Source organism: Bubalus kerabau, chromosome 12, assembly GCF_029407905.1.
Source record: "Bubalus kerabau isolate K-KA32 ecotype Philippines breed swamp buffalo chromosome 12, PCC_UOA_SB_1v2, whole genome shotgun sequence".
In the NCBI taxonomy this organism is placed as follows: domain Eukaryota; kingdom Metazoa; phylum Chordata; class Mammalia; order Artiodactyla; family Bovidae; genus Bubalus; species Bubalus kerabau.
Window position 1 is genome coordinate 35893117 of NC_073635.1, and position 72089 is coordinate 35965205.

At 47.5% G+C, this 72089-nt stretch overlaps 1 protein-coding gene across 2 annotated transcripts; it reads right to left on the reverse strand.

Annotated features, from left to right (window-relative positions):
- Positions 1-1200: 1200 nt before the first annotated feature.
- FGF9 (fibroblast growth factor 9) lies at positions 1201-30699 on the reverse strand. Of its 2 annotated transcripts, none has more exons than XM_055542550.1 (3): positions 29613-30699; positions 20813-20916; positions 1201-4462 (listed from the first exon to the last, which is right to left on the reverse strand). In XM_055542550.1, the coding sequence occupies exons 1-3, from the start codon at positions 29887-29889 to the stop codon at positions 4217-4219; spliced, it is 627 nt and encodes a 208-aa protein (XP_055398525.1). In that variant the 5' UTR covers positions 29890-30699; the 3' UTR covers positions 1201-4216. The 2 variants fall into 2 exon arrangements, with proteins under 2 accessions (XP_055398525.1, XP_055398526.1); XM_055542551.1 differs by lacking the exon at positions 1201-4462 and adding an exon at positions 17831-19708.
- Positions 30700-72089: the final 41390 nt, after the last annotated feature.

Genomic DNA, 72089 nt, shown 5'->3' on the forward strand with positions numbered 1-72089 from the left:
TGGGTTGCCGTGCCCTTCTCCAGGGGATCTTCCCAACCCAGGAGTTGAACCTTGGTCGCTTATGTCTGCTGCATTGGCAGGTGGGTTCTTTACCACTAGCACCACCTGGGAATTCTGAGATACCTGGGGATGCCTACAACTTTTTAAATTCAAGTTGTTTTAAAAATGTTTTCCAAGACATAAGCTGGAATACATTCAGAGAATAATGAGAAACCTAAAGATGGATTTTCTTTTTGACTATCAAGCAAACAGCAAAAAGGCCTCTCTTTGGTGTCTTCTCGGCCTCCCTGGTCGCAGTCAAAACACCGTCCAACCTTAGAGCCAGACCCACCGCCCTACTGAGTGTGAGCTGGTGCAGTGCCAAGGGGTAGGTAGGGCCCACGTGGGCAACACTTATTGCCACTTTCTTCCCAAAGATGATAGAAAAGGCCGTGTCTCATTTCTGCCTGCTCCCCCTACCAACCCAGTGAAGAAAACGTCAAACAAAAATTCTTATAAAGACCTAAGGGAACCGTCCGCCCAGGCACAAGGCAGGGAAGAAGCCACACGGAGCTCTGCTCCCACCTGGCCAGCCCTACACACTCCCCAGGATGCGGTACTCTTAATGATGGAGGCAGGCACCTTGTAGTCTCATAATTCCTCCCTGTCCCACTGGCAACAATAAAATATCAGTTTTAAAACATGAAATGCCTGTGGACACAGTATGACACTGCCTGTATCACAGATGCATGCACACAGACACACAGGCTTGGTGGCTCACGCATGTTTTGAGTCCATCTGGTGCATTCCCCAACCCCCACCATTTCATTGCGCTTTCGCACAAGTGGCCACAAACAGTGGATCTAAATCTGGCACGTTTCGAGGTCAAATGACACAGCACACACAGAATGCGACCTCAGACAGAGCCTTTGTCCCCTCACCGTCCATGGAGGCCTGCACACAGCTCCAAGTGCTGCCCGAGGCATGCCCACGCCTCTCTAACCCTGGCACCCCCCACTCCTTCATCTCAGGCTCACAGAAAAGACAGACACCTGGGTGGGTCTGCTTCCCCCTCCCAGCACCCCACCCCCTCGTCCCCTCAACACACACGCAACAGCTGTAAGAGCAAGGAGATCGTGTTTTTAAAATTCCATCAGTTGGTGTAGGCACAAAGTCGGAAGCAGCTCCAACATGGACATCGAGTAAAAAATACCAGTTTTCCAAAGTCTGTAATTATGTATTTACACAAATTACATAATCCTGTATGTATTTACATACAATTACAGATTATCAAGTAAATAACACAGCATAGTGTCAATGAGATGAAATCGCATGAAAACCATAAACTGAAGCTGTTCACTGACCCACAGAGCAGGACATGGCGGGGACAGGTGCCCCGGGGTGACCTGGCATGTCCTGTGGCACAGCCTGGGGACAGGTGCCCCAAGGTGACCTGGCATGTCTGTTGGCATGGCCTGGGGACATATGCATGACAGATGGGGGGGTGATCAATCCATGCCCATTAAGTCTGTGACTGAGGTGCAGCGTTGGCACCAGTTAAGACAGTGGTTTGGCTGGCCAGGCTCATGTTTGTGAAAACTGGACCCACCACTCCAGAAGTGGAGGGGCAGCTGTCCACGGCCTTGGGTGCCTTACGACAAGAACCGGGTGCAAAGCCAGGAGCTGGGGGGCTCACTCCACGGCCCCACAGGACAGTGCCGGCCCCAGACCTGAGCCATCCACTCCCCTGGCACACTTATGTACAGAAATTGCATAAGTCAGTATTTATTTATTTACACACCATTACAGTTTATTATATCAGTTGCCAAAGCATATAACATTTTTTCTTTAAAAAAAAAAAAAATCACTGAAAAAAAAAAAAAACCCTCCAAAAGTCAACATTAAAGTAGCACTTTCTAGGAACCCACGGAGAGCTTTGTCTTTTTCGCAGATGGTTTTCTTTCTCTCCGACGGGTCAATCCAGCATCCAGTGCTACCTTAAGATCACTTTTGGCTGTCTCCTAAAATCAGTTTCTTCAGTGCTAAACATTGTACCCACAACGTCCTAGAAACGTGATCCTTCCCTGTGGTCAGAGGCTTGGTGTTTCTCAGCCAAAAATATTAAATGCCTTTTGGAAAATCTACAGCCTGAATATGTGCACATATTAGCAGCAGCAAAGGGTTAAATAATAAATAAGAATACTACATCTTGGGATTAAATGCAGCTTCTGTTTAGAGGAAAAAAAAGAAAATAAATGAAGAGGACATTCTGACCTTTATCATCAATCAGATATTTTACATTGCTTCTGCCCCCTCCCCCACATCATTTCTTAGTTCCAAACCCTGGACTTGGTTCTTCCTTAATGCACATCAGTGAACCTGCCCATTCTCCACTTTGGGCCAGGGAAGGGCCCCTGTGCTCATGACAAGAAGCCATGAGCTTCTACCTTAAAACAGCTTTGACTCACCAGTGACATAGTTTTATTTTTCATACAGAATGTGCATCAGAGCAAAACAAAGCTGGAATATTAAACTTTAAAATTAGTTACATAAATCCCAACACATTTTTTAACTGCCACTTTCAATTTCCCATGTAACTGGCTAGAAAGTGTTATATGTGGTATTTGAATTTGTTATAAATTTCTTCTTCTTAAATATTGCTTTAAGAATTTGGCTCTCTTCTCCTTAGTATAGAGTAAGAAATAGTCTCCCTTGCCCAAGGGAAGGTTTCAAAATTATTGCTACTAAAGAAATACGTATTCTTATGCTTTTCACCATAAAATGTTATAAAAGGCTAGTAAAAGAGATATTATAAAGTAACTTCCCCTCTAAAAAAATCAAGTGCTTGTGAAGACCTTTTTAAAAAACAAAACACAGTCAACAAGTATTTATTTTCCCTCTCATTGTCATGATTGATGGAGATTTATTAGTTTCATTTTGCAAGTCTTATTTGAAGGGTGTTTTTACCAGGTATTATGACAGGTCACACAGAAAGCAATTTTCTATAAAAGATGTTACAATGACCCCTATGGTGCTTGTGTAATTTAATATCTGAGAGCCAAGTTTATAAGAATTATCCTGCTGTTTTGATTCAGTGTTGTCCCCTAAAAAAAAAAAAAAAAAAATCTGTACCAAGTAAGCTTTTTTTTCCTTTTTGAGAATTCTAAACCAGTACATGTTTGAAATGACTCCTGTTGTTCTGGAGCTCGACTAAAACAAAAACACAGTCATTGTTTAGCTTTGGTATATTCTGCGATAGATTTAGACAAGTAGGATATATACCAACCATTATGTTCTCCAACCGTGATGGAGGAAGCCACTTAGGAGAGAGGAAATAGTACAGACACAGAATAAACGTTTGAGACCCAGTTAATCTTTAATCCTCTGGGGTAAGCTATGGGACAAGCAGTCTGAAGAGTGGATACTCGGTGTCATGAGCGGTACGCGTCAGTTTACAGTAACATGGGCACGACAGCGGCTGTCGCCTTCGGGACACAGGGCCATTCGAGTGTCTGAAATCCATGCACGCCACGTTCGCACGTGGACTCACCACAGGTTCTAGCGGACTTGCCATTTAATGCTTACAGAGCCTAAAGCTTCCAAATGCCTATCTGGCCTGTACATATTTCATTAAAAATAAACTCTATATAATAAATAAATATATAAAATAAATAAAATGTCGCCTTTGGAATCTCTATAAATAAATTTAACTTTTTTTCTTTTTCTTTTTTTTTTTTTTTTACTAAGAGGTCTTTGCTTTAAATTCACTGGGATGACACCCGTGACAAGGAACCGAGAAAGTCTTGTCGGTAAGACCGCGCCCGCTGCACCTGCGGAGACGCAGCGGGCCCGTGGCCGCCAGCCAGTCCCGACGCGTCCAGGTGGAGCGGCTGTGCTGACCAGGATGAGAAAGGACAGACCGGGCAGGAACATGCATGGCCTGTCCTCTCTGCTCCCCCCTCTCTGCAGGCCCTGCCCCCACGTGCCCCCCACCCCGCATCCCCGGCCGCCCTCTGCCCCAAGACCCACCCAGCAGCACAGCGGGCAGGGGTCCCGTGGGAGGACGAGCCAGGGGCACAGCACAGTCACACGTCCCCTCCACGCCTCCGTCAGGCTATGCATGCGACAGAGTTTGGCAACAATGGATGTGATGACACAGCAAATCAATAGGGACCCACCGCGTGAAACCTTTATAGTGGTTACTTTTTTAAGGGCTCAAGTGAAGAAACGGTCTTTGTCAACTTTGGCTTAGGATATCCTTATAGAGTTCGGGTACTTTGTCGGGGTCAACGGGTCTGGGTAAAAAATGGGTGAATTTCTGGTGCCGCTTAGTCCTGGTTCCTTCCCGGGGGGTCCCATCCTTATTTAACGCGACGTAGAACCTCCGTCCAGTGTCCACATGTTTATACAGGTTGGAGGAGTACGTGTTGTACCAGTTCTCTTCAAACTGTTCTCTGAAGACACACTCTTGCGTGAGTTTTTCCTGTTAAAAAACAAAAGCAAATATTTTGCAAAATTAGCTCCTTTCTGTATTTAAAAGTTGTTACATAACTGGTGAGAAAATACTGATTTTAACCCACTTTAAAGGCACTCTGCAAAAGCTACTTACCTCTATAAATTCAACTATGTTCTAATTTTTTTTGTAACGATTAAAACACAAAAAGAATCTAAATTTTTTCTAGTTAAACTTTTCCGAGTGCCAATTATCTGAATGAGTCAGCAGGCAAAGGCAACTAACACCATGAGCTGTTCCTGTTTTCACCACAACAGTTAGGATGGAGACCATCCTGGGGGCGGGGAACCTTCTCGTGGACAGAGCTTCAGAGAGCCGCTTCATCGTCAGCATCCTTTCAGAGTCCTTGCCGTGTGGACCAACATCACCCATGAGGTTACAAGTTTTCTGCCCTTTGAAGCAGTGGAAGTTATTTATTACTCTACAAGAGTGGTTTTCAAACTTCAGCGTGCAGAAGAATCACTTTGGGATGCTTTTTTTCTTTCGATGTAGAGTTCCAATCCCCAGCCCTTTACAATTCTGAGCCAGAAAGTCTGGAAATACGCATTTTGAACAGGCCCTTGGGGACTTTGGAGGCAGCCACCGCTGGGTCCACAAGTTGAGATACAAAGCTTTCTATCAGGACTGGGTCTTCCTTAGTACAAAGAAGTGAAGACAAAAATCCCAGCTCTTGGGCTTCCTTCAACTTAGACAGAAGAACCAGTCCCCTCCCGGTTTAAAAGCAGAAAGACTCCACATTTTCATAAATGTATTGCACTTTGCCCTTCACTGGAGCTTTATTTAACCCTGGATTCCCAGGAACCACACAACCAGGGCCCCTGCAGTCATGTATCCTGAGCGCCAAAAAGAGTAAGGACTGGAGGCCCTGCTCACATCTCACCCCGACCGTGAGCTCACTCCAGGCACAGACACAAATGAGGCAGTGCGGGGCGGGTTGGGGGGCTGCTAAAACTTCAAGGTCCACACCTTCCCAGGTGGTAATGTAAAAAATAAACACTAAAATGACTTTTGAAAATATTCCCCTTGCTCTTGCACACCTGGCCCCTTATGTAAGTAAGAAAACCTACAAATATATGTTCACGCAGTTACACACTTGAGGACACAACTCAGCGCACTGATTCACAGCCAGCCTGATGGACAGTGAGGGTGAGGACAAGGGGGGGCGAGTCCTGCTGAGGATGCTGAAAACCAGAAGCCTCGTGAGCCAGCTTCCTGACACCGTTCACCAAACGCTTAAACCACCCAAGGCACACAGGACCCACACCTCCTAGGAAGGGTACTTCTGGATAATCAAAATGCACTGAGTGGGTTGGTAGCAAAATATGTCCTTGGACAAGTCTCTGTTAAGTGAGTTGAACCAGGGGAAAGGATCGAGCAAGAAAGACCAATGGGGAAACACTGGACCACTGACGCCAGGTCTACAGGGACAAGGGGGTTGCAGGGGGAGCGGTAGCCCCTCCCCTGGGAACTAACAGAAAGGCCCCCACCTCCCTCCATGAGCAAACCCAAAGGAAACCCCCACACTGGGGAGACCAGGCTGAATGTGATTTCTCTTCCATCTCCATTAAAGCGGACAAAATAAAACTAGTGTTAAAGACATTAACAGCTACTTCAGACTTTACTTCCATCTGTATAATAAATATTCTCCCAACAGACAAGATTACTCTTGGCTTAAAAGGTCTGGTTTGAGTTTGCAGTGATTAAGTAAGTTTTCTAAGCAGGCGATGTTCATTTATTTTCTGCTTAATAAAGTGGACCAAAGAATGGAATTGTAGAGCCTTCAGTTCTACCAAGGAAATCAAAAAAGGAATTCAAATCCAGCTTTCTTTTTCTTAGCAGGAAACCACATTACCTGACAGATGCATGTGTGTGCTAAGTCACTTCAGTCGTGTCAGACTTTGTGTGGCCCCCTGTACTGCAGGCTGCCAGCCTCCTCTGTCCATGAGATTCTCCAGGCCAGAACACTGGAGCGGGTTGCCATGCCCCCTTCAGGGGATCTTCCCAACCCAGGGATGGAACCCATGTCTCTGATGACTCCTGCATCGGCAGGTGGGTTCTTTACCACTGCACCGCCTGGGAAGCCCTGGAAGATACTTTGTTTATGAAACAGGGTTCCCCTCCTCCTGGACCCTGAGCTGTGCCCCGGCCTCTGTCTGCTCTGAATACGGGTCACACCTTCTGGGCACTGTCCCTCCATGGATCAGGACAAGACATGCCACCTCAGGGTCTGCACCCATGAGGGGCCTGCCTTTGGAGCCACAGGCATGCCCCCAGCTTCGGCCTCCACAGACCCTCCTGGAGCAGGTCGGCACCACACCTGGGGCGGGACCAGGTCAGGCGCACAGCTGGGGACCGGCGCCCAGAGCTCAGGACACCTACTGGTCACCAAGGTGGCTGTGGTCACATCAGAACCTCTCAGAACTGGAGCAAACCTCAGCCAACAGCAAGTGTGTCTTTCCCCCAAAAATGCCCTCGACAGGGGTCCCTGCTCAGGATCCTGTTGTCATGGTGAAGGGGCATCTCCAGGAGCCCTGCCCAGACTCCCCACCTCCCACTTATCACTAACAGAGGTTCCCTCCAGATACTCTATCTGTCCAGGGACTTCCAAGGCCCCTCCAAAGGGGCTTTACATGTTTGGGGGGTATTGTCAGTTTACAAAAAAACCTTTTTAAAAAAGTTGAATGTGGTTAAGAAACTGAACTAACCTTTTCACTGCTCCACAAACATGGCTCTGTTTCCCTTATGAGGCTGTTGTAACATCGTTACACATACAATATAGCTTTTTAGACAACTCAGAAAATGAAGTAAACTGTTCCACTATGATCTCCAGACAGCAGTTTTTGTGATGGCTGAAAGGTCAATCATCTCATTCTTGGGAGGGTTGGATAACTTCAGTTAACTAGTTAAATGAGGCATGCAGACAATACATTGCCAAACGCCTGGTCCAGTTGAGCTCCTCTAATTATTATGCAAGGATTACAATGCCGCTCAGATAAACCTGCAGACCTTAAAAACTTTTTCTAATTTAAAGGATCATAAAAATTGAAGACCCTGATACCTTTCTATACCATGTATATGCTTTCAAATAATTTTTTCTTACTATTTGGGTTTATGTTAATTAGTGATTTTTGTTTTAGACAAACACAAAGTAGCAAGATTTACAGAATTAATCTTTTCATGACCAGACTTCAGTACTTAGCGATAAAATATTTAGTTGAGGTGAATATATTTATGTTAGGAAGGTGTAGTCCAAAGTTATTTATCTAAATTAAAAATAAATAAATAGATGCAAATCAGGACAGCAAAAAAATATATATATTAACCTGTATTTTTATATATATATGCAGAGGAGAAGAAACAGTTTCTGCCTTCAAATAAACTATACACTTTAGAATTATAGAACTCAGATGTTTTAAAACTCACCAGATGTTTCCAATGCAGACGGTTTATAGAGTATTCCACTATAAAGTGATCAATTCTTGTTTTATTGTATTTCCATGTTTTAATTTTTTTTTTTTTTAGATTATTTAACTGTAGCTGTTTATGGCATACCTATCTTTGAACTGCTGGATTATGTCACTAGGCTTGGGTGGAGAATGTGGCTTTAATTCAAAAGCCTTCTAAAGCCCATGCTTTGGAACAAAATCTGGTGAATGTTAGCAACTATGGAAACCTCTTTTCATTTTATATCATCAAATTCTAAGCAGTGGGAAAAACTGAAATTAAAACTTCAAAACTTTTACCAATCCTATTAAAACCAAAGTATGAGATAATAATGTGAAAATTATAGTATGCCCCAGAGAATACTTAGGAATGTTATACGACATAAACTCATATGGACACTAATTTCAACTATTTGACAATTGGAAAATGTGTAATTCACATGGGCGTTACCATGCCCAAGTCCCCATTTAAAAACTGAAATCAGAAGTTTTCAAACTTTGAGAGTCAAGAGTTCTCATTGAAAATACATAGACTTATGCTGCTATTTTAAAACATGGTTCCATTTTTATACATATAAACATATGGTGTAGTTCTAACCACACCATCCAAATGGTTGCTTGTGTTCAACTCAAAGAGTTGTTTAAACCCCCAGCATAAACTCACAATATGTAAATCCCAAGGTGAGAAGTCACACTGATAGGAGAGTTTCCGACCTTTTATAAGTTAATGATTTGATGTGATCACTCATTCTCTGTTGTTGTTGTCCAGTTGCTAAGACCTTTCTCATCCATCACCGAGGTTTCCACGTGCAGGCTTATAGATTCAGCAACCCCGCTCTCCTTACCTCCTTGTTGTTCAATCACCAAGTTGTGTCTGACTCTTTGCGACCCCACTGACTGCAGCACACCAGGCTTCCCTGTACTTCACTGTCTCCTAAAGTTTGTTCAAACTCATGTTCATTGAGTCGGTGATGCCATCCAACCATCTCATCCTCTGTCATCCCCTTCTCCTCCTGCTTTCAGTCTTTCCCAGCATCAGGGTCTTTTCCAATGAGTCAGCCCTTCGCATCAGGTGGCCAAAGCATTGGAGCTTCAGCTTCAGTCCTTCCAATGAATACTCAGGGTTCATTTCCTTTAGGATTGACTGGTTTGATCTCCTTGAAGTCCAAGGGACTCTCAAGAGTCTTCTCCAACACCACAGTTCAAAAGCATCAACTCTTCAGCACTCAGCCTTCTGCCTATTGTTTATCCCAGTCATGGTATTTAGACTTCCCTTAACTACAATTACTTGTATAGATGCACGTTCCTCATTAATAATCTAGCTGTAAAGTCTTAGTGGGAACTGTTGCAAGGGGTGATTAAATATAATGATGAAAGGACCACTATTAAGAAGCCAGGTCTTTTAGTGCTTCTCTCCTGGGAGAAGTCCCCAAACAGAAAGCAACAAACACAGAGAACAGGTGGGAAGACACTGTGTCTTATTTGATTAGAAGCTCCATTTAGGTCCAGTCCCTTAACATGTCTCACCTCCAGACTCATGTTTCAAAACCTCTTTAAAATCCCCACCATCCCCCATGGGCCTGCTTTTACACCTGCAATCCTGGCCATCAAATGTGCCACTGGAATTGGGGGAACATGTGAAGAAGCAGATGTGTCTGGTGAATGCACATAGAACAAGGTGGACAGGCAATACTGTGTCATCAAATATACAGAAAATTAAGAATTCCTACATTCTCTCCACTCCTCCCACCAAACCAAACCAAACCCTCCAGAAGTGGCCTAAGCATCTGTGGACTCGAAGGCAGGGCCCAGTCTGAATCTGGAGGAACACACCGACATCTCCTCGGCTGTATGCTCACCAGCCACGTGGTACCCACAGTTCAGCCAAGGACAGGACCTGCCAAGAGTACTGCAGGGCAGACAAGGCTACTTAGAGGTAATCTTCACAGCTACCCCCAGAGACAGACATTTGTTTTGTACATCATGTTAGTTCACATACTTGCAATATATTTTCAGAGATGGAGACCCACAGGGGAAAGAAAGTCCAGCCCAAGGTTGAAGAGAATTCCAGTTTGAGAAGTTTAATATTCACTGTAGGCAATATTCTTACTTCTGTCTCAGTGTCTAGACAATGCACATTTGATTCATCTGCCAAGAACTCTACAGGAAAAGTTCATGAAATTTCTTTCAGGATCTTAGAACACCTAGTTAAAAAGAAAGCTTATGTAACATTTCTTACCATAATAACTATCTTGATGAGAGAAGTCATTCAATGACCACTTAAAATGCACATCACAGACTTGCAAAAGCTGAAAAAACTTCAAGCTAAATATTACTCTCTCTAAAAACTGAAAGTAGAAGCACAGACAATGGAGGAGAAGTGGAGAGCTTCAAGGCAGGGAGGTGGAATGAAGGAAACAATTCCTGTTGTTAAGGACACGCCTAGAAACAATGGGACCCAGGCACCTAGTCTGCAGGACAATCAACACACATTGCAGGGAGTGGAGTCAAAACAGAAAAATGTACCAAAGATTTTCTGTCGTAGACGAAACAGGCAAAATTCAGGCCTTGGGTTGCGGAGATGAAATTAGAGAAACTGAAAGATTAACAAAGACAATGGCTGTATAAGCCCAAAGGCAATTTCTGAAGAACTACAAGATTCACAGAATCTCTGCAGTGAAGTGATGGTGACCTCACACACACACACACACCCCAAATGGGGTTGATCAGCCATCCTGGGCCTCAAGTTCCTTCTCTGTGAAGAGAGGGTACAGAACCCAGAGACATCTAGGGTCTCTCTCAGCCTAAGATCAAATGGGCCAGCCTTGGGGCATCCAGTGTGGAAGCCGAGATGCTCACAATGACTGGAGAAGGACACGCTGAACGGGAAATGGAAAAGGAGCTGCAGTGTCACTGGAAAGTAGGGAAGAAATCAACTAAAATGTGCAGCATCCGTTGCCAATGCAGAGACGCGGCCAAGTGATGCTTCTGGCAGCGGCCAAGCAGGGAAGCTGCTGTTTCAGCGAAGAAAGGACGGGGACGAAGACAGGGCTGTGGCACCAGGGGCCCCTCCTTCCCTCCCTGGGAGACTCACACGACACCCCCCTCAGAGGGTGTCTTATGTTGGGGGACCACCGCTGACCTCTTCCCTATGTTGACCTCAATAATCAAAGCTCGTGAATGAACGTCTGCCTGACCAACAAAACCTGTGTCATGAGCTGCCCCAAGAGAACTGACTGGGAAGAAAAACCAAAACCTGTAGCAAAACAGTTCTCAAAGTCACAGAGTATCCAGAGCACATGCGTGCTTAGTCAGTTAGTTGTGTCCAACTCTTTACGACCCCATGGACTGTAGCCCACCAGGTGCCTCTGTCGATGGGATTTCCCAGGAGAGGTTTACCATTTCCTTCTCTAGGGGATCTTCCTGACCCAGAGATTGAACCCATATCTCGTGTGTATCCTGCATTGCCAGGGGGATTCTTTACCCACTGAGCACCTGGGAAGCCTGGGGAGGGCCTAGAGCTGGGGGCAAAGCTGGACGTGTCACATAAGGCAGAGGAAAGGCGGCCCCAAAGAGAAGTGACCGAGGACTGGGAACTTCTCAGACACACACAGTCATCCCCCCAAGATGCACAGAGAAACCCCTCATGGGGTCACACACACACACGTGTCTCTGCTACCTCCTGACTCCCCGGGTGCCCCCACCACTCAGCTCCAACTGGATTCACATCAACCCAGACTCCTCTAGAACCAAACTCATCCTCCCAGCCCCCACCTGGTGGTAGAGAAATGGCCCCATGCTCGTGGAAAGTTACCGGTGCCATTGTCCCTTCCTCTGGGCAACATGTGGGTCACTCTCTCAGGGCCCCTCTGCTAACAGCCCACTTCCAGGACAAATTCGAGCTGACACTGTCAGTCACCCTGCTCCCCCCGGGCACCAAGTCCACAGGCCATCAGGGCCATTTTCAAAACTGCTATCACCTTAAGACCCCAACTCTGGGGGTGGACACTCTGGTACTGCCATGGCTGGTAGACTTCGCCAGCATGTGGACAGGAGAAACCATCCTCGCCACCATCAGTGATGGAAACTCTGTCCTTAAAAGAAATCCAACTATTTAATTCAACTAAGAACATAACATACTAACGTGCTGCACTTAAGAAGAAGGTATACAAAATTAACCTCGGCAAACACAGCTTTATGGTTTACAGTCTGAAGGATAAAGCAAGGGATGTCATAGTTTGATCTGAAGGAAAATGCTTATTTCCTTTCAAACATGATGTCCTAACTCTTAACTTCTGAATTCAAACGTGCAAGAAACACGACTTCCATGGGTCTTGCACAGGGAACTCTGAGGTCGGACGGGACAGCACATCCATCATGGCCGCACTCAGTCCTGAAGGAGGTTGAGGAGCCGCTGCTTAGCCCCCCGGGAGCCCAGATGGCGCCCACGCCAGCCATCCTCACAATGGGCTGTCGTCAACCCTGGTTCCTACTCCAGCCCGCAACCCTGAGGCCTGGAGCTGGGGTCCCAGCCCTGTGCTTCCCCCACTCCATGCTTCATCTCCAAGTTCAAAGTCTTCAGGATGCAAGAACAGGCAGGAACCTTCCATAGAGACACAGCAAGCTGAAAACCAACTTCAAAAGACAGGGAGGGAAGGAAAAGGGATGCAAGCCGCTCCAGAGGACCCGGAGACAAGGCCCTGCAGACAGCGAGGCCGAAGGAAAACAGGGTTGGTGGGGTGCAGGAAGGAGGGGGCACAGAGATCAACCCTGGGTGGGGAGCAGACAGCAAGCCCATGTCCACGTCCAGGGCAAGGCCCCTGCAGGCCACGCAGAGCTGCCCAGTGGCGGCTTTGGCATTACCCTGGCGGGTCCAAGCTCACACCACACAGGCACCTGCCACAAAGGAGAAGCAAACTGCGGCGGTGATGTCAGGACAGGGACAAGGATGACAAAGGGCTGAGGGAGGAGGAGACGAGCTTGGTCAGGATCCTAAGTGCTCACAAGCCCTTCTTGGGCTCCACTTGACACCACGGCCTCCCCATCCTTGGGGGGCCCTCAGCGGGGGTGCTGGGAAAGCAGACACATCTTTCAGCTGCCTGTGAAATCACCGACGGACACCCAGGTCAACGGACAAACCCTCCTGACCGGGGCGGGGTGGTGGCGGGGGTAGCCCCAGAATGGGGGGCTTTCTCAGAGAGGCTCCAGAGCGCCAGCCAGGACACAGAGCAGCATGGCAGCAGTGTCCCCTGAGCAGCTAAGGACAGTGGCAGTGGAGGACCCCTCAAATGTCAACATCGTGGCCTCTGGCAGCTGCCAGGAAAACCAGAAGAAGAGACAGAACTGCTGTGTGCGTGGGGATGGGGGGGGGGGGCAGAATAGGGACCCGTGAGCAGCCACGTCTCCAGACCCTGCAGCCCCAAGGTTGCCTTTACACCGGCCCCTCACAAACTGTCTTCTCTGTGAACCATCCAGACCTCCCTCCCAGCCCAAGATGAAGCCCCACCCCCAGCCCTCTCTGGACGCAATTCCGTTACCTCAACCACATTTGCACATCCAACTCCCCCCAGAGTGGCAAGTTCCCCTTGAACCAGCGCCAAGGTCACCCAAGGAGGAAGCAGCCTTACGCACGAGGCCGCTCCATGTGGATCAGGCCCTGAACTGCAGCTCCTGGGGAAACGTGGGTTCAGAGCCTGTTTCTCTGCTCATCACATGCTTGTCAAACAACCAATACACAGCCCTGCTTTGTTCTGTCTCCATTTAAGTTAATATCGTGGATTTTTCAGCTGTGGACGCAGGGCAGTGACTCAGGCCGGCTGAGACTCCTGTGAGGCCCGTGTTTCCTCCGTGACACACGCCCAGACTCCTGCACTTGGGACACGCACAGCATCTCAGCACTAGGCCCCAGGGGCATTCTGATCAGAGAAACCACCCTGGAAAAGCACAAAAACATGAGACCCCAGGCACTAAACAGATGCAGGAGAGGATGCTCACTCAGCAGGAGTTGAAGGCACAAGGCTGCATGGCCTCATGGGGCCCTGGCCAGCAGTAGCTTCTGCTGCTGCTCTTGGCAGGTGTGTGAGTCACACCATTCCAGGGTCATACAATTGGGTACACAAACCCCAGCTGGTGGACAAACGTGCAAGCACATGGCCTGCAGTCACGAGGGTCAACTGTTCTCCAGCACCTACAGAAGTGCTGGCCTGTGTGCACAATGACACCGCCAAACCCTGCAGGGTTATGAAAACAAGTGAGTGTGCACTTGTGTGTGGGTGCGTGTGGCAGGGAGTGTGCACAGCTGCCCCACAGCATCATTGCAAGGAACGCGGGGATGCAGAGACTGAAGAGAATCCGAAGGTCATGTCCCGAGCATCTAAGCCCCAGGCCAGGCCCCACCTGTTCTACAAAGAGATGCGATGTGTGGGGCAGGGGGTGGGGGGGAATCGGAGCACCAACTCAGGAAGCTTCTGTACCGAGATCCCGGAGCCTAAAGGAAGCCCGCCCCTGAGCACGAACCCCAGTCCTGGGCCATCCTTCTCTTCCCCTCTGTGCACATGGGTGCACTGAGCCCAGCCCGTGGGCCTGACGATGAAAACCAGGTCCCTGGTGGCTCCGACAATAGATCGTCTGCCTGCAATGCAGGAGACCTGGGTTTGATCCCTGGGTCAGGAAGATCCCCTGGAGGAGAAAATGGCAACCCACTCCAGTATTCTTGCCTGGAGAATCTCGTGGACAGAGGAGCCTGGCGGGCCACAGTCCATGGGGTCACAAAGAGTCGGACACGACTTAGTGACTTCACTTTTCATAGCCTGTGACGCCTCCCCACATGTGAGCCCTGCCACCGCTTACCTGCCAGGTTAGCCACACAGGCCTCAGACCATCAGGGGAGTCAGCTTGCTGCTTAACAACAGAAACTTGACTACAGTTACATAAAGAAGAAGATAAATTTTTTTATAAAAGATGATTTTCCACTAATTAACAGCCCAGAGTATAGATGCTAAGGAAACAAATGAACCACTAAGTAAAAACTAGGCTGCTAGAAGGAAACAATTGTTTCAAAATCATGTCTGTGAAGGGCATATATTTTTTAATTCACAAAAACAGATGGCCACTCTTGTGTGTATTGGACAAGATTAATTCACCTGCATTCAAACCAAACTCCTTTCTTACCCTCTGTGTGACCTTCACTAAGGTCACTAAGCCACCAACCCCCATCTCCTCACCTCCAGCACAAAGATGCTCTACTAGCTAAACTGGCTAATACAGTAGAACAGTCTCCCGAGGCGCTGCCCTCCTTCACAAAGAACTGCCACGCAGTCCTCTGACAGCCAGCAACCCGCGCATAGGATGGGAGGCCGGGCTCCATCACTCAGTGTCTGCTTAAAGCCACCCACTTGCAGAGCGCGCCCGCCCCAGGGAGGCCACCACACAGAAGACTCTTGCCATTTCCCCTGCAGGAATGACCCCCTCAGACTCAGCATCCAGGACCCACTGGCATGGCCGCTGCCGGAGTTGTCTCAACTGACACAGCACATAGACAAACCGCTGAGTCCAGCGGGGACTGGCCACCAGGCACGGTGTCCTGTTCCACAAGCACACGCGCATTCTGCATGTGCCCACGCTGCTCACACAGGCACTGCAGACGCCTCACAGAGACCACAGGGACCGCCCCCATCCCGGCACGTTTCCACAGCTGCACGTCCTGGGAAGATAAAGGCTAATCCAGGGGCAACAAGCTTCCTGCAGGAGCATCATCTCGGACTTTTCATCTCCCAAAAAGGAATCCTTTTAAAGCCACTCAAGACCCTCCTGAGGGCTGCCTATAACCACACATGGTTGCCCAAGGATGTGTCTGTATCTGACGTCACCTTCAGCACTAAGCAGCAAAACCCTCACCACTGGGACTCACAGGAAGAGAAACGACATCCTTGGACCGTCCGTGAGGGCCAGGTGACACCTGGCTTCCCAGCAATTCACCCAGGAGGCCATGGGAGGAGGCTGCCCCCCCGCAACCCCAGGAGCCCTGGGGATAGGTGTGCTGCCCCCGAAGCTGTATCTCAGCCCCACTCAGGTAGCTTCACCCATCACATCAGACCCCGCCTGCCGCTGCAGAGTCCAGCCATTCCACGGTCCAGGGTGAATTTTAATATACGTATGGTTTGCGTTGCAGTCACCAAAGGAGCACAAAGTGTCTATGTTTGTACATATTCACTTAAAACAAAAATAATTTAAGGCAAATGGGGTTTGGGGATCTGATATATTTCACTGTTTCCTCTTACAGGGGTGGACATACACCTTCATCCTGGGATGGGTGGTCCTTGAAGCCCCCCAACCACTGCCCCCCTCCGTGGAAACACTGCACGAGGGACAGCTCCGGTTCACACAGGCCCAGCCAGTGTGGACAGGCACCCCACGTGACGTCTTGGGCTTTAAAGTTTCTACGCAGTGGAAACACAGTTTAAATCCAGCACACCCTGGTTACTGATTACACGGACTCACATGGACCCAGCCAGGCGCACCTGTGTCTCTGGAAACGTAACAACTAACCGATGGTCTGCAAGTGCCTGTGTGACCAGCGTCTCTGGTAGGTGGTGGCCAGGCTCCCGTGCTCCAGCGCTGGTCTAAGTCCTCGCTCTGCCCCACAAGCTCTGGCCCAGGAGCAATTTACCCCACCCCTTCTCTTTCAGCCTTAACATCTAAGCAAGGTCCCAACAGCAGAAAACCAGGGTGGCCCAGGTGGAAACCCAGGACAGTGGAGGTGGACAGTGACAGCTCGGGTCACGCTATCTACGTGTGACGTACTACACGGATGCAGGCGTGACCGGCCAAATGGCTGGGGTGATGACCCTACATGCCAACAGCATGCGACATACACAGCACGGCCTTCAGGAGACAGAGACCAGCTCCTAAGGGCCAAATTCAGTGGGAAAGACCAACAGGAATGAAAACTCCAGACAGAAAACAGCGGGTGCTGAAAGGGATACAAACAGGGGTCTGTCATCGTCCTCACCACGTTTTCAGGTCCCATGTTCCCCCTTCCTGCACCGTTACAGTTTTAGAGACTGCGCTGCCTCTTTTTAATGAAAATGTCAACAACTCTCATTAAACACAGGCTTCTTGAAACAGATTAATTGTTTTCAAGGCATTCTTTTTTAAAGCGGTATTTATTACAGTGAATTATTCTTGACACTGTGAAGTAACCTGATGATGCTCAGATGATTGAGATTAAGACTCTAGAGGTAATGAAGCCTTACGTCTACTCTTTTTCTGTCATGAGAACAAAAGTGAAAAATGTAAACTAGTACTCTAACATTTTAATTCTCTGCCCAAGTACACACTCATATATGTGTGTGTGTGAGAGAGAGAGAGAGATCTAATACCCTTCCTAAATCTCACCCAGGCGGGGTATTCTAATCTTTACATTTGAAAAATTACATACCTTTCCTTTTATGCCTCCCTTTTTTGAGACTCCTATACATCCCTCAAAACCCGGTGAAGTGCTGCCACCCAATTTCCCCAGGCAATTATTTAGACACTCTTCTGGATTCCCAGGATATCTGTGATTCCTCTAACATGGTACAGTTCATACTGCACTGAATTATTTATAGGTATATTTCTCCCACCAGAGTCTGAGATACTTGCTGTGTTATCTGGGCACATATTAAGTACAAATGTTTGTGAAGAAATGAGCAGATGAATGGACGTAGGGATGAACTCAAAACAGGATTACAATAATCAGACTCCATCCCAGAAATAGAATGGCTCAGATTTTCCTTAAATCACATCATAGTATACATCAGCAATAGAGTTTTTTCTATTTCCACAGTATGACAGGGTGTGTACATGCTAAGTCACTTCAGTTGTGTTTGACTCTTTGCAACCCTATGGACCATAGCCCCCCAGGCTCCTCTGTCCATGGGGATTCTCCAGGCAAGAATATTGGAGTGGGTAGCCATTCCCTTCTCCAGGGGATCTTCCCAACCCAGGGATAGAACCCACATCTCTTATGTCTCCTGCACTGGCAGTTGGGTTCTTTACCGACTGCCATCTGGGAAGCCCTCTAACAGGGTTCAGAATTCTATATATTTTTCTGAATAAGTATTACCCCATTCACCTCTGACCTTTTAGATCTAATACTAATATAGTCTTGGAAGCAAAAGAACCACACAAATGAAAATAGAAAAAACAATCCTAAATACATTTACATTAACTTTTGCTGCACTTACACATGCATAGACTTTATAAAAGTGATGGCTAATTCCCCAAATCTCCTATTCACCTTCTTTCCCAATGAGATCAGTCTTTCCAAGGTTTCCTCAATGTTTAGAAACACATCTTCTCCACTCCGCTGAGCTTCACACAACTTCACATAGGTAAACTTCTCAGCTACCGTTTCTGGCATGCTAATAACAGAATCGCTGCCTGCATCTCTTTCCTTCTCTTGGTCTCTCTGGGATGGAGAGGAGATGTGTGGGTCACCCCGTTCTCACTGCCACACAAGGGTGATGACAACCACAGTGCAGTGTGGCTCTGGCCACCGAGGAGATGGACTCCCTCACACCTGTGTGAGATGTGCACACAGGTAAACCAGGCAGGCAGCTTGGAAGAGGCAATCCTGCTGTGTAACATCATGGGCACACAGAGAACATCAAAGGACAGGCAGGGAAGACGGGAGTGAAGCCCGGGGCGCCCAAGGCATGAAAGGCCGAGACCCAGAGCAGAGGAGCCATGAGGCCACCCGAGTCCAGCCCCTATCTGGACAGGAAGAGCAGGTGGGGGAGCCTGGCGTCCCAATGGCCACCACCCTCCTCGGACACCATCCTCTCCAGCCTCTGCCCCTCCCCCAGGGATGGACAACACGTCACAGCGCGGCTCAGCAGGGGGACAGCAGAGAGGGACATTCCCTCCAGCAGGGCCCAAGGGGCACACTGACCACACAGGCAGAGACAGCCAGGGCCACGCATTGAGGGTCGGGAAGCCATGAAGAAACCACAAGGTTCAACCCAACTAGGACCCTCGCCGCTGCAGGCCCAGGCTGTGTGCAGAGCAACACTGAAAGGAAACCTGCAGCCCCCACCTCAACACCTAGGGAACACAGACCCACAACCAACACAGAGACACAACCACATCGGAAGTCTACATTCCTGGAGTGGACACATAACAAACATGGATATAACCAACATGGACACAACCAACCTGGACACGCAACCAACACAGACAAACAACCACACCAGAAGTCTATGTTCCTCCAGTGGACACATAACCAACATGAACACACAACCAACACAGACACATAATCACACCAGAAGTCGATATTCCTCAGGCGAGGATGGAAATATAAAGAAGGCACCGCCAGAGCCCAGAGGACACACACACATACAAGATGCTGACCCGGAACTCGGGCTCCAGTGGGTAGGGAAGGTTTTGCAGAAGAGGCAGTATTGTCACCGAATCCTAAAGAAAAAAAGCTGTCTCCTGAGGCACAGGGAGGAGGGGACGGCAGGGCAGGGTGGGGGACCCGACTCCACAGCCCATCAGATGACAAGTGACCAGAGAAGAGCAGGGAGGCAGACTCGAGGCACATGGGACAGGGACAGGAGACGGCCTAGCAGAGCAGACCCGGGCAGCAAGGTCCAGCGAGGCGAGTGGATGGAAGCAGGTGGCCAGCGCCTTCAGGGCAGGAGCTCAAGCGGTCTGAGCGGGAAGCAGCGGTGTCGGGGACTGAGGGACCCTCTGTCGGCGGGACCAGGGTGGGCACGGGGGAGGCTGGAGGCTGAGGAAGGAAATGAGGGGGTGGGAAAATGCAGGCCTGGTCACCCGTCCACCGAGCAGGGCCCCAGCCTGAGGACACCTCCAGGCGAGCAAGGACACAGAGGGCAAGGGGGTCGTCCCACCTCTGCTGGGCACCTCAGGCTCTGAACCAGGCAGCGGGCCTCACAAGCCCGCAGTCAGGCCTCCCCGCCACCCCATGGTCACCAGGTCTCTGCCCCAGAGGGGCTCAGCCAGGGACACGTGGAAAGGGCGGAGGCAAGGAATGGGGCAGATGGGCCCCTGGAGAAGCCCCCACAATGGGCCACAGCCTCGAGGACACAGGTCCATCTGCTGTGGACAGAACATGGCCTCTGACTGCCCACTCGTTCATCCCTGCCTTCAGAGCACTTCACCTTAATGCGGGCTGCAGAGAACAACATAACGTATATGGGCTACACTTTATGTACACAACTTTTACACAATTTGACATGAGGCACTGAGATCTACGCTCAGAAAACTCTGGAGACCACCATTCCAGGTGCCCGGCCAGCTGCAGTGAGTGCTCTCTGCCTCCACAGGGAGCTTCCAACCCACTGGAGACAGGAAGGAAGACACAAGAAAAAAGAAACTCATAATACTTACAAATAATTATTATATTTTTCTATTCTTTTTCGCCTACAAGAATATCTGACAGTAATTTCCATCTCCCTTGTCTCTACATAATGAAAATCTTATGTAGCTCAGAAAAAGGGCTGATACTCACTGCATGGTCTATTTCTAGTTTTAATTACAATGCTTGCCAAAGCTGGGGAGAGATCATTTCATTTCAAAAATAACTCCCATTCAATACCAGAAGATGGGATTTTTCACAGTTTTGAATTTTTTATTTACTGGGTAATGAAAATGGCTCAGCATATAAATAAAGCATTTGCTTTAGAAACTTTGGTCTAGAGAAGATTCAGGGCTGACATCTATTCATAACAATGAAGTGGTTTTCTTCAAAAAGTGAAAGCCTACACTCCCCTTCCCACCACCACCAGTTTCATCTCTATTTATAACCTCGAGAAAGTGTGGTTCCCAGCAAACGTGAGTCAGGGATGCTGGCGAGGTGGCCCGCTGCACTTACCGATCCATACAGCTCCCCCTTCTCATTCATGCCGAGGTAGAGTCCACTGTCCACGCCACGGATGCTGACCAGACCCACGGCTATACTGATGAACTCCAGGATCCCTGCAAGACCGAGACAGAGGGACACAGGTCAGGGCGTGGAGCACTGCCCTCTGCGTGTCCACAAGCCCGGGAGCACCGAAGAGGAGCACTTACTCAGGAACCGTCTTCTCTTAAAACCACTGCCCCAAAGCATTGATTTTTCCACTAGATCTTAGCTTCTAGTTATGAGACAAAAACACTTATCAACATGACACATAACAAAAAAAAGTTTTTAAATAAAAAATAGCATTTATTTTCTCTTTTAAACTTTTTATTTTATTTTATATTGGAGTATAGCTGATTAGCAATGTTTTGATAGCTTCAGGTGGACAGCAAAGGGATTCAGCCATACATATACATGTATCCATTCTCCCCTACCCTCCCCTCCCATCCAGGTTGCCACATAACACTGAGCAGAGTTCCCTGTGCTGTACAGGGGGTCCCTGTTAGTTATCCATTTTAACTACAGCCGTGTGGACATGTCCTTCCCCAACTCCCCCCAGCCATCCCTTCCCCCTGATCTTCCCCCCAACCTTCCCCCACCCTCATAACCATAAGTTCATTCTCTAAGAAAAAACCTGGTACTTACACAGATGTGCTAAGAAATGACAGGTCAGATAAGCCAGTGTACATGTTCTAACTAACTTATACGAGCATAATGTAAGAGAAAACTTAACTTCTACTTTAAAGCTGTGAAATGAAGTATCCGTGTATGGACATGGATTGGAAAAAAGTTCTATTCAGAGAGAAGTCTATGTCTCTTCAAGTAAGAATGGAGATGCCAACCAAAGACTTCTCTGGTTTACATCAAAATTTATCCAGCTCTCTCTATCCAGTATAACTGTATTATGCTCCATCTGGAAAACTAAAAGGCCTACATCCCAAATATTCCTGCTTAAACAAAGTATTGATTTTTCTCTGTGCTTATCTAAGCCGCAAAGAGATAGTTAGGCAATTAAGATAACACAATATTTGGAGGAAAAAAAAATGCTCATTCCAAAAAAATGCTCTTGATTTAAAATAGACATGGATTACTATAACCCAAAATCAAATCAACATAACAATCTTATTTCCTTCTTTCCTCTTGCTTACCTCACTAAGAATAACATTGCCTAAGCTGGGCATAAATCCAGAATTTTATAGTCACACAACAGCAGCTCTAGGTTCCGTAACAATAGTGTTGTTTTAACATGATTATCCAGTGGCATTTTGGGGACAACAGTAAGACACTCACGCTCAGCCATTTTCTCCACATTTTGTATTAAAGTGCTACACTCTATGTAAACCTTGCATTAACACATACCAAATTCTGCATTACCTTGCAGAAATATCTGCAAATATTAAAATAATTTACTTACATTTAAAAAGTTTAGAAAAAAATAGGGATAACACTGCACTACAGTCAGTCTCCTGTGACTTGTAAAAAAGCACTTACATGGATTTTTAAACAATTAATTTTGCAACTCTCACAAAACAGACTGTGCAGCAATCATAGCAAGACATGGAGTACATAAATCTAATAAAGCAAAGGTTCCAAGGTGATGGACAAAGAGAGACTGCTTATAAAAGGGTGTTCCTAGTCCTGTTATAAGCACAAAATGTAACAAATTCTTTGAGCTTAGTTTACAGACTGTCCATCTGAACCTGCAAAAAACAAAAAAACTATGTATTTTTAACAGAATGTGAAATAGTGTGTGGGAAAATATGATGAGAAATTGCCTTCTGAATCTGATAACCGGTGAGTCTCGAATGAAAAACACATCTGAAATAAGTTCATTAATCAGCCATTCCCTACCTCACAAAGCAAATGGAAAGACAAATAAAGCAATATTTCCATGAGAGTCAGTTCATGTGAGATGCACGCCCTTATTGATGAATCATTTTATTTCATTATGCCACATCCAACTCTTAGGATTAAAAATAACTTACACTGTGGCATTTTATTACTAAAGGAGTCACATACTACAGTGTGAGTCTCTTCTTAGCTACCTGAAAACACACACTGTAAATCATAGTAATCCTGAAATAGGATAAGGAATTCATTAACATCCAATTTTCATTGTAAAATGGAAACATTTTGCCCCATTGCAGCTGAACAATTTAATACACTATGTCAACTGAAAGTCATAAAACTAAAAGATACTTGCACCTTCTAAGAGGGTATTTGATGATCTTTGCTTTCCCTAACATGAGGCAGCTCTGAGAGAACTAATAACAGCTATCAACCAACGTTGCCCATCAGCCCCAACAAAACCTAAGTACATGAGCTCTCACAAAGCCATGTGCCTGGTTGGTCTACAGGACATCCGGAGCACCAGTCTCGTCAGTGACAACCCCAACAGCCCAGTGAGAGGCCTGCCACTCGGGCCACATAACAGCCCAAGGCGTCATCACATACGAGCCCTCAGATGACATATGGGGGTACTAGGCTTAAGGACAACCTCCCCAGGAGCAATCAGACTCCAAGGCCTAGGGTCCTTACTGACCACGCACATCTTCCCATCAGCTTTACCTTTCCTCAAAAGTCTGGGATTTCTGTACCACTTTTTTTTTATTAATTCATTTTAATTGGAGGCTAATTACAATATTGTAGTGGTTTTTGCCATACATTGACATGAATCAGCCATGAGTGCACATGTGTTCCCCATCCTGAACCCCCTCCCACCTCCCTCCCCATCCCATCCTGCAGGGTCATCCCAGTACACCAGCCTTGAGCACCCTGTCTCACGCATCAAACCTGGACTGGTGATCTATTTCCCATATGATAATATACATGTTTCAATGCTGTTCTCTCAAATCATCCCACCCTCGCCTTCTCCCACAGAGTCCAAAAGTCGTTCTTTACATCTGTGTCTCTTTTGCTGTCTCACATACAGGGTCATCGTTACCATCTTTCTAAATTTCATGTATATGCGTTAATATACTGTATTGGTGTTTTTCTTTCTGACTGCCTTCACTCTGTATAATAGGCTCCAGTTTCATCGACCTCATTAGAACTGATTCAAGTGCATTCTTTTTATTAGCTGAGTAATATTCCACTGTGTATATGTACCACAGCTTTCTATTCCATTCATCTGCTGATATATATAGTCATTCTCTCACTAGTGAAATGGAAGATGTTGGCGAGATGAGACTTGGCTGAGCCAGCGCTCAGGACAAGCAGCAGCAGAGGAAATGAAGAGCAGGTGGGCTCCTGTGTCTGCACTCTCCTCACACAGGACGTGGGAAGGTGGGCAGCTCCACGTGTTAACATACTGATTTTGTGCACACACCACATAAGTTCTGAAATGATTATTACACATTTTGGAATTGAAAGTGGTAAGAGATCAATCTTGTTATCTCCTGGCATCAATAAGACATGCACTCATTCATTAAATCAACAAACTAAGGAGTAAGTCAATGGGCATCCCCGGTGGTTCAGCAGTAAAGAATCTGACTGCCAAGGCAAGAGACGTGGGTTAGAACCCCAGGTCTGGAAGATCCCCTGGAGAAGAAAATAACAACCCATTTCAGTACTCTTGTCTGGGAAATTCCATGGACAGAGGAGCCTGGAGGGCTACAGTCCATGGGGTCACAAAGGAGTCAGACACCAGTGAGCAACTGAACAACAACAAATTGTAAGCCAAGCACCACACCCTTTGTGAGAATATGACGATGAGCAAGGACTAGACTATGACCTCAAAGAGCTTCCCATCTAGTGGGCAGGACAGACAACCAGGTAAATGTAATAACTATGGGGGTGGGGATGCAATGAGAGGTGGGTATTCATGGTAGGCAGGCAGCTCACTCAGGCTGGGAAAGGGGAGTCTGGGGTGCTTCCAAGGGTTAAGACCAGAGACAAGTCTTCGAGGAGAGAGACTCCAGATGAGAAGGAGCTACATCTAGGGACCCCATTTGAAAAGGATGTCATCACCTCAAACTAGCATCCTTAGCTCTGCAGCCCCTTAAGACGCAGAGACCTCAAAAGAACAGCCCAGCTTTTCATGAGGTCACCTCGTGATCTGGGGGCAAACAGAATCTAGAACATCTGAGTCACAGCTGCTCCCCCACATGCAGAGCTCATCAGAGCTGCAAGGCAACATGGCAACAAGCCCCCGCCCCACCCAGACTGGAATCCTTGACATTCCTGGTACTATCCTGTCCACCAGGAACTCCAGAACCTCCAGCAGGTAGGTTACCCTCTCTCTGGGCCCAAGCCAGTGCCAAGCATCTGCTACGGAGTGCACTGATCTGAGTGGGGTTGCCCCCCTCCATGGCTGATTCCACCAGCATGAGACACAGGGTTGGGGGTGGCTGTTGGTTCAGGAAGAACCTGGGGAGAAGGCTTCTGTGTAGACACAGAAGGGCAAGAAGGAAAGAACTAGGAAGAGTAGAAGGGAGGGAGGGAGGGAGCAGCCCGTCTCTTCTAGGCAGTGCAGAAGGGCCACAGCCATAGGCACTGATGGAGTGACCTGGGCAGCCACTCTCTGTGATGGTGGCATCTAGCTGTGCCCTTCCACAGCAGGCAAGCACTCCCATGAGAATGCAGTCCCCAGGCCCAGGAGGCCTGGTGGGGTCTGACGGGGCCCATGGTCATCTGTGGTCCACAAGAGGCCAGGTCTGTTCCTGAACCCCTTCAGGAAAAGGACCTCGGCACAGTATCCCCCTGACCCCAGACTCACTAGGTAAGTAGTTTTTGGCCCCAGGCTCTGTTCACATGGACCATTACCCCAAAGCTGGCCCTGCTCCCAGGAGCCCCTCAGCCCTGGGCCGCACCTCCGCTGGCCCTGGGAAGTGCGTGGGCCATGTGAAACAACCCTCCAGCCTAAAAGCCCCCAACACTTAACAGACCTGCATTCTTCAGAGGACAAGAATGTGTGCAGGCTGTGGAGAGAGGCACCAGGGCAGGCTTTCTAAAATAGATTAACCTCCCCCCTCCAGCCCCCTGCTTGGGGAGAACCGCACACCAGGGCTGCCAGATCAGTCATCTCAGAGCCTGAGGCCTTGAGCAAAGCCCAGGGTTCATTTGGGAAATAACTAGCTGAATGGGAGCCATCACCTCACAGATTTTTCCAGAATCTGGGCCTACCCTGAGAACAGCATCCTTTCCCTTACTGAGATACTGAAGAACAGATACACAGAACTAAGTTGTTTCAAGCGAGACCCCTGGAAAGAGGATTGTTCAACCTGTCTTTTTAAAGCACGGCTATTGATCATATTTCTCCTCTCTGGTACTACTACTACACCTGACCCCCAGGACCAGCCGCCCCAAGGCTCCAGCGAGGACCAGCCGGCTCCGCACCAGGCTGGGTCAGCCGGCTCGGGTTCCTGTGCCAAGTCAAATAGCGGATCAGGCCCCAGGCTCCCTGTTTTTATTATCCACATTACCATTTCTTCCACTGATTTTTCTGCTCACTTTTTCCGTCCAGCAGTATTAGGGAACGAACCGTCTGGTTCCCCTGGGCCTATCACCCCAGATGGGATCCCGGGTCCCCTTCTCCGGGCCTGGCCTCCGCGCCAAGCCAGCACCCCCCACCCGGGGAAAACAAAGGGCCCCCCGCGCTCCCCGTGCCCGCATCGTGGCCGCACAGCTCCCGCAGGCACAGCCGCGAGGCTCCCCGCCCCCCGCCCGCACTGCCGCTGCTGTGTCACCGCCGCAGCCGCAGTCACCTGCGTGGGGGCGCGGGGGAGGCGTCTCTCCCGCTTCCTCTGCCATTTCCCCTGTCAGGTGGAAAACGCACCTTATGTTTTAACAGAGGTGCAAGCCCCCTTTGCCCCCTACCCACAGCTCCTCTCCTCCAGAGGCTCGGAAGAGAAACCGGGGATGCACTTGAGGTCCCCAGGGCGCGGCTGGGGGGGCGCGCGCGGGGGAGATGAGGGGGTCCTAGGTGCTGCGGGAGGGGCGAGGTGGGCGCCAGGTGTGCTGGCCGCGGCCCCCCCGCCCCTGGCAGGGTCCTAGCGCCCACACTTCCCCGCGCGCGCCCCCGGGCGGGGCCCGGAGCAAGGGTGGGCGGCCGGCGCCGCGCCGCGGACATTGCTGACACCCGAACCTGCGGCGCTGACGGCTCCCGTGGGGGCTGCTCCGCGCCGCCCCCGGATGGAAGCCGCAAGAAGCCGGCCGCGGCGCCCTCCCTCCCCGCCCCCACCGCGCGCGCCGCCCGCTCCGCCGCATCCGAACCCGGCGCGGGCGCGCCCCTCCCCCGCCGCCCGCTGCGGCCGACCCCAGCCCCTGGCCCGGGCTTCCGCTGCCCGGCCCCCCAGCCAGCGCCGCCCCCAGCTGCCCGCCGGCCGCGCGGGCGGACAGGGAGAGGACGCGTCACCTCCGGGATTGGGGGCGGGGGTGCCGAGGCCGCGTTTTGTTTTACGGTCTCCGTGCAGCCGCCGGGCCCGCGTCCTTGTCGGCTGACCCCGGAGCGCGCCTCTCGGCCGCCCCCCCCTCCATCCGGCCCCCAGCCCCCTCCGTCCAACCCGGTCCCTCGCTGTCCCCGAGGCAGAGGCACCGGATTCCTAATGACCGGGTTGCGTGTAGCGAACGTCCTACCCGAAAGGTGACTGCGTTTAAAAAAACAAAAAAAAACAAAAAAAAAAGCGCACGGTGGGGAGGAGAAGCCCCAAGCGGAGCCTCCCGGTCTCCCCGGGCGGGCTCGGCTGCTCCGCACCGGAGGTCGCCGGCCGCACTCGGGAGCCCATGGCGGGCTCCCCAAGCGGAGAGGGGCGGCGGGTCCGCAACAATGGCACGCGGGCCCCTGCCTACGCCGCCCTTTGTCCCCTCTCTCCCCCCCGCGGCCCCGGCCCTGCTGGCCGGCTCGACCCACCTCCGGCGCCTTAAGCCCACCGCTCCAGGACCCGGCTGTGCGCTCCGAAGGACGGAGAGGGGTCCGAGACGGGACGGGACTCCGGGGCCTCGGCCCCGCCGCGCGCGCCTCCGGCGGCTCCCGCGCCACGCGCGGCCACGCTGCTCCCGGCCGCGGCCCGATCCGCTGGACCTGCGTTCTTATACCGAGAACGCGAAGGGACGCGGCCCCGGGCTCAAGGAGCCCGATCCCTAAACGCGGCCGGAGCACGCCCGGGCCCGGCGCCCCGGACTCGGCGGTCCCAGCAGCCCAGGGCGCGCGGGGCGGGGGCGAGCCGCCGAACCCGAGCGCGTCTAGGACCGCGCGGAGCAAGCCGGCGGCAGCCGAGTGCGCGCGGGGCCCGGGCGGCCGAGTGGCACCTGCCGGCCGGCGCGTGGGGGCCCGGGCTGGGCGCGATGTCCCCGCACCGGGCCGCCCTCCCTGATCCAGAGCGCTGCGCGAGCGCTGGCGGCCTGGGGGCGGCCGGGGTGAGCGCTTGCGCGAAGTTTCGTCCTCTTTCCGCAGCGGCCGGAGCCGCCTCCACTGCTCGAGCTTCCTCTGGGTAACTGGAGACTGCAAAGCGGACGGGGGCGCGGGGGCGGGGAGGGGGAACCCTGAGCCGTCTCCCTGGTGGGTCCCTCCGGGCTGAGGCTCGGGGAGGGAGGACAGAGGCAGGAAACCCCGGGGCCGGCCCATCTCAGGCCCGGGCCGGCCTCACCTCGGCCATCGTCTGCAGCCCACGAGGTACACGGACAGTTCAGACCATGCTCAGCATCTGGCGTGAAGCTTAACGAAGAGAAAGCACCATAGGACTTTGCTTTTACGACCTAGTTTAAGTTGTCAGGTGGGTTCGCTCAATAAGTTAACTCCTTCCAACAGTCCGGTTGCCCAAACGCCGCCACCTTCCCCACCCCCCCCACCCCCGCTTTATTTTGTAAGTATGGTGGGGGGGGGGGGGGACAGGAGAAGCCCCTCCACCCACCACCCCCGGGGCGCTGCCGTCGGGCCCGACGGCTCAGCAGGCACGTGTGTGCAGTCATTAGAGCGGACGGTCTCCAGCCTCCGGGGTCTGCAGCCCTCGTGCTGAGTCACAGACACCCTCCTCGGGAGATGAAGCCCTAGGAATGCCCTTTAAAATTAGCTCGCCGCTTTTGCACGCGCGCACACACGCACACCAGAGGCACCCAGGAATCCTACACAGGGCTGCGCGCGGTGGGAACTGGACAGAACACAGGGCATGACTCGATGGCTGGAAGGACAAACGACCCCGGACAGGGCCCTGCCCCTGCCCGAGTCCGTCCCCCATCCCCCCTGCGCCCTGCCCCTGCAGCCCCGGAGTCTGAAATACTTCAGTCTCTCCTCCCACGGAACAATCTGCAACCTTCGCCTAAAGCGCCCCAGTCCCTCTCGGTGGGAATCAGCAATACGCTTCATTTACAATTTAAGCAGGACACTTCTTGGAGGAATAGAGGGAAGGGGCAAAAACTTCATTTGGCACGAGATGGTAACCATTGCCTTGAGCAAAATGCATTTTAAGTTCTCCGTAGTTAATGATTAAAGCTTGAAACTCGTGGAATCAGTCCATTCAAAAGAAACTTCCTAAACCCGATCTTGCCCGCCTTTATGATGCAAAAGAATTAGGGGTATGTGTTATATTTATAAATCATACCCTCCTTTAAAAAAAAAAAAAAAAAAAAGCCTTCCAGTGTAGACCCGCATCAGTGCCAGCAGCAGGTCTGCAATTCCGGAGGCCTTTTTCTCCCCTGGAGCTAACGAGACCGAGTCAGTCCGAAAACAAGGGAGGCAGACCCCTTCCCGCATCCCCCACCCGCGCCCGGCCGCCTTCAAGGCAGCTGCAGTCCGAGCCTGCCAGCTCGGGCCCTCAAGGGTTAACGGTGCACCTACCGAACCGGCTGTGGTCCTTCCTGGTTCCCTGGATAGTACCGTTGGGGAAGATTTCTAAGTGAAATCCAGTCCTGCAGTACAGCTGCCTCCGCCTGAGAATCCCCTTTAAGTGATCCAAGTCCGTGACCGCGGGTCCCCTGGGAAGCCCCCCTGCTTCGGACTGACCCAGGTGGTCACTTAGCAAGACCGGGCTGTCCACCGGCAACACCGGCCCGTTCCCGAACGGCACCGCATCCTGCACGCCGAAATAGTTCCCAACTTCACCCAAGGGAGCCATCGGCAGAGTCGGCAGGCGTTCCGAACACAGCGATAAACAATGATGATGGTGCCAACCCAGGAGGTACTCGGCGAGGTAAATCCAACTCCGTCCCTCACTGCAGTTGCAGAGAGAAGAAAAGGAAAAAAAAAAAAAAAAAAAAAAAAGGTCCTTTTCTTCAATCCATGAAATGCATCAATAAAAGTAACCTGCCGTTTCGCTGGCTCAGGTTCAAGGTCAAACCGCGAATAGTCTAAGCAAGCACCACTTTATACTCGCACACTGACATATTGATAAACGTATCTATGTATCTCTACACACAGATCCCCAGCTCTCGGCAGGCACGCAGGTCTTCATCTCATCCGACCGTAGGGAGGGAAAAAAATCCGGAGTTTCTCCATTAGGCTTGCGACCAGAATGACCATAGCAACTTAAATGCCTAGGCGTTATTATAGGGGTTTTTAAGATGCACGGGCTACGTCAGAATTTACGGATCCTGACTCCAGGAAGGCATGCGCTGTTTTTACTCTAACCGACTCTGCAGACATCAGCAGGAATCCTTCAAGGGAGGAAAAAAAAAAATCTCACGTTGGTGGCGGCGACGAATCTGCAGCCCCGTCCCCTCCTCCAAAAACGAGAAGGATGATAATAAAACAAAAAGAAGGGAAAACTTTAAGCGTCCAAGGCTGGTGTCCAGAGTCCTCCGGAGGCTCGGCTGGCGTCCATCGGCCGGGCGCGGGCGGCGGGCGGCGGCGGCGGCGGGAGCGAGGGGCGCCGCGGCAGGACCCGCGTGCCGCCGGCGGCCGCGAACAGGTGTCGCCGGGGCGCGGGGCGAGGTGGCCGGAGCGCTCCTCCTGCGCAGCCCCGCGGCGCGCAGAGTGGCGCAGGCGGCGGCATTGGGCCGGGTTTAAGGTAGCGCCGCGCCGCCCGCGCTCCCCGCGGTCCTAGCGCCCGCCGCGCCTTCCGCGCTGCGGCAAGCCCCGCGCCGCGCGCCCGAGCGCGGGGACCCAGGGGCGCCCTGAGCCCCCAGTCTCACAAAGGAAGCTCGAGGCTGCGGGCCCCCGGGCCACTGCGGCCGCGTCGCTCACACGGAGTCGCAGCCGCGAAGCTAACCCCTCGTTCGATGCGGCGGCGGAGGTGCAGACTGAATCGGGAGAACTAGTTTTCCACTTGGGGCTCGGGGGCTGCTTTGAGTTAAGAAATAAAACTTAGCTAAGAGTTGGAGTGAAGGGGGCTGATTTAATGAGCTTGAACGGACCCCACAGTTCCGCTCTCATCTCTCCTGCAAGTGGCGCGGCAGGTGGGACCGGCGAGGCGGGGGCGGGGGACTCTGCGCCCAGCCCCCTCCCACGCGCGCACACCGGCCGCAGTGGCAGCTCCTGGCCGGGTTCGGGGCTCTCCCGGCGTCTCTCGAGCCTGCGCTGCGTTTAGGTCCCGCCCCGCGGCGCGGCCGGCTTGGGTGGGGGGGCGCCCGAGCACCGCCTCGCTCCGCGAGCTCGCCTGTGTCTGCGGAGAGTCCGGGTGCAGGAGCGCGCGCCGGGGGCTCCCCCTACCCTGGAACCCTGGACCGCGCTCCGAGGGGCCAGCTGGGCCCGCCCTCGGGAGATGAGAAAGCCGAGGGCCCCGGGTCCCTCGCGGCCCCGAAGCCGCCGCCGAGCTGAGGGAGCCCGGTGCGGGGAGCGCCCGAGGGTCGCAGATGCTGCTTCCTACTCTAAACCCGCGGGACGCACGTGGAAGCCGGAGCCCCGAGCCCTGGGCTCGGTTCTGCTCGCGGCCGGCGGCCCTCGCGCCCAACCCCGGGCTCGGGACAAAGAAATCCGGCGCCCGAGCGGCCAGGGAGCCGCACGGCGCGCCCTGCGCCCGATCCCCGCGGGGCCGGTTGGAGCGCGGCGCCCCCACGCCCGCCCCCAGCCCGCTAGCGCGCCCCGCTCGCCCCTGCTCCTCTTTGTTCACATTGTCTTTGAAACGGCCAGACTCTCGGGGCCAGACGGTGAAAGTTGCCGAGACTTGAGCACCGCTCCAGGCCGCGGGACGTGCCAGGGAGAAGCAAGGTGGGACGCAGACCGGGGCCCCGGCGCTGGGAGAAGTAACCGCAGCGTTTTTATGGGGAGAAGTCGGGTCCGCCTCTGCGGCCGGCGGCAAAGGACCGGGCTGGCCCTACTCGGCACGGAGGGCTGTCGCCGGAAGACGAAAGGGAGCAATGAATCTGCAGATTTCTCGGGCGCCGGAGGTGCCGGCGACCCGGGGCGACCTGCCCCTGCCCCCCAGGCTGGAAGGCGTGCTCGGCCTGCCGGGGGGGAGGGAGGGGGGCGCGGCGTCCTGCCCCTCCGTGCCCACACCCGCCGCCGCAGTCCCGGGTCACTGCGTGTCCGGGGCTGCCTCGTGCGTCTCGCTTACGTGTGCGCGGAGCTCCGGAGCCCTGCCCCGCGGCCTTTACAGCAGTCACGTCGACGGTGGGCTTGAACCTGAACTGCCCGGCAGCAGACATCAGAGGCGGGGGAGGAAGTGTCCCTTCTCAGAAACCACCCGAGCTGCTCGCATCCACCACGGAGGCGGCCAGCGGCGCTGGGCTAGGCGGGGGCGTTACTGAACCACTTGGGTACAATGCGCCGGGTTGCTTACTTTTTTTTTTTTTTTTTTTTTTGGTAAAACCTAATGAAGAAAGACAGGCGGGCGGGCAGACGGAAGGAGCGATGCGGAGAGAGGGAGCCGCCCGACTAGGCAGGCCGAGCGGCACGTGGGCACGGGCCCTGAGGCCGGGCTGGGGACGCTTCCCACCCGCCGGCCCCGAGCGCATTCTTTCGGTCTGGATTTGGACCGGCAGCCAATGAGCCGAGTGCATTTCCGCTTCCGAACCCCGCAGCCGCGTGACGGCCCCAGTAAAAGCGCTGCGGCGGCGGGCGAGCCGGTGGAGCGCCTTCCCCGCTGCCGGGCGCCCCTCTCCGCCGCAGTCTCTCCGCCCGCGCTCCTCTGCGTCTCCACCCCCGGCTGCAGGCAGCGTGCACGGCTCCCTCGCCCACCGGCTAGCTCCCCCTGCCCCTCGTGCAGGGACGGATGCCGTGTCCTTCCTCTCGCCCATCACACCCCGTTTCTGCGGACCTCACCCACCGCCCGGGGCGGACGCCCTGCCGACCTTCCCGGCTCCGCCGTGGTGCACGACTCCCCTGCCCTGGCCTGTGCGTATGCTGCACGGGTATTCTTCAGTTAGTGCAGAGAGGCTCAGCTCTGAGAGGACCCAGGCCTTGCTTTCTTAGAGGCACGCGGTGTCACCGCCTCGGAAGACTGTTGTTAGGAATAAAAGAGAAAATGTCATGGAACAGGCAGCACACAATAGACGCTTAAGACGTGGTGGCTGTGACCACACTCTTCTTAACACAGCTCCGTGGCTTCATCTGCGCGCGGGGTATTCAGCAAACACTTACTGATTTGAACCCAAAGCCACGTTAGGCTACCTCTTCCCAGTACGTTCATCCTTCTGGTTCCCCCGCCTTCCAATTTGCCCCCTGTCTTTCCTGCTGATAATTTAGTCCTCGGACCCAAACAGGAGACTTGACAAGGGAAATGAAGAGATTCTGAGGGGAGTGCGCACTAGGACGGGGTGGCAGGTCTGCACCCGGCTTTGCCACCCCACCCGCTCCCTGCGACTTCCGGTTCCTCCCTTGCGGTCCTGCTGAGCGGATGCAAAGATGGAGCTAGGATACCTGTGTGTAAAAGTGGCCTGAAGCTATTGACTCGCTACAAACCTGAGACATTGGAAATAGTGCTCTGCCCACCCCTGTTGGGGTGGTAACCTGCTGCTTACTCCATCCGCGTGTGTCTCCTTTGATTTCCTTGGACCCCCCAAACGCAGACCATCCAGAACCCTTTCATTCTTTTCCTACAACAACCAGGTAAGGGATCTCTGTCCTTCCATCTCCATCCCCCCATCCCCCCACACAATAGCCCTTCCTCTACTGGTGGGCTTCGTGTGAGAACTGGGAGGCGGGCAGTAGTTCCCGCAGGTTGGAGTCAGTTCCCACTCTGACCCCCATGGACTAGATTTGAACTTTAATGGTGAGGACAGAGCCACAGTAGCCAACATTGATCCGTGGCTTCCTGTGCTCCAGAGACTCTAATAAGGGCTTTCCTGCTTTATCTTTTTAACCTGCAAACTACCTTACGAGGAAGGTACTGTTACTATCCCATTGTACACCAGAGGAAATTGGCTTATAAAAGTTAAGTAACAGTACCCAGTGCCACGGTGCTCCTAAGTCGTGGAGCCAAGTCCACAGACCTCAGACCTCTATGGTGCAGACCCCAACTGCCCTCTGTTTTACTGGATATATGCTTGTAAACATTTAGAAATAGCATGTTTCTGTAAAATAAACATATACACATAAAAACAACCAATTAAAATATGTAAGGAAGAAATAAAGGCACACTTAAAATAGGAAAAAAAAGATAAGATTCACAGGAAAAAACTTAACAGAAATGCACAAGATTTATATGAATAAATGTGTTTAAAGCTCTCTAGGGACACAAAAGAAAACATGAACAAATGGAATGCCACACAATGTTCTTAAGTGGAAAAACTATTTCATAAATATGCAATCATTCCTAAATTAATCTAAAAACAACAGCATCATAATAAAAACAGCTGTTTTATTAGAAGAATTGATGCTAAAATTAATATAGAAATTTTAAATTGACAAAAAAAGTTTGAAATTGACATTAAAAATGAGAAAGTAAGTAGCAGCCATAAATATTTTAAAGTTGTACTAATTAAAACAGAGTAGCATTATCCTATAACATTCATTTTAGCATGTGAATTAAGAGATAAAGCAATACCACAGAATAGGAATCATAGAAATAGACACAAATGCATATTGGAATTTAATACATAATAGTCAATGGGGGGAAAAATGTGAACTATTGAGTAACTGAATGGAGAGTAGATATCTAAATAGTATATAGTAGTATCTATACTTCACATTCTACATGAAGATGAAACCTTAATGGAGCAAATATTTAAACATAAAATATAAAACCATAACAAGTACTAGAAGGAATAATGGAAGAGTTCCTTTATAATCTGAGTTATGAAGGCCTTACTAATTGTGTCACAGAATGAAAATGTCTAAAAGAGAATAATAATAAATTCAACACACAAAACATTTGTTTAACTGCATGGGGAGAAAACACAAATTTAAAATATAAAGGACAAAATGGGAAAAAATGGTCATCTTATATCAAGACAAAGGACTGATTTTCCTAATATGCAAAGAGCTCCTACAAATCAATAAGACAAATATGACTTCTGGTCTCAGTCTGGACCTGCAGAGCTTGGAAGTCTCTCTTCACAGAAAGAAAAAGGTTGAACAAAGTAAAGTCAACAGCTCTTCTTAGATCCATCAGAGAACTGAGGTCACAGGACAAACTGCTTGTCTGGAAACTGGAGAGACAGACGGATGCAGAGAATTCTTAACTGGAGCCCACAACTGGAACCAGGATCAGTAGGAACATTTTCAACTATAATTGATAAATTTCTGGGGGCTCAGTGTGGACAAGTTTGACAATTAAAAACTCAGAAGAGCCCCAGTCTTAGAAGGGACTCCACACTTTCCTGAGATTTACCTCCAGAAATCCTACCAGGTTCTCAGTGAGGAGATCTGAAAAAAATTCCTGCTCCCTTCAGGAAGAGGAAAAACAGTAACCATTTTGAAACATGCCCAGAGCTCTCTGTTCTCCTTAACATAGCTTGCCTTCAAGGGGAACTATTTTACCAGCTCCTAACACACCTGCAGGGAAGGGAATATCCAAGTCCAGCCCCTCCAGCCTTCAACATGGGGGAGGGGAAATCCCAGACTCCAGCTCGCTGAGAGACTGAGACCTAGTCATGGGACCACAGAATACTTCCCTGCCCGCACACCTCAGTGGCTGCATCCACAGGGCTTCTGTGTGATAACAGGAGTTAGAGCTAAAAGAACTACAGGCTCAGACCCTATTTAAGGAGTCTCCAGGGAAACCCAAAGACAACAGGGGAGGCAAAAACAAGGACACCAGAAGAAATTTTAGCCCCTGACACCATAGCTACTGCAAACAGTAAAAGCAGCCTAGCTTCCAGACAGATAAATATAAAACCTCACACTAAGGGACTATTGACCTCAGCAGTTTTTACCCAATACAACTAGCTTTCAACAAAAAATTACAAGGTGTGCTAAAAAAATAATTTTTTAAGCCTGTAATATGAAGAGACAAAGGACTCATTGGAATCAGACCCAAACAGACTCAGACATGATAGGGATTTTAGAAGTATCACACACAGGAATTTGATATAACTATGATAAATATGCTAAGGGATCTAGTTGGGGGAAATGGGCAACATGTGAGGACAGACAGACAATGTAAGCAAGAGAGATCAAGGCTAAAGGAAAGAATCTGAAGGAAATGCTACAAGTAAAACCACTGTAACAGAATGAAAAATGCCTTTGATGGACTCATTCCTAGACTGGATACAGCCAAGGAAAGAACAAGTGAGTTTGATAATATGTTAATAGAGGTTTCTCAAGCAGAAATGCAAAGATAAAAGAAACAAATGGAACAGAATATCCAATAACTGTGGGACAATTATGAAAGGTGTAACATATATGTAATGGGAAGATCAGAAGGAGAAGAAGAAATAGAAATATTTGAAATGATAATAGTTGAGAAGTTTCCAAAATTGATGACAGATTCTAAGCCATAGATCTAGGAAGCTCAGAGATACTAAGTAGGATAAATACCAAAAAATCTATGCTGTATCCCACATTCCACATATCATATTCCATGTCTACAATGTAGACAACCAAGGACAAAGAGAAAATCTTGCAAGTGGCCAGAGAGGGGAAAAAAATCTTGCCTATAGAGGAACAAGAGTAAGAATCACATCAGACTTCTCTTCAGAAACTATGCAAGCAAGAAAAGAGTGGAATAAAATATTTCAAGTGCCTGAAAGAAAAAAGAAAAATACTAACAATAGGATAAAATAGTTTGCAGAAAAGAAAATATAAATGGTTCTTAAACATTAGTAAATAAGCTCAATTCCATTCATAACAAGAAAAAATAAAAATAAAGCTGCTGATATACCATTTCTTACCTATAAATTTGACCAATACTAAATATGAAATGGTGTTAGAGTTTGGAAAATTCAGGTACTTTCATATATTACCATGGAGGTGAAATTGACACAGTTTGGTAATATTTATTAAAATTACAAATGTACAACAATGTCTTTGATGCAACAATCTCTCTTCTGGAAATTTATCTTAAATACCTATACATACATGTGCAAAATCATATGCTTAGGAGACTCCTCACTGTTGCACTCTTCATGTTAGCAGAAGACTGGAAGCAGCCCATCAAGAATATCCATCACGAATAACTAACTTGTCATGTGACTCATAATAAATCCATAAAGTAAAACCTTGAGCAGTTTGTTAAAGGAAAAAAAAAAGGGGGGGGGGAGTTTTCTTATACAGCTCTGAACCAATCTCCAAAGAATGTGCTCAGACACATTGGACTTCTTGCGTCCCCTGTGGACTGTAGCCCACCAGGCTCCTTCTGTCCATGGGACTTCCCAGGCAAGAATCGTGAAATGGGTTGCCATTTCCTTCTCCAGAGGATCTTCCCAAGTCAGGGATCAAACCCAAGAGTCTTGAGCCTCACATGTGGGCAAGTAGGTTCTTTACTGCTGAGCCCCCTGGGAAGCCACAAAACCAGGGAGACCTTGATAAGAAATGAGAACTCATTCCAGGTGTAGTGCACAACCACTGTGACGACAATTCCCTTGCAAGGGTCCGCCCAATGGGCTTCACACTGCACTTATTTCTCTCTTCAGACATAACAGACACAGAGCAGGGTTTAAAAACACCATGGGTGTCCTCTGGAATTTCATTTACTCATTAGAATCAGTCCTTATCTTTCCCAGTACTTCCTGTGACTCCATATTCTTTCCCAAGACTATTTCCCCAGGTTTCCCCACACCCACTTCTCCCCAACTGAAGCTTAATTTGTAGCCAGGCGCCCACTGCATCATCTGTCCATGTCCCCCACTCATATTTCCTGCCTCAGAACCTTATCATTAATGAAACATCCAGCTACCTCCTTTCTCACAGTCCTATGCCTTTCAGCAATTCAACGGGTAATTACCGAGTTATTGTTTTTATAACAAGTACCTAAGAACATAAGACATAGAAAGAAGAGAAAAACTATAAAAGCATAAATTATATTAAGGGGAAAAAAATAGTATTAGAGGTGTGGCTTAAATTTCTAGAAGCCATACATCAAATGTAAAGGATGAGTGAAAAAGGAAAGAAGGGTAAAGAGAAATTCATTATTTTTTAAAGTACTTTTTATTACTTATTTATTTTTGGCCATGTGGCATTTGGGATCTTAGTTCCTCAACCAGGGATCAAGCCTGTGCCCCCTGCAGTGGAAGTGTGGAGTCCTAACCATGGGCCACCAGAGAATTCCAAAGAGAATATTAACAAAGAAAATTGCTATTGCTATTGCTAAGTCACTTCAGTCATGTCCGACTCTATGTGACCCCATAGATGGCAGCCCACCAGGCTTCCCCATCCCTGGGATTCTCCAGGCAAGAACACTGGAGTGGGTTGCCATTACCTTCTCCAATGCCTAAAAGTGAAAAGTGAAAGTGAAGTCGCTCAGTCGTGTCCAACCCTCAGCGACCCCATGGACTGCAGCCTTCCAGGCTCCTCCATCCATGAGATTTTCCAGGCAAGAGTATTGGAGTGGGGTGCCATTGCCTTCTCCGAACAAAGAAAATAAGGGCATCTAATTCCTATTATCTCTCCTAGCAAGAACTTTATAATTCATGAGAAGGGCCAGGAGGGGCTTGTCCAAGGGCTTCGCTGACCTGGCCAAGCTGTGTCTTCTGCTTTCTCCTAAGGCCAGCTTGGTAAGGCTCCTAGACAGACAGGAAGGATAAACATGTCTTCCCCTTCTATGATATCGATATCAGAGGAAGACATGTTTATCCTTCCTGTCTCTCTAGAGAGCCTTACCAAGCTGGCCTTAGGAGAAAGCAGAAGACACAGCATCTTTAAGCACCTTCTTGTGGACAGCTTGGCCAGGTCAGCGAAGCCCTTGCCCTAGGGCACAGCGGCCACTCCCTGGCCCAGCTGGTCCTCAGCATGGCGGTCAGCAGGGCTTCTGCACTGACCTCTGGACGTGATCCAGAAAGTTTCCCTGCCCAGAACTTCTTCCCTTGGACTAACGCAATTAAAACCAAACAATATTCATGTTGATGTATGGCAGAAACTAGCACGATATTGTAAAGCGATTATCCTACAATAGAAAATTAAAACAACAAACAAACAAGAAGAGTAAATCAGAAAGGGAAGGGCTGTGGTCTTATTCACAAACTGGTCAGACTCTGAGGACACCATTAATATCAGTGGGGTGGGAGTACTTACAGGGCTTCCCTCATAGCTCAGTTGGTGAAGAATCTGCCTGCAATACAGGAGACCCGGGTTCGATTCCTGGGTCAGGAAGATCCCCTGAAGAAGGAGATGGCAACCCACTCCAGTATTCTTGCCTGGAGAATCCCATGGACAGAGGAGCCTGGCGGGCTACAGTTCACGGGGTCCCAAGAGTCAGACACGAATAAGCGACTAAAGAGAGAGAGAGTGAGCATTTACTCAGGAATAATTAAATAGCATGAGCTCAGAGAAAAGGAGGAAAACGCAGCCGCACCCAGCACACTGCATCGCGGTGAGTGGTTAATGTTGGTGAGGCATTCTTCTTTGCAATACACAGGAGTGGCTTGAGGGCAAAGGAGGTGGACGCGTGTTCTAAACACCAACAGTGCTGACACTCCCTCCTCCACAGGGCTGTGTTTTAATCCATCGCCCATGTTTGGGGCTGTTTAGGATGGCATCGTTTACCTCAGTAGGTTATATACACAGTGAAAGGACAATGAAGGATTCTTAGTGTTTCTAAGCATTCCCCAACATGGAGAGAATGCTACGTTTTGAATCAGTTCTCAGTGAAAAGGTACAATGAGATCCATTTGACGGGGCCCATTAGTAGTCTTTGAATGTTTCTTTAAGGACAGCTGGATTTTTATTAGTGGGCTTTCCATCCTTCCAAAAGGGCTGGGTGTCCATGGAAGGGGTTTCAAGTATGTATCTGACTATGTTAACCAGTGATGAACCCAAACCTAAAAACTATGGCTTTTTCCTCTGCAAAAAAATGATTGGAATGTGAACTAAATTTGAAAACATAAATTGAAGCAAAGCACCAATATTCATGCACTTAAAGAAAAAAGGCGTGCTCCCCTTTGCTGAGTTGTAGAAAACCATTTACACTATAACATAAAATACAGGGCCAGATCCTGAGTCTCTGACATATTCTTTTCAACAGAACAAGATGCAAAGGGATGTTCCCCACAGTTCATAAGCCCTGGATCCACAGACGATCAGGTGAAATAAGCAAAACAAGACAACACAGCAAGGTAGAAAGAGGACAGTCTTCAGAACCCTGCCACCTGGCAGATTGGACAGGCTGGACAAGCTCATGAATGGTCCTGAGACCAATTTCCTCATCGGATGGTATTTGCCACGTACTTGCTTTGAGAATAAAAACAGAGAGACCATGGAAGATGCCTGGTACCTAAAAGAGACTCAGTAAAAGTTATTAATGAGCATAAATTAATGTTATGTACACAGTAAAGCTATTTTCAACAAAGGAACAATAAAGAGGAAATGATATTTATGAAGACTATTCATAACAAAGGGCAAAGCAACAAAACAAGAAACCTCTTAAGACAGTATGACCCCCACCACACAGACGCATGTTTGCCTGGGGCGGGAGGGCAGGAGGGAACCCTGGCGGACCTGCGGGATGCCCGGCCCTGCTGGTCACAACCGTGAACTCTCCGCGTGTTTGTGCTCTAGTTCACAGACTTTCAATGGTGGGCTGAATGTTACTTACATAATGAAAAACGCTGTTTTTGAATTTTGAAAGCTAAACGATGCCCTTTTCCGTAAAAATCACCTCCTTCCTAGCAGAGACATTCAAAATATTGTTTTCTATACTCCAGAGCTGTTTGCATAATTGCTCATAATAATTTCATTCAGTTCATCATTTATTGAGCGCCCATGTGCCAGGGTCCAGGAGGAAACAAAATAAATGAGATAGGGCCCTGTCCTCATTATGTCCCTTGACAATAACAATGGTGGTGGTTCTCCTATTGTAAATCAGTTTGTTCATTAGGCTTCCAGGGAGACACAGAAGGGGGAGGGGTGGGAGGTTGATTGAAAGGCACTGTGGGGGCTGGCTTGGCAAATTCCAAGTTGGGCAGGCTTGCAGGCTGGAACGCTGGAGCACAGCAAAAATTTCCTGCACTTCAAGGAAACCTCACTTCTGCTTCTTCTGCTTCTTCTTTTAAATTAGCATTCTTTTTTTTTTTTTAACTTATTTTTTCTATTTTTTGACCATGCTGAGTAGCATGTGGCATCTTAGTTCCCCAACCAGGAATCGAACTTGTGCCCTCTGCAATGGAAGCACGGAGTCTTAACCACTGAACCTCCAGAGAAGTCCCCTCATTTTTGCTTCTAAGGTTAAATTGATTGGATCAGACCGGCCAGGTTATCTAGGATCATCTCTCCTGCTTCAAGCCATGTGGTCCGGACATTAACGAAATCATACATACTGGAGAGCAAGCCTGGTGGATGGTTTGACTGGGTGACGGGGAGCTGCAACCTCTCCAGGTGGACACCTCACACTGACCACCCGGGCACCCAACTTTTCTTTCCCTCATCTTCTCCTACTTCCTCCTTTGCTTAAAGCCACTCATGCTGCTAAGCTGCTAAGTCACTTCAGTCGTGTCCAACTTTGTGCGACCCCATAGACGGCAGCCCACCAGGCTCCCCCGTCCCTGAGATTCTCCAGGCAAGAACACTGGAGTGGGTTGCCATTTCCTTCTCCAATGCATAAAAGTGCAAAGTGAAAGTGAAGTCGCTCAGTCGTGTCCGACTCTTAGCAACCCCATGGACTGCAGCCTTCCAGGCTCCTCCATCCATGGGATTTTCCAGGCAAGAGTACTGGAGTGTGGTGCCATTGCCTTCTCCGAAAGCCGCTCATATCTCAGCTCATTTCAGAAGCAGGGCTCTCAGCAAACAACATTCTTGCTGATCCTCAGTCTTTCCTCCCAGGACCGGCAGGACACACGCTTGGTGGTTGTGGAACTGTCCATGGAACTGAACCATTGCTACTCAAATACAGTGTCATTACTACAGGGTGTAAGAGCTCTCTCACTAGACGGTGTTCTTATTCTGGGTAGGCTGCAGCCTTGATCCTGGCAAAACTAGGGTGAAGAGGGACCAGAGAAGTCACGCACAGCAAAACCCCTTCCTGTTAGCCACATGTCAAGTGTGAGGAGCCAACACTGCAGGCTCCAAATGGTCTGAGATTCCTTGTGCATGCTCAGTTGCTCAGTCGTGTCCGACTCATTGCAACCCATGGAATGTAGCCCACCAGGCTCCTCTGTCCATGGGATTCTCCAGGCAAGAATACTGGAGTGGGTTACCATTTCCTTCTCCAGGGGATCTTTCCCACCCAGGGATCGAACTCGCATCTCCTGTGACCCCTGCATTGGCAGCTGGATTCTTTACCACTGAGCCACCAGAGAGGCCAAGGGATTCATTAACTTTTACCTTTCTATCAAGCAGGCTCTTGTTTGAACTTTCTTGAGGCTTCGGTCCCTCATTTAGTCACATGCTTGGCCTTGCTCACCGCATCTGTGTCTACACTGCAGTCATTCTCTCCCCAGGGACTCCAAGCAACAGCTGGAGATCTGTTTGGTTGCCACCAATGGGGGAGCAGGAGTGCTGCTGGCACCTACAGGGTAGAGGGGCACCTACACAGATGGGCAGGACCCCCAGTGAAGCATTATCCAACCAGAGGCACCGATGCTGAGGTTAAGAAACCCTGGTCTAGTGTGAGTTCTGCCACAGATTCCAATCAAGTGCCTCAAAAACTAAAGCTACACAGAAAAACAACGTGTTAAAATTTCTTAACTTTTAGTTTCCAGACATTGCTGAAATTGCCCTTCAGTATTATGTTAGAGTTTTAATGATTTTGAAAGCATACGATGAAGAAAATATGTCTGCTTTTAAACTAACTGAAAATACTAATGTTCTGAGTGAAAGTAACTGATTGTGGTAAGAGTTTTAAATGTGATCATGTGCATGAGATGTCTACCACACTGTTGTTAGTTTTTCATGAGACAGTTTACGTTATTGATGTAACATGTTTCAAGTGATTTATTCAATTTTCATTTATTCTTTAACTGAACCTACATTAAGTCATTTGCTCCTTTCAAAATGCATTTCACCTCAAATGTGGAAGGAGAGGAAGTTTTCCAGATCACAAGTGTAGCATCCTCATGCCCAGTGGTTCTGATTTACAAGTAACACAACATTTACTTTTCTGCTAACAATCTGATATGTTTATCATTGAGGAAAAATATAAAGGCTAAAAATACATGAAATACTGTGAACTTTTCATTACCCATTGTATTAATCAGGGTTCTCTCAGTCCAGTTCAGTCATTCAGTCGTGTCTGGGAGTTTGTGACCCCGTGGACTGCAGCACGCCAGGCTTCCCTGTCCATCACCAACTCCCAGAGCTTGCTCAAACTCATGTCAGTGATGCCATCCAACCATCTCATCCTCTGCCGTCCCCTTCGCCTCCCGCCTTCAATCTTTCCCAGCATCAGGATCTTTTCCAATGAGTCAGTTCTTCCCATCAGGTGGCCAAAGTATTGGAGCTTCAGCATCAGTCCTTCCAATGAATACTCAGGACTGATTTCCTTTAGGATTGACTGGTTTGATCTCCTTGAAGTCCAAGGGACTCTCAAGAGTCTTCTCCAACACCACGGTTCAAAAGCATCAATTCTTCGGTGCTCAGCTTTCTTTATAGTCCAATTCTCACATCCATACATAACTACTGGAGAAACCATAGCTTTGACTAGATGGACCTTTGTCAACCAAGTAATGTCTCTGCTTTTTAATATGATGTCTAGATTGGTCATAGCTTTTCTTCCAAGGAACAAGCGTCTTGTAATTTCATTGCATAGAGAACCAGGGTTGTCTAAAGAAATATAATCAATATGACATATGTGTGCATGTATATATATGTAGGGGCTTCCCAGGTGGCACTAGTGGTAAAGAAACCACCTGCCAATGTAGGAGACACAGGTTCGATCCCTGATCCGGGAAGATCCCACAAGTCGCAGAACAATTACACTCGTGCCCCACAACTGCTGAGCCTGTGCTCCAGAGCCTGGGAGCCGCAACAAGAGAAGCCACTGCAGTGAGAAGCCTGCACATCTCAACTAGAGAGTAGCCCCTGCTCATCACAGCTGGAAAAGAACCCTCGCAGCAACGAAGATCCAACACAGCCAAAAAATAAATTAAAAAAAATTTTTGTTGTTGTTTTTAAAAGGGAGAAGTGGGAGAGCATTGGCGGGGGAACTACGGGCTCCGAGGATCCTGTGACCCTGCAAACCTCCGCTAACCACGCCCCCCTGGGCTCAACCTCGCCAGGGGTGAAATCGCCCAAGAGCGTCCCACTCAGTTCTCCTCTGGCAGATGCTGGCTGTACATCCTCAATGAGAAAGGAAATAAACAAGCTCGTAAATAGACACCACAGAAACCTGCACTGAGAGTGGAGGTGGGCACACAGACAGCACACCTGGAAGTGTGACCCAGCCCCCCGCACGTGGATGGCACGGACTTCTTACCTCTCTGGAAGAACAAGTCCCTTCCAGGAAGCGCATCCTCACCCGGGAGTCAGACACGAAGCGTGCTCTAACCTGCAGAGCTGTGCGTGGTTCACGTTCCGTGTTTCTCTCTCTAAGACAATCCGTTAGTGAGCCACGTTCAGTACGTTAGGGCTGGATCAGGTGCCATTGATATCCTTGTTTTTCCTCCACTGGCTCCGTATCCCCTCCCTGCACCTCCTTGAATGCAGATTTCTCTCCTAGTTGACTTTTCCCTCTGCTTTGTCCTCAGAGTCATTGTAGTCTCCAGGTGACAATTCTTCCTAATATGAATACCACCCTAAGTCTCCTCTCTGCCGATTCTGTCATCCCACTTTCATTGTCCTCATTTCTGACCTTACCCTGTGTCTTGGGTTTTCTCCGCACCTCCCGTAGAAGAGGACGTGCTCCCAACACCACCCAGGGGTGAGCCCTGCGGTCACCCGCACATTCAGGTCCCCAGAAGGGGCTGCCCCATCACAGGGGCTCAGCAAAGAGGATCTGCCACCTTCCAGGTCTAATTCCACATGACAAGTGAACTCTGCGCCAAAAAATTCAGTTGCCCTCTCCTGACACGACAGTGCTGGTCGCCAGGGTGTTTGATGACACCGCACAAGAGGAGACCCTGGAGAAGGCAATGGCAACCCACTCCAGTATTCTTGCCTGGAGAATCCCATGGACAGAGGAGTCTGGCAGGCTGCAGTGCGTGGGGTCACAAAGAGTCAGCACAACTGAAGCAACTAAACAACAACAATACAAGAGGAGACGTTCTTGAGTTCTATGAGCTAGTACCTGTGACTTCTTTCCAGAGTGTTCCTTTTGCACTCAAGCTGTCTTATGCACATCAGCCTTAAGGTTATAGCACTAACTTTGCCTCTAACATGTTTCGTTCCTGGTTTCCAGAAAGAACGGCGGTGATGTTTCATGCCAAGCCCCAGCTTTACCCTCGCTTCTGGGTCAGCATGCCCTCTGGCGTGATGGACCAGAGACTGTTGACACTGGGTCAGAAGCCAGTTTTGAACAAAGGCTGATGCTAACATCTTCCTCTTCCTGTGTGAGTGGTTATCTCCTCCTCACGTTCGCTCTCGAGCACGGTGACTTCCGGGAGAAGGTCTCCAGCTTGGAAAACTGGGGGCAGATTGCCCCTTAGGGGAACTAGGAGCTCATCCCTCCTCTCCCTCCATGCAGGGACATTTGCTGTTGTTCCTCAGCCTATGCAGAAAGGAGAGGAAACCCTCCAGGAGGAACCTGAGCAGCCCTGACGGCTCCATTAGACCCTGGCAGAGGCCCAAGGAGACCACCAAGCTCGCTCATAAATGCACGGTGTCTAATAAACATGTGGTGATGATTTCTATGATACATTTATTGAGCAGAAGAAATGCGCTACATTTTAAAATGCATGCACTCTGCTTTTCATACCTTCTGATGGGTGTGTAGAAACTGCTAGCCGTATGTCTTCCCCAGTAACTGCATCTTGCTCTCCTGGCCTGAGGGCTGCCCACGGCCACCATTCTGCTCATGTGCTGGGGGTTCTCCATGGATCAAGGGCTGACCGCCATCCCACATCAGGACCACTTAACTGTGGGGCGAGCTTCCATCTACAGATTGCGTCAAGGATGCTTAACTGTGGGGCAAGCTTCCGTCCACAGATTGCATCAAGGAGGCTTACTGAGCCCACTGGATTTTTTGTTCTATTTCTCCAGAGGAAAGCATTCGTTTGAGCTTTCAAAGTGAGGGATTTGCTTCTTCACCCCAAAACTACACACACACACACACACACACACACACAAATGCCATCTCGTACCCTGAATACACTTCAGATATAGAAATCGCTGCAGGAAACCAGGATCCTCGCAGCCCCTTCTGTTTGGAGAACAACAACAGCAAGAAATTGGTTCCTCGGGGAATTTTCCCCAACAACCATGACGTTACAAGCACTTTATCAACTCAGGCAAAGTGTCTTAAACAGCACGTGTTTAACAAGTGGGAAACCGCAAGTTGTGTTTCAAACCAGAAATTGGTGCTCTGTGCTCACTTTCTCTAAACTCTGCAAAGAAAAGAATAAACCCAGTCAATAGAAAACTCTTAAATCAGGTGAAGTCTGTTTTTCTTCCTTCTACTCCTTAAAAGCTAGAAGTCAGCAAAACAACTCAACCAAGGCAGAGAAGGCACATTTGGGGACCCAGCACAGGAAGGCCAGTACTCAAAATGCCCCCCCAGTTTTCGCACCTGCAACTGTTTTCAAGCTCAATAATAGAAGTAAAATTGGTCACTTGTGAGCTGAACTCAGCACTGGCTCCTTATTTTGACTGCATCAGAATCATCTTCTAGTGAAATTATATTTTACAAGCAATTTTTGTGTCTGCATGCAAGGGCTGAAATGAACCACTGCAAAAACAACAACAACTGCTCTCCTTAAAACTTAGTAAAACACAAAATGTGTTTGTCATTTTCTCCCCTCCTTACTTTTCTAAGATGATAAATTAACACTTGCCACACATGCAGAATCAAAAACAGCTAAAATAAATTCAAAGTCTCACATGTTTTGTTTTCCCAAAAAAAAAGGTCTGGGTTTAAGTCTATCAGTTATGCTTAAGAAACATTCCTGTGATGAAAATGACCCAGCTTATCTCCAAATCCACTCAGTAAAAATATTGTCCTATTTTTTTCTGAGTTTTTGTGTTTAAAAATAGTCTGTAATTCCCGCAACTCCTGTCTCTCTGCACAGAGGAAGTTGTATATGTGTCCATGTTACCACAAGCTTACCAAGGTCTTAAGTGCAATAAAGATAAATGAATGAACTCACTTAGAGAAAGTGCCCGTGACTAGACCCCAAGGGGCTCATCTGGGGAGGAACTGGGGCGGGCACATGAGGCACCCAGGATGCAGAGTTTAGGGGAGCCCTGGGGAGCTGGCCCTGCCCTGGAGAGACCCCAAGCAGGAGGCTAGCTTCCTCCCTCCCCTGAGTCTGGGTCACTCTGGAGTCCTCAAGGATGAGGAGACCAGGCAGGGCTGGTCCTTCTCACAGACTGTGGCCCTCACAGCCAGAACTGGAAGCCCCCATGCACCCCCTCCTGCTGTTTAACCTGTGACGCTGAACTGGGCGGGTCCTTTGAGTAGGAGCCCTCCCTCCCTGTCCACTGTTCCAGGGAAATGTGGGTGAAGGTGGGGGGCTCTGTGCTGGTTGGAGGTGCAGAGATGTCTTTGCACTCTGAAGGCAGAACTCGGGAGTCATGTTCATGGGGCCAGACAGGCTGGGTGCGTCTGTCTGGACCCCAGCTCTCAGGGGAGCAGCCCCCGGGGCTCACCGGCTCTCCAGCCCACGGGCATTATTGCGGTCAGCGGGGCCGCGGCGGGCGGTGGCGAGAACTGCCCTGGCAGCGGGGCCAGGCCCGCTCATGTGGAAGGGCAGCCGCGCTCATTCTCAGGCCCCCGGCCATTAGGGAGCGAAGCAGCTCATTAGAGGTCCTCCCCTCTCAACGCCAATTACCCCCAGATAATGACGGCCCGGCCACGCTCTGCCTGCCCGTCCTCTCGGCTGGCGCATCCTCACCCAGGCCTGGCCTCCCCCCACCAGCCTGGGAACTCGGCCCCCAGCTGGTCTCTGTCCAGTGCTGGTCGGAAGGCGGGTGGGGTGCCCCCCCCAGAGCCGGCTGGTAGAGGCGCCCCGGTCGTCCTCTTCCAGAGGAGCCGGCGGTGAGTGGCAGAGGTTGCCGTGTTTGTTCTCGTTGCAGAAAACACTACAGAAGAAAAATCCAGCCCGAGCCCCTCCCCATGGCATATTAGTTTAGGAGTAAAAGGAATGACTGGAAAAGGAAATGGTGACCCCTTCCAGTGTTCTTGCTGGGGAAATCCCATGGACAGAGGCCAGGCTACAGCCCCCCAGGGTCGCAAGAGTGGGACATGACTTAGTGACTAAACTGACACTACCAAAAGGAGCGGCAGGGAAGCCAGGAACGAGAGAGGGAAACACTTCCCATGAAAGCAGAAAACAGCCTGAATCTGTTCAGAAGCTGCCTCTTCACCAGGGACTGCCTCTGGACTGAGGCCCTGGGCTCGGGCGCTGCTGTGCACATACTTTTGTCTGCTATCACCAAGCTTAACTTGCTCCTCACTCTCTGACCTGCGTGCTTCACTATCTGTGCTGCAAATTCACATTGAGTTCGAAAGCCACGACTTGTTTGTTGTGCTGTTGTTGTTCAATTGCTCAGTCATGTCCAACTCTTTGCAACCCCATGAACTTCAGCACACCAGGCTCCCCTGTCCTCCACTATCTCTTGGAGCTTGCTCAAGAGTTGGTGATGCCATCCAACCATCTCATCCTCTGTCATTCTCTGCTCCTCCTGCCCTCAATCTTTCCCAGCATCAGGGTCTTTTCCAGTGAGTCAGCTTTTCACATCAGGTGACCAAAGTTGTTGTTTGTTTTTTAATTTATTTATTTTTAATTGGAGCACAACTGCTTTACAATATTGTGTTGGTTTCTGCACACACATCAAGATGAATCAGCCATAAGTGTACATATGTGGCCCCCCTCTTGAACCTCCCTCCCACCTCCCACCCCGTCCCACCCCTCTAGGTTGTCACAGAGCACCAGGTTTGAGTGTCTTGCATCATACAGCAAATTCCCACTGGCTGTCTGTTTTACATATGGTAGTGTATATGTTTCCACACTACTCTTTCAATTCATCCCAGGTTCTCCTTCCCCTGCTGTGTCCACACATCTGTTCTCTATGTCTGTGTCTCCACTGCTGTCCTGCAGAGAGATTCATCAGTACCATCTTTCTAGATTCCACATATATGCATTAATATACAATATTTGTTTTTCTCTTCCTGACTTACTTCAATCTGTATAATAGGCTCTAGGTTCATCCACCTCATTAGGACTGACTCAAATGTGTTCTTTTTTATGCCTGAGTAATATTCCATTGTATATATGTACCATAACTTCTTTATCCATTCATCTGTCAATAGACACCTGGATGAAAGCCACGATCTTTAATTTCCAGCTTTCTGGCCACGTCAAGCAGTTTGTGTTTGATCACCTGTGCCCTCACCTGCAGCTCCTGCATTATATCTGGTGCCACTGAGAAATGTCACATGACTCACATCTGACCTTGTTAAGAGAATGTCTCCAGGGCTGTCACTGTCATGAGAAAATGGATCATCCCATTGTTTCACTATCTTAAATGAATCCACTTGTTTTCTCTGTCATGTCAATACTCTTTCAAAGACTCAGCAGCACATTTTGGAAACTGTTATTTTACGGGCAGATCTGGTTCACAGGAATTGATGAAGGGGGTGTCTTCAAAGATCATCCAAACAGCGCAGAGTCCATCCTTTAGAGGGACACCGATGGTCAGGAGAGGCAGAGCCCACGCTTCCTGATGTCCTAAACTAACATCCCAGAGTCCCAGTGGAAAAAAGTCACAACTGTTTGTATAGTAACAGAACTACCGAAAGCGACACAAAATCAGCTGTGCAAACGGCCAAAGCTAAGACTCTCTTCGGTTTATTCTGCGACAGGGTGAGAATGTAAATGGTGGTTTCCAGGTGGAAAATGAAACCAAAGAATGTAGGCGCCCCCTTGTGGACAGAGCCATCACTGCCCTTCAGGTGCCTCGTTTACATCACTGTGTGTGGGTTCAGTCGCGTCTGAGCGACCCCATAGTCTGTAGCCTGACAGGCTCCTCTGTCCCTGAGATTCTCCAGGCAAGAACACTGGAGTGCCATGCCCTTCTCCAAGGGATCTTCCAGACCCAGGGGTTGAACCCATGTATCTTACGTCTCCTGAATTGCAGATGGGTTCTTTACCACTGAGCCTGCGGGGAAGCCCCATTTACATTAGGAGTGTTTGTTGCTCAGTCACGTCCGACTCTTTGCGATTCCCTTCTCCAGGGGATCTTCCCAACCCAGGGATTGAACCCGGGTTTCTTGTATTGCAGGCAGATTCTTTACCGTCTGAGACACCAGGAACGCCTAGGGCCTAAATGGCAGGTAAGTTTCCCAAGATCTTCACCTTCGTAATTACTGCTCAGATGAACATGCACCCTCTAGGCAAGAACATCAGAGCTTTGTGTGCTATGTAATCAGGGTCCTTGACCCCAAAAGTATCCCTAGCAGACCCACTGTGGGTCTCCCGAGCCCCAAGTGCTAGTGGCTCTGTGGCTGTCCCCCTCTCAGGGCACCCAGGGCTTCCCTGGTGGCTCAGTGGTTAAGAACCTACTCTGCAGTGCAGAGGACACTGGTTCCATCCCTGGTCCGAGAAGATCCCACATGCCACGGGGCAACTAAGCCCGTGCACCACAACTACTGAGCCTGTGCTCTAGAGCCCAGGAGCTGCAGGTACTGAAACCAGGGGGCCCTAGAGCCCGTGCTCTACATTGAGAGAAGCCACTGCAATGAGAAGCCCACGGACCACGACTAGAGAGTAGCCCCCTCTCTCCGCAACGAGAGAAAGCACAGCAACGAAGACCCAGCGCAGCCAAATATAAAAATGTTTTAATAAATAAAATTTTTAAAAATGAGAGCTTGTGATAAATAAAAAATACACTTTCTTAAAAAAATCCACCCAAGTCAAATGCACTTGGATGGAGGCATGAGGAGGTGACAGAGGTTAGCAGCCACACCTGAACTGAAAGGGAAGCAGGGTCCCTCAGTAGCAGCTGGACCCACAGTGGCCTGGTGGGCGGGGAGGAGTGGGGGCCAGGACACACCTGGCCTCTCTTTTCTGTCCGTGGGATCCAAGCTGAGGACCTGCCTACCCCATGGCCCAGAAAAACGATTTTTTATCATCCGTCAAGGCAGGAGACACATCTATGGCCACCGTCCATTTAGAGAAGCTGTGTGCATGTTGTACAAGAATCCATCCATTAAGACAGATAAGAAAACAAGGAGAGTTGAAGGTAGGGAAGAAGTAAACAGGACTTCAGTCATTAACACCCTAACACAACAGGCTTTGCGTTTGCTAGTCTGTGTGTAGAATGCAAAAGTATTAAAGCCTGGTAACACGATGGTGTTTGGTTTTTTGTCTCTTTTCTTTTTTTTTTAAAGTGAGCTTTTTATCTAGAGGGAAGTCCCTAATGAGGAGTCGGTAAGTCTGGACTAGTGCAAGAGCAGTATAGAAACATCCAATCTCTGGGCTCATATTACTTCCTTTGTAAAATTAGAGGGTTAATTTAAAATTTTCCAAGGCTTCTTCCAAATCTAAAATTATATACTGCCTCTAACAACTCAACAAAAATTTTCAATTTCCATCTTTTACTTTTCTTAACTCTAGTTTTGTATATCCATTATTCTGCCTCATTTTTATGGCATGTACATGAGTGAGCCATGATCCTACCAGAAATGACTCAGTTGGGGGAGAGTCAGCTCTGAAAAGACAGTAAATCAGTAACGTGGTTCCTCAACCTTCTCCCAGGTTGGGGAGAGCACAGCCCCAGGGTCAGGGAGGACAACTGGATCAGACTCCGCTAGGCTCCTAGCCTCGGCCCCACTGCACCCAGTTTAACGATGTGTACTCCTCCGGCCGCTGGGATGCATGAAAGGTCTCACACCCAGAGCATCCTGCCAGCTGTGTGAAGCCACTTATATCAGCCATTACTACCCACACAAGTTCTAAGGAAAAGCTTTTTCTCCTTCTTAGTATACAAGGCTTCCCAGGTGGCTCTGTGGTAAAGAATGTGTCTTGCCTGCCAATGCAAGAGACACAGGAAAACGTGGGTTCAGTCCCTGGTGGGGAAGATCCCCTGGAGGAGAAAATGGCAACTCACTCCAGTATTCTTGCCTGGAGGATCCCATGGACAGAGGAGCCTGGCAGACTACAGTCCATGAGGTCATAAAAGGTCAGACATGACTTAGCAACTGAGCACCCGAACACAGTCAGCATATAAGAAATTTGTGTAACAAAATTTATCATGAAAAAAGAGTTTTTAAAATTTTCTGCTCAATGAGTCTTTCAGAAGTAAAATTAACTTCCAGAGAATTCAAACATTTCTATCATTACACATAAAGGACAAATGGGTCTTTTTCTCATATCATTAGTACAAATATTAGAAGAATGATAATACCTTTTCCTCTATTCAGATAGCACCTCTTCTCCCAAGGAGTTCAATGTGTTTCTCAAAAGTATTTTCTTTAAATGTCTTGACTACAGGAAATAATCTTAGTTACATACTCTTTGTCATCTCCAGTATCGTTTTTAAAAGCATCACATTTTAAGATAGACTTTACTATTAATTATTACTATTAACAATAATAATGCTAATTATGATCATTAGCCCTTGGCAGCTGCTCACACGGGGAAACTAAAGACTCAATGAGCTTCTTCGAGTTTAGCATTTCCGTGAAACATATAATTTTGAAATACTGAAAATAGATTTAAACACTAGTAATTCTGTATTTATGTCCTTAATAGTGACGTAATAGATTTCTTTCCTACTTAGTTTTTTCCAGCTGCATACATAGCAATTACCCAAAACTCTGTAATTCACATTAGGCTTAGATCCAGAGACCCCAATAAATCTTTCTGGAGTTTGGAGTAAAATATATCAATTAACATTGTTAAACCTGACGTGATTTATTATGCTTCTTCATTAAGCTTATTTTAGAGCCTAGAGACAAATATATATGTGTGTATATATATGTGTGTATATATATGTGTGTATGTATGTATATGCATTTTTATGTATATATGTATGTGTGTATAAGTATGTATATATATATATATATATGTGTGTGTGTGTGTGTGTGTGTGCATTCTCAGTCACTCAGTCATGTACGATTCTTTGCAACCCTATGGACTGTAAAATTCTCCAAGTGAGGCTTCAACAGTACGTGAACCAAGAACTTTCAGATGTTCAAGCTGGATTTAGAAAAGGCAGAAAAAACAAAAATCAAATTGCCAACATCCGTTGGATCATACAGAAAGCAAGAGAGTTCCAGAAAACCATCTACTTCTGCTTTATTGACTATGTCAAAGCCTTTGACTGTGTGAATCACAACCACCTGTGGAAAATTCTTTAAGAGATGGGAATATCAGACCATTTTACCTGCCTCCTGAGAAATCTGTATGCAGGTCAAGAAGCAACAGTTAGAACAGGACATGGAACAACAGAATGATTCCAAATTGGGAAAGGAGTACGTTAAGGCTGTGTATTGTCACTGTGCTTATTAACTTATATGCAGAGTGGCAGTGGTGGTGGTTTAGTCCCTAAGTTGTGTCCGACTCTTTCGATCCCATAGACTGTAGCCCATCAGGCTCCTCTGTCCATGGGATTCTCCAGGCAAGAATACTGGAGTGGGTTGCCATTTCCTTCTCCAGGGGATCTTCCTGATCCAGGAATCGAACCTGGGTCTCCTGCATTGCAGGCAGATGATTTACTAACTGAGCTATGAGGGAAGCCCCCATATGAAGAGTACATCATGTGAAATGCTGGGCTGGATGAAGCGCAAGCTGGAATCAAGATTGCTGGGAGAAATATCAATAACCTCAGATATGCAGATGACACCACCCTTATAGCAGAAAGTAAAGAGGAATTGAAGAGCCTCTTGATGAAAGTGAAAGAGGAGAGTGAAAAAGTTGGCTTAAAACTCAACATTCAGAAAACTAAGATCGTGGCATCTTGTTCCCTCACTTCATGGCAAATAGATGGGGAAACAATGGAAACAGTGACAGATTTTATTTTCTTGGGCTCCAAAATCACTGTAGATGGTGACTGCAGCCATGAAATTAAAAGACGCTTGCTCCTTGGAAGAAAAGCTGTGACTAACCTAGACAGCATAATAAAAAGCAGAGACATTACTTTACCAACAAAGGTCCATCTAGTCAAAGCTATGGTTTTTCCAGTGGTCGTGTATGGATATGAGAGTTGGGCCATAAAGAAAGCTGAACCCTGAAGAACTGATGCTTTTGAACTGTGGTGATGGAGAAGACTCTTGAGAGTCCCTTGGACAACACGGAGATCCAACCAGTCGATCCTAGAGGAAATCAGTCCTGAATATTCATTGGAAGGACTGATGCTAAAGCTGAAACTCCAATACTTTGGCCACCTGATGGGAAGAGCTGACTCCTTAGAAAAGACCCTGATGCTGGGAAAGATTGAAGACAGGAGGAGAAGGAGACAACAGTGGATGAGATGGTTGGGATGGCATCACCGACTCAATGAACATGAGTTTGAGCAAGCTCTGGGAGTTAGTGATGGACAGGGAAGCCTGGCATGCTGCAGTCCATGGGGTCACAAAGAGTCAGACACGACTGAGCGACTGAACTGAACTGGACTGGACTGTAGCCCACCAGGCTCCTCTGTCCATGGGATTCTCCAGGCAAGAATACTGGAGTGGGTTGCCATTTTCTACTCCAGGAAATCTTCCTGACCCAGGATTCGAACCCATGTCTCCTGCTTTTCCTTCATTGGCAGGGAGATTCTTTACCACTGAGTCACATAGAAATCCCAGTATTAAGGATACATGATGATAAGGTTCAGTGTACCAACAAATTATTCCAATTTCAAAACTTATACAGCTCAAAATGTAAAAAGCAAATATTGCTAGAACTCCAGGAAGAACGTAAAACTACCATCACACAATGTATATGCAAAGTAGAGAGATTCCAACATATCCTTCTCAAACAAGACTTGTGAAGTAAACAAAAATAAAAACAATAGCAACTATAGCTATGGAAGAATTTGGACACAACAAACAAGCATGACTTATTCAACAGATGTAGGATGGATTTAATAATTAAAAAATAAACATTCTCCTCAAGCACAAATGGAACATTTACGAAAAGTAATATAAAGCAAGCCTTTACATTTTACAGAAATAACATATAAGTCACATTTGCTAAAGAAGACAATGGGTTAACAAAAGAAAAAAAAAAAAGTCCCTCTATTTGGAAATTAAAGACTTCTGAAAATGGGTCAAAGAAGATACCATAGTGGAATTTTTTTAATGTTTATAAATAAATAATAGAAATACCATATTTGAGAACCTGCTGGGATATAGCAAAGGCAGTAATTCATGAAAATTTAAAGACTTAAATGCTTATTTTAGAAAAGAATGAAGACTGAAATTTAAGTGTACACTTCAGTTAGTAAAAAGGGAAAAATAGAAATGAAACAAAGTAGAAAGAAGGAAAAATAAAACAGCAAAATAAATATCAACTTAAAAATAGGAAAACACAGAGGATAACAAAGAAATTGTCCTCTTATCCAATTATCTAAATCGGTGGCTTTCAAACTTCAATTTGCAAGAGATCACGTGGAGGGCTTGTTAAAATGTGGGCTGTTCAGAATTATCCCCACAGTTTATGAGTCAGTAGGTCCGGGAGGGGCCCAAGACTCCACATTTCTAACAGACTCCCAGGTGGTGGTGGTGCTGCTTGTCTGGGGACCAAGTTTTAAGAATCACTGATCTGAGTTAATGTCTTTAAATCCTAACCAAAATAACTGTAAAAGCACTTTTAATTCCAGTTATTGAAGACAAATTGCACATACACATATATCTTCTCTCCCTTCTGAGACTCTGCTAAAAGGTAAACCCAGGTAAAAGGCGAAAGATTTATGCAATCTGAAGAGAGACTGGGTGAGATGTATGGAAAGAGTAATATGGAAACTTACATTACCATATGTAAAATAGATAGCCAACGGGAATTTGCTGTATGGCACAGGAAACTCAAACGGGGTTATCAACCTAGAAGGGTGGGATGGGGAGGGAGTTGGGAGGGAGGTTCAAAAGGAAGAGGATATATGTATACCTGTGGCTGATTCATGTTGAGGTTTGACAGAAAACAATGAATTTCTGTAAAGCAATTCAGTTCAGTTCAGTTCTGTTCAGTCGCTCAGTTGTGTCTGACCCTTGGCCACCCCATGAACTGCAGCACGCCAGGCCTCCCTATCCATCAACCAACTGTCAGAGTCTACCCAAACCCATGTCCATTGAGTCAGTGATGCCATCCAACCATCTCATCCTCTGTTGTCCCCTTCTCCTCCTGCCCTCAATCTTTCTCAGCATCAGGGTCTTCTCAAATGAGTCAGCTCATCGCATCAGGTGGCCAAAGTGTTGGAGTTTCAGCTTCAACATCAGTCCTTCCAATGAACACCAAGGACTGATCTCCTTTAGGATGGACTGGTTGGATCTCCTTGCAGTCCAAGGGACTCTCAAAAGTCTTCTCCAACACCACAGCTCAAAAGCATCAATTCTTCTGTGCTCAGCTTTGTTTATAGTCCAACTCTCACATCCATACATGACTACTGGAAAAACCATAGCCTTGACTAGATGGACCTTTGTTGGCAAAGAAATGTCTCTGTTTTTTAATATGTTATCTAGGTTGGTCATAACTTTCCTTCCAAGGAGTAAGTGTCTTTTAATTTCATGGCTGCAGTCACCATCTGCAGTAATTTTGGAGCCCAAGAAAATGAAGTCAGCCACTGTTTCCATTGTTTCCCCATCTATTTGCCATGAAGTGATGGGACCGGATGCCATGATCTTAGTTTTCTGAATGTTGAGTTTTAAGCCAGCTTTTTTACTCTCCTCTTTCACTTTCACCGAGAGCCTTCAATAAAAAATAAATTAAAAAAAAAAAAAAAGATAAACCCGGATAACAATGAGAGTCAACAGATAAGAAAGTAAAACAAAGTTCTGGAAGAAGGTGATGGAGGGAGTGGTGGCAAAGCCGGAAGTGAAGAAAGCCACGCCCCCCATAAAGACTAGACCGATCTGTGTGACTTCCAGCAGGACTCCGAGGGGATCAGGATCAAGCTGGGGTGGGTGAGATCAGAAAAATAGGAGCTACAGGGTGGGGGGCGGTTGTGGGGGAGAGGAGAGAGAAAAGGGAGAAAAACAGAATTAGTGAGAGACACAAGAAAATACAGTATTCCCTTAACATTCAAACGAGTTCTGTTCCAAGAGAACGTTCTCAAGTCCAATTTGTTTGTTAAGTCCAACAAAGATTGCCCAGATATCCAACCATAAAGTTGGACCATAAAGAAAGATGAGTTCCAAAATGATGCTTTTTAACTGTGGTGTTGGAGAACTCTTGAGAATCTCTTGGACAGCAAGGAGACCAAACCAGTCCATCCTAAAGGAGATCAACCCTGAATATTCACTGGAAGGACTGCTGCTGAAACTGAAGCTCCAACACTTTGACCACCTGATGGGAAGAACTGACTCATTTGAAAAGACCCTGACTCTGGAAAAGACTGAAGGCAGGAGGAGAAGGGGACAACAGAGGATGAGATGGTTGCATGGCACCATCAACTCAATGGACATCAGTTTGAGCAAACTCCAGGGAACCTGGCGTGCTGCAGTTAATAGGGTCACAAAGATCCAGACATGACTTAGCAACTGAACAACAAGGTACCTAACTAACACAAGTGACTATATAGTACTGTACTGTAATAGGTTTATAATAGTTTTCACACAAATAATACATTATTAAAAAAACATGAAACAAAGAAAACACTTTTAATCTTATACTACAGTACCCTGAAAAGTACAGTAGTCCTGAACAACAGATGGTACACAGGAGCTGGTATTGGGTGGACAGGCAAGAAGAGTGACTGACTGGAGGAGGTGGGAGATGGCAGAGCTGAAGGGCTGTCTGCAGTAGGAGACGGAGGGCGAACTGCAGTCTCACTCACATGTGATGCTGATGGCAAGGTCTGGCTCCTTGCTGGAACCAGATGGATTTTCCCATCTTTGAAAGTTTACAACTTGGAGGTTCATATGTAGGGGCTTTAATATAATTTGGCTTCAAGTGCTTTACGATGTAGTTGGATGGATACAGGTACAAATGAAGATGTTGATTACGAAGCCATCAAGCTGAGTAACAAGTAACACAATGTAAAGAAAGATTCTAGAAAAGAAGTAGAAACTGACCAAGTTCTTTACTGCCTATGTTACATAGGTAGCAAGAGTTTTGTTTTTGTGTTTTTCCGTTTTGAATAACAGTTTTATTGAGATGTAATTCACAGATCATACAATTCACTCATTTAAAGTACACAAATCAGTGGTTCTTTAATGCTTCACTTTCTAAACTAGTTTGCATCATCAATGGGTGTCCCAAGGTCAGTTGCAAAACTTATCAAAATATTAAACAGATGACTTCCCTGGTGGCTCAAGGGTAAGGAATCTGCCTGCAATTTGGTTTCGATCCCTGGTCAGGAGGATCCCCTGAAGAAGGGAATGGCAGCCCACTCCAGGATGCTTGCCTGGGGAATCACATGGACAGAGGAGCCTGGCGGGCTACAGTCTACACGGTCGCAAAAGACACGACTAAGAAACCAAATAAGAACAATATTTGATAAAAACTATAATCCTGGAGAAATTATTAAGGAGAATTGCTAATCTTAAATATTTGAAGCAAGCAGGAAAAGTAGATAATAGAAATATTTTATGAGCACAAGGTCTTCAAATAATGTAAATATTAAATATATTCAAAGCAATATATTTTTATTCCAAAGACCGTGGAAATTCAGGAACAATTAAAGTACACCATATACCTTAGTTCTTTGACATTAGGATAGATTCAAAATGAGTTTGTGAACTTTTAACTAGAGGGGAAAATGGAAAAGATTAAATTTAAAACTTTAATGTTAAATACTTAGTTGTACCTTGGGTCTTCACATTTCTTCAAATCTTGCCCTAAGTCATATATCACTCTTACGTGTAATATCATAGAACAGAGCAGGAATATTAAAAATGATTGAGCCAGTACACATTACCTTACATTTTACATAAGGAATGCTAATGCTAAGTCACTTCAGTTGTGTCTGACTCTGTGCGACCCCATAGATGGCAGCCCACCAGGCTCTCCCGTCCCTGGGATTCTCCAGGCAAGAACACTTTAGTGGGTTGCCATTTCCTTCTCCAACGCATGAAAGAGAAAAGTGAAAGTGAAGTCGCTCAGTCGTGTCCGACTCTTAGCGACCCCATGGACTGCAGCCTACCAGGCTCCTCTGTCCATGGATTTTCCAGGCAAGAGTACTGGAGTGGGGTGCCATTGCCTTCTCCATTACATAAGGAAAAGAAGATCCAAATGTATTCAAAAAGTCCATTACTTGTTATTCTCTTAACATTAAAAAATCAAAATTTTAGTTTAAAGAAAAACCTTATCAGCAGTTAGTTTTTTATGTGGTGGTATAGAATATAGTTCAGTCGCTCAGTCATGTCCGACTCTTTGCGATCCCATGGACTGCAGCACGCCAGGCTTCCCAGTCCATCATTCCCGGAGCTTGCTTAAACTCATGTCCATCGAGTCGATGATACTATCCAACCGTCTCATCCTCTATCATCCCCTTCCTCTCCTGCCCTCAATCTTGCCCAGCATCAGGGTCTTTTCCAATGAATCAGTTCTTCCCATCAGGTGGCCAAAGTACTGGAGCTTCAGCTTCAGCATCAGTCCATCCAATGAATATTCAGGACTGATTTCCTTTAGTATTGACTGCTTTGATCTCCTTGCAGTCCAAGGGACTCTCAAGAGTCTTCTCCAACACCACAGCTCAAAAGCAGCAATTCTTCAGTGCTCAGCTTTCTTTATAGTCCAACTCTCACATCCATATATGACTACTGGAAAAACCATGGCTTTGACTAGATGGACCTTTGTTGGCAAAGTAATCTCTGCTTTTCAATATGCTGTCTAGGTAGGTCATAGCTTTTCTTCCAAGGAGCAAGCATCTTTTAATTTCATGGCTGCAGTCACCATCTGCAGTGATTTTGGAGACCAAGAAAATAAATCTCACTGTTTACATTGTTTCCCCATCTATTTGCCATGAAGTGATGGGACCGGATGCCATGACCTTAGTTTTCTGAATGTTGAGTTTTAAGCCAACTTTTTCACTCTCCTCTTTCACTTCCATCAAGAGGCTCTTTAGTTCCTCTTCACTTTCTGCCATAAGGATATAGAATTAAACTTAGCTTATTTAGAGAGACACCTTTGTTTGACAGTGGTTGACACCAGTCTGGGACAAACACCCATTGCAGTGCTTTTTAACTGACATTTAATAAATGAAGCTTCATGAGTCTAGCTTAGCAAATGGAAACCAATAAAGGGACTGCAAACATCTTATAGTGAATAAGGTTGATTTTTCATCTTCGTGGGTTTTTTTCTCCCCACAGGACATTTTCCTGGACATCTATGTGATCATCACACTGTTGAATACTTTTTAGGAAGAGATGGGCAGAAACGGTATGGACCTAACAGGCAGATGATATTAAGAAGAGGTGGCAAGAATACACAGAACTATACAAAAAAGATCTTCACGACCCAGATAATCATGATGGTATGATCACTCACCTAGAGCCAGAATCCTGGAGTGTGAAGTCAAGTGGGCCTTAGGAAGCATTACTATGAACAAAGCTAGTGGAGGTGATGGAATTCCAGCTGAGCTATTTCAAATCCTAAAAGATGATGCTGTGAAAGTGTTCCACTCAATATGCCAGCAAATTTGGAAAACTCAGCAGTGCTGTGGCAGGACTGGAAAAGGTCAGTTTTCATTCCAATCCCAAAGAACGTTCAAATCACCGCACAATTGCACTCATCTCACACACTAGCAAAGTAATCCTCAAAATTCTCCAAGCCAGGCTTCAACAGTATGTGAACCAAGAATTTCCAGATGTTCAAGCTGGATTTAGAAAAGGGAGAGGAACCAAGGGTCAACTGCCAACATCTATTGATTCATAGAAAAAGCAAGAGAGTTTCAGAAAAACATCTACTTCTGCTTTATTGACTACACCAAAGCCTTTGACTGTGTGGATCACAACAAACTGTGAAAAATTCTTCAAGAGATGGGAATACCACACCACCTTACTTGCCTCCTGAGAAATCTGTATGCAGGTCAAGAAGCAACAGTAAGAACCAGACAGGGAACAACGGAATGGTTCCAAATTGGGAAAGGAGTACATCAAGGCTATGTATTGTCACCCTGCTTATTTAACTCATACACAGAGCACATCATGTGAAATGCCAGGCTGGATGAAGTACAAGCTGGAATCAAGATTGCTGGGAGAAATATCAATAATCTCATATATGCAGATGACACCACCTTTATAGAAGAAAGTGAAAAGGAACTAAAGAGCCCCTTGATGAAAGTGAAAGAGGAGAGTGAAAAAGCTTGCTTAAAACTCAATATTAAAAAACTAAGATCATGGCATCTGGTCCCATCACTTCATGGCAAATAGATGGAGAAACAATGGAAACAGTGAGAGACTTTATTTTCTTGGTCTCCAAAATCACTGCAGATGGTGACTGCAGCCATGAAATTAAAAGATGCTTGCTCCTTAGAAGAAAAGCTATGACCTACCTAGATAGCATATTGAAAAGCAGAGACATTACTTTACCAACAAACGTCCCTCTATTCAAAGCTATGGTTTTGGCAGTAGTCATGTATGGATGTGAGAGTTGGACTATAAAGAAAGCTGAGCACCAAAGAATTGCTGCTTTTGAACTGTGCTGTTGGAGAAGACTCTTGAGTGTCCTTTGGACTGCAAGGAGATCAAAGCAGTCAATACTAAAGGAAATCAATCCTGAATATTCACTGGAAGGGCTGATGCTGAAACTCCAATACTTTGGCCACCTGATGGGAAGAACTGACTCATTGGAAAAGACCCTGATGCTGGGCAAGATTGAAGGTGCGAGGAGAAGGGGACAACAGAGGATGAGATGGTTGGATGGCATCACCGACTCGATGGACTTGAGTTCGAGTAAGCTCCAGGAGCTGGTGATGGACAGGGAAGCCTGTCATGCTGTGGTCCATGGGGTCACAAAGAATCAGATACGACTGAATGATTGAACTGCCTGACTGGGCAGAAAGTACACAGCACCTTTTTAAGTCTCAGGTACTTAAGGTTACAATGATCACTCTATTCCTAAAGTTCCTTTTGTCCCTTCCCCAAACTCTCTATATCTTCTATCTCAGCCAGTGTTACCGAGGTATATGCAAATACAGTCCTCCATCATTTAGAATGGACCAGAAGGAAATGGCAACCCACTCCAGTGTTCTTGCCTGGAGAATCCCAGAGACGGAGGAGCCTGGTAGGCTGCCATCTATGGGGTTGCACAGAGTCAGACACAACTAAAGCAACTTAGCAGCAGCAGACTACCTCATATGTTGTGGTATATATGTTCATGCTTCGAAAGCATCTTCCAGCTTAAGAGCTGCTCCTACCCACATAGTTCATCAGAATTGATTCCTGGTCCTCAGGTGTCTTGAACATCTTATACTTCCCTCCCACATATTAGTATTGCTAGTGGGTTGAATATGGATGAGATGACTGTGTGCTGGTGGCACCAATTGTTGAAAAACACACATTAAAACACTTGTTGATGAGCTCAGACATTGGATTCATTTTGGCTTTAAGATTACCCAGTGACACTATGCTATATTTAAAACAAATAACCAACAACAACCTACTGTACAGCACATGGAATTCTGCTCAGTGTTATATGGCAGCCCGGATGGGAGAGGAGTTTGGGAGAAAATAGTGGTAGTTTAGTCACTAAATAATGTCTGACTCCTGCAACCCCATGGACTGTAGCCTGCCAGACTCCTCTGTCCGTGGGATTCTCCAGGCAAGAATACTGGAGTGAGTTGCCATGCCCTCCTCCAAGGGATCTTCCTAACCCAGGGATTGAACCCAGGTCTCCTGCATTGGAGGTGGATTCTTTACCATCTGAGCCACCAGGGAAGCCTTGGGGTAAATAGATACATGTATTTGCACGGCTGAGTCCTTTCACTGTGCACATGAAACTATCACAACACTGTTAATTGGCTATACTCCAGTACAAAATAAAAAGCTAAAAAAAAAAATTACCAATGACAGACCACAATCTTATCTTTAATTTATTACAAAAACCTTACTGCAGTGGGAGAAGATTCTAAATAGCTGTATTTTATTTTTGTTTTTATTTGACACTCACCTTTTTTTAATTTGAGATTTACTACATTCAATTGTACTAATTTTGTAATAATAGTGAGCAAAGCACATATTCCAAGTATAGAAAGGAGATTATGATTCAAGTGAAAAAAGAAGTTAAGTGATGAACTGAATCACTTGTGTATAGACAAAATGGCCAGTGTTATAGTCAATTCAGACATGTATGGTCTTTTGTACTGTTACCAACTCTTCACATATTATAGCATAAATATAGTTTGATAATTTTTCCATCAAAACTCCAAGAGTTGGCTTGGGATAAAATGCTAAAGATATAATTCAAAAATAAAGCATCTCTTTGGCTGCCTTCAAAATTCAAATGAAACAAAACATCCATTAAAGCATATTTCCATATTTCCAGCCTTATTCTCCACATCCAGGAACTGAAAATGTTAAAAAAAAAAAAGATTGGACAATCAGAGTTGTGAGGAAAGATGAATGGCACTAAGGTTATTTCCAGTCTCCTATGAGCCTTTCAACATACATGTCCCTGGGTGGAGGCCGGGGTCAGCCTCTAACAGTGTAGCACCCAGCCAGACCTTCAAACTCCTGATCCTGCGGGGCGCACCGAGAGCTCGGACAGCCTAAGGGTGACTGGCATGAGGCCAATTTCCCACCCAAATAAAACCCCTTAGAAACAATGTCAACACCATTTTTCTAGATCCCACATGTACGCGTTAATATACGATATTTGTTTTTCTCTTTCTGACTTACTTCCTTCTGTATAACAGGCTGTAGGTTCATCTACCTCACTAGAACTGACTCAAATTTCTTCTCCACCTATTTGCAGGGAAGGAATGGAGATGTCAGTATATAGAATGGACTTGTGGATGCAGCGGGGGAAGGAAAGACTGGGACAACGGGAGAAAGTAGCATCGATATATGCACACTGCCACGTGTAAAACAGAGAGCTGGTGAGAAGTTGGTATGTAACACGGGGAGCCCAGCTCAGCGCTCTGTGATGACCTAGAGGGGTATGGCAGTGGGATGGGCGAGAGAGGATACAGGTGTAATTGTGGTTGATTCACATTGTTGTGTGACAGAAACCAACACAACATTGTAAAGCAAAAGTAATAAGCTTCCAATTAAAATTAATTAATTAATTTTAAAAATAAATTAATTAAAATTAAAGAATAATATATTTTTAAAAAAGAAAGTCAGCAGAGGGCCAGTCCTGCTTTCCCAAAACACTTGCAGAGTGGGAAATTTAAGGCCTCTCAAAGGTTGAATTACATAAAACTAGAAATTTTTTGGTTTTTTTAGAACCAAATGTTTTGGTTCTCATTGGTTAGAAGGACTTAGGAATTGCCGGCAGAATCCATTTCCAGGTCATGGGCTACCTGCACAGTTCTCTACCCCAGGGCCCCATCAAAACCCTAGAGTTATGATACTTTTATACACATGTATTTCTAAAACCATTCAGGGATCCACTATAAAACATAAACCCAATAACCAATTATGTAATCAAAAATATAAAATCAATAACAAGGCTTCCATCAATCAACAAATAACTCTTCAAACTGGGCCCTGGTGAGTAAATCTTCTCTTACCACATCAGTGTTTTTCTATTTTATACATTTCCCTCCCTAGACACAGTTGTGTTTAGTAAATAATAATGCTCTAGGTCGGAGAAGGCAATGGCACCCCACTCCAGTAGTCTTGCTTGGAAAATCCCATGGATGGAGGTGCCTGTTAGGCTGCAATCCATGGGGTCGCTAAGAGTCGGACACGACTGAGCGACTTCACTTTCACTTTTCACTTTCATGCATTGGAGAAGGAAATGGCAGCCCACTCCAGGGTTCTTGCCTGGAGAATCCCAGGGACGGGTGGGCTGCCATCTATGGGGTCGCACAGAGTCGGACACAACTGAAGTGACTTAGCATAGCAATACTCTAGGTATTCTTCTGACAGGATAAACTGACTCTCAGTTCAGTTCAGCTCAGTCGTGTCTGACTCTTTGTGACCCCATTAGCTGCAGCATGCCAGGCCTCCCTGTCCAACAACAACTCCTGGGGCCTACCCAAACTCATGTCCATTGAATCGGTGATGCCATCCAACCATCTCATCCTCTGTTATCCCCTTCTCCTCCTGCCCTCAATCTTTCCCAGCATCAGGGTCTTTTCAAATGAGTCAGGTCTTCGCATCAGGTGGCCAAAGTATTGGAGTTTCAGCTTCAGCATCAGTCCTTCCAATGAAAACCCAGGACTGATCTCCTTTAGGATGGACTGGTTGGGTGTCCTTGCAGTCCAAGGGACTCTCAAGAGTCTTCTCCAACACCACAGTTCAAAAGCATCAATTCTTCTGTGCTCAGCTTTCTTTATAGTCCAACTCTCACATCCATACATGACTACTGGAAAAACCATAGCCTTGACTAGACGGACCTTTGTTGACAAAGTAATGTCTCTGCTTTTTAATATGTTATCTAGGTTGGTCATAACTTTGCTTCCAAGGAGTAAGCATCTTTTAATTTCATGGCTGCAGTCACCATCTGCAGTGTTTTGGAGCCCCCCAAAAAAAAGTCTGTCACTGTTTCCTCTGTTTCCCCATCTATTTGCCATGAAGTGATGGGACCAGATGCCATGATCTTAGTGTTCTGAATGTTGAGCTTTAAGCCAGCTTTTTCACTCTCCTCTTTCACTTTCATCAAGAGGCTCTTCAGTTCTTCTTCACTTTCTGCCATAAGGGTGGTGTCATCTGCATATCTAAGGTTATTGATGTTTCTCCTGGCAATCTTGATTCCAGCTTGTGCTTCATCCAACCCAGCGTTTCTCATGATGTACTCTGCATAGAAGTTAAATAAGCAGGGTGACAATATACAACCTTGACGTACTCCTTTCACAATTTGGAACCAGTCTGTTGTTCCATGTCCAGTTCTAACTGTTGCTTCCTGACCTGCATACAGGTTTCTCAAGAGGCAGGTCAGGTGGTCTGGTAGTCCCATCTCTTTCAGAATTTTCCACAGTTTATTGTGATCCACACACTCAAAGGCTTTGGCATAATCAATAAAGTAGAAATAGATGTTTTTCTGAAACTCTTTTGCTTTTTGGTGATCCAGCAGATGTTGGCACTAAGCATGGACAATACAATATTCCTACAGTAAAAGGCTCAGTATCCACTTTGTCTGTAAATCCGTTCTTTAGTTGATAATGTCCATCCTTGAGCTCTGACTGCTCTTCATGACTCCAAACATGCATCTTTCTTTTCCCCTGGACTTCCCTACATCCCTGTTTCAAGAATACCAGAAGCCCACGTGGACTCTCCATGCCCAGCTCACCATTTCTGCACGAGGGTCCTGTAGAGCATCAGGTGTCTCCATGGTGCTGCCAGGACTCCCTCCTCCTCATCAACGGCCACATTCTCCTGGGTCTATGTCTGCTTTGTCTTTGCTTCCCCTGTTCTCACGTCCTCCTCCCCTTCCTAGGTCAGATCTTCATACCTGTATGTTGTGCTCAGTCATGTCTGACTCTGCGACCCCATGGACTGTAGCCCCCAGGCTCCTCTGTCTGTGGAATTCTCCAGGCAAGAATACTGGAGTGGGCTGTCATTTCCTCCTTCATACCTGACTCGGAGCCACTTCAGCAGCTTCCCAGCTGACCTTCTGGTCCTCCAGTGAGACACTTTGCTATCTCTCCATGCAACATGCAATGAAGTCCTAACACTTTCATCTGGAGTTCAAAGAAAACCCTTCTCTTCTGAATCATTCAGGCTTTTTCCAGCCCTATTTCCATGCCATGTCCATCTAACCCTTTGGATGCCACCTTCCCCAGGACCTACCCAGCTCTGTCCAGTTCAGCACATTTGCCCCCGTGTTCAGAGGGCCGCGTCCTTCAAGGAACTGATGCTGGTTGACACCTCCTCCTTCATGAATTCCTGGTCCAAACCCCTGACCTCTTCCAAGATCCCCCCGGTTATCATCAACCCTCCTTCTCCAAACATCTGAACCTGGATTGCAGGATTTGTCCTATCTTGCTTTATACCATAGTTATTTATTTTATACCTGAGTCTTTCTCCCATAAAACTGGAAACTTCCTGAAAGCAGAGACTATGTCCTATTTATTCTTGCATCGACCACAAATTCTAGCAAAATTCCTTGTTTATAGTGGGTGCTTTTTAAGTATTTGTGATAAGAATGGACAAAAGTCTCATGAAATTCAGAGTAGACTAATCTATAAGATGAATCAGCTTTTTAGGAAATGTTAAGAAAAGATGTCTTGTTTTTCTTTTTATGTTTTTAAGTCTATATATTGATTAACAAGATGTTGTACATTGGTACCATGTGCTGTGGAAATTAATAAGACAGGAGAAAAGAGAAAACTGGTGGAGAAAATCAGTTCCACCAAAACTTGGTTGATGACATACGTAAAAAAAAATTTACAAACCCTCCCTATTAGCTTTCCCAGAATGTTGCATTTGAGTTGTTTCCCTTGTAAAAGAAAAAATTTCGTAAATACTTAGAACCTAATGGGGAATACGCAAGAGTCCCTCAGAAGTTCTTCAGTCACATAATATATTTCTTCTTTACTTTTGGACTCAAAGAAAAGGGATGACAGAGAGACTGAAAGGAAAAGGAAGGAGGGGAGGAGAGAGGCGGGCTGGGGAAGAGTGGTGGGAGAGAATGAAAGCACCAGAAGTGATTTACAACCCGGCTGGTGTCCAGTGCGCTCAGCGCTCTGCCCTCTGGTCCCCGGCTGGCTTTGATCTTCCTAGCAGCTCATCCCATCTGCTCTCTGGAGAAGCTGGAGAGACCAAGGGTCAGAGCAATGTTAGTTCTTCCCTGGTCGAACCTCAGCTCTCCCCAGAGTCCTGCTTCCTTGCTGCTTTTACTGGGGCTAAAATCAACAACCTGCACGTTGTTGTGGAGTGAATTTTGCTTGTGTGCACTCAGTCGTGTCCAACTCTTTTGCATTGGACTGTAGCCCACCTGGGTCCTCTGTCCATGGGATTTCCCAGGCAAGAATACTGGAGTGGTTTGCCATTTCCTTCTCCAGGGGCTCTTCCCGACCCAGGGATGGATTGAACCCACGTCTACCTGTGTCTGCTGCACTGCGGGTGGGTTCTTTACCTACTGAGCCACCAGAAGAGCCTTTGTGATCTCCAACAAGAGGCTCCAGTCCTGGCAACCATGACTGTGTTTGGAAATAGTCCTTGAGGTGTGACCAGGTCACAGGATGAGGTTACAGTGGACTGAAATGGACCCGAAGCCAGTGGCTGCTGCCTTTGTAAGAGAAAAGAGAAGGAGGTTTGGACATGGACACACTGATGCACAGAGGCCAGACAACTCGTGATGATGGAGGCAGAGGTTGGAGGATGCGGCTTTTAGCCCAGGATTCCCAGGTGGGAAGAGTCAGGAAGGACTCCTCCCTGAAGCTTTAGAGGGAGCACAGCCCTGCCGACACCTGACTTCAGACCTCTGGCCCCCAAGAGTGTGAGGAACATGCTCTTGATGTTTGAAGCCCCCCCAGTTCATGGTACTTTGTATGGCAGCCCCAAGAAACCAGTATAGGCACTGAAGACACCGAGCTGTTGGAGGGAATCTCAGACCCGAGAAGGAGGCTGTCAAAGTTGTCTCCTCCTGAGATCAAAGTTAACCCATTTACCCAGAGGGCTAAAGAATGTGGTTTGCTCTACTTAGAAACTACTCTGTAATACTAAGTTCTAGCTGGGCAATTTCATTTTATCAATGTTTAAAATCTCCAGCCAAAGGAAGAAGCTGTCTTGGAAGAAGAGAAGAAAGAAGAAGAATTAACAAATGCCTGGCACCTAGTAGGTATTTAATAAGCACTCATCAAGTGAATGAGTGAAGCGAAAGGAAATAGAAATATCAGAAGACATCGTAAGACATAAAGTCAGAGCCTCTGATCTGCCAAAATAAAAAGTTTTCACAAGCTGAGCTGAGCTACACAAGAGCACAGGCTTAAGACTAGAGATTCACCAAGTCAAGAGCTGCTTGTATAACATAAAATATGCGTAAAGTAACACACGACAGCACTGCAGAAAGCACTATACGATCAAGGAAATTAAACGTCTTCCTACGTGGATGGTCAGGGGGACAGATCTGTAGTGTGTACTCCCTGCTCAGGGGAAAAAATGCAAAAAGTCAAAATTGATGGATCTATAGATTCTTGTACTGAGTGAAGTCAGTCATACCAAGAAAGACATACCAAGAAAGACAAATACCATACGATACTACTTATGTATGGAATTTTTTTTAAAAGGCTAGAAATGAACTTATTTACAAAACTGAAGTATATTTACAGATGTAGAAAATAAACTTGTGGTTACTGGGGGTAAGGCCAGGAGATTTAAATTGGGAGCTTGAGATTGACATATATACACTGCTAGGTCACTTCAGTTGTGTCCGACTCTGTGCGACCCCATAGACAGCAGCCCACCAGGCTCCCCCGTCCCTGGGATTCTCCAGGCAACAACACTGGAGTGGGTTGCCATTTCCTTCTCCAATGCATGAAAGTGAAAAGTGAAAGTAAAGTCGCTATATATACACTACTACACATAAAATAGATAACTGAGGACCTATTCTCTAACTCAGGGAACTCTACTCAATACTCTGTAATGACAGGTATGGGAAAAGATTCTGAAAAAGAGTGGATAAATGTATATGTGTAACTGAATCACTTTGTTGTACAGCAGAAACTAACATTGTACATCAAGGGTACTCCAATAAAAAAATTTTAAATAAAAAAATTAAAAGTCAAAATAACTGATTATGATATGAGCAACTAATTTTATCCCTCCTCTCCCTTCCCCCCAAATTAAACCTGCCCCATTTCATTACCCTGCTCTCAGCGGAAATGCTGTCATCAGCAATCTGTCTAGTTGAACATTTCTTCAGTAACTTCCCGCCACCACATGAACTGAGCTTCCATTCCTTTTCTGCCCCTTGGGTCCAACAGAGCCTTCTGGGATGATGAAAATGTCCTGTATCTGCACCCCTAACCAGGCAGAATCCACTAACCACGTGAACCTGAAACGTGCTCAGTGTAACTGCAGAACTGAATCTACATTTTTCATTTAATGCTAATTAAACAGCCACAACTGGGGACTTCCCTGGTGGTCCATGGTTAAGACTTTGCCTTCCAATGCAGGGGGTACGAAATACGGGTTCCATCTCTGGTTGGGGAGCTCAGATTCCCACATGCCTCAGGACCGAAAAACCAAAACATAAAACAGAAGCAATATTGTAACAAAATTCAATAAAGACTTTAAAAATGACCCACATCCAAAAAAAAAAATCTTAAAAAAAAAAAATCAGCCACAAGTGGTCAATGCCTCCTGTACAGGACAGCACAGCTCCGGACTATTTTTGAGAGAATGCCGGGCCCGTTCACGGCTTTCATCTCCCGCTTCCTCACCCTCAAGCTCTGGCCTGACCAGGAGACAGTGAACAGCCATCCATCTGTGCACACTCTGTTGTCCACCAGCCTCGAAACCTGCAGAACATCCCCCAGCAGTGAAGGGGCGAGTCTGGGGGAGTTGATGAAGTTGCAGAGAAACCCACCATTCAGCCATTCGGATAATCCATTACTGAAAGGAATTTTATCACGAGACTGGATGATCCGGTTCCTCCTGGAATTTCCATCTGGTATTTGCAATGACCTGTGATGACAGGGAGTTGGCATTTCTTAACAGCTACTACCTACAGAGGGATTTTCTAGACATTCTATAAAAAGTGAAAAAGGAGCTGGCCAGGGGGGGCGTCCAGAGGACTGTGGAAGATATATCATTCAGAAAGAAATAATATACATTTTTAAAAAATCAGATGAATTCATGTGTGCATGCTCAGTCCAACTCTTTGAAACCCCATGGACTGCAGCCCACCAGGCTCCTCTGTCCACGGGATTCTCCAGGCAAGAATACTGGAGTGGGTTTCCATGCTCTCCTCCAGAGGATCATTTGTAAAAAGCTCATAAATTGACTAATTAATCATTATTTTATTATTGACATGTAGTTACTTTACAATGTTGTATTAGTTTCAGGTATACAGAAGAGTGATTCAGCTATACATACATGTAAATAAATATTTCCTTTTTTTACATTCTCTTCCATTATAGGTTATTACAAGATATTGAGTAGGGTTCCCTGTGCTGTACAGTAGGACCTTGCTGTTTATCTATTTTGTATATAGTAGTTGGCACCCGGAGAAGGCAATGGCACCCCACTCCAGTACTCTTGCCTGGAAAATCCCATGGACGGAGGAGCCTGGAAGGCTGCAGTCCATGGGGTCGCTGAGGGTTGGACAAGACTGAGCGACTTCACTTTCACTTTTCACTTTCATGCATTGGAGAAGGAAATGGCAACCCACTCCAGTGTTCTTGCCTGGAGAATCCCAGGGACGGGAGAGCCTGGTGGGCTGCCATCTATGGGGTCGCACAGAGTCGGACACGACTGAAGTGACTTAGCAGCAGTGTGTATCTGCTAATCCCAAACTCCTAATTTATCCATCCCCTTGCCCGACCTTTCCCCCTTGGGTAACC

Bases quoted from the DNA above. Each gene is read 5' to 3' on its own strand.
- FGF9 (XM_055542550.1), bottom strand. From the start codon at position 29,889: ATGGCTCCCTTGGGTGAAGTTGGGAACTATTTCGGCGTGCAGGATGCG. The intron at 20,917-29,612 runs GTAGGTGCACCG...TCGGTCTTGCAG, and splicing joins GAAGGACCACAGCCGGTTCG to GGATCCTGGAGTTCATCAGT. The intron at 4,463-20,812 runs GTAAGTGCAGCG...GTTTTTTAACAG, and splicing joins AGGGGGAGCTGTATGGATCG to GAAAAACTCACGCAAGAGTG.